Source organism: Phaethon aethereus, assembly GCF_964289735.1.
Source record: "Phaethon aethereus genome assembly, chromosome: 3".
Lineage (NCBI taxonomy): Eukaryota > Metazoa > Chordata > Aves > Phaethontiformes > Phaethontidae > Phaethon > Phaethon aethereus.
This window is the reverse complement of record NC_138576.1, coordinates 54387282-54456631: the sequence shown is the minus strand read 5'-3', so window position 1 is coordinate 54456631 and position 69350 is coordinate 54387282. Positions and strand designations below refer to the sequence as shown.

General features: G+C 37.7%; 1 protein-coding gene across 1 annotated transcript; it reads left to right on the top strand.

Moving 5' to 3' along the window:
- Positions 1 to 15905: 15905 nt before the first annotated feature.
- LOC309403156 (uncharacterized protein) lies at positions 15906 to 17412 on the top strand (the record flags this gene model as incomplete). Its single annotated transcript, XM_081997188.1, has 1 exon — positions 15906 to 17412. A coding segment is annotated over one exon (1095 nt), but the record flags the coding sequence as incomplete, so codon positions are not given.
- Positions 17413 to 69350: the final 51938 nt, after the last annotated feature.

Below are 69350 nucleotides of genomic sequence, written 5' to 3'. Positions count from 1 at the left end.
GTTTTCTATGACATCAATCCATCTAACTTCGGAGCCTAATTCAAGCATAACTTCATTGAAATCTTCAATGCCTGTGCCAGGAGAAGTAGGGGTCATGTAGTTTGGTTAAGATAATTGTCTTTGCTGAAAAACAAAACAAACCACACCTATTTTATAGTTGCATACCTATTAGGAAGGTACAGTGGCACATGTGTTTTTGATCAAGGTTACAGTAGCATATCCTCAAACTTCTGTATTCATGGGATGAATGGATGTCACCCTGATATGTTCCTGTGTCTTAAGATGTATCCACAAAAGACAGAGCCAAGGATGTGCTGACCAATGTGAATGTTATGTTTGCTATTCGCTTTCCCAGAACAGCCTGTAAGAAACAGGGCTCAACGTGAATTCTTTTTCTTGGGGGTGGTAACGTCATTTTTGTGAATGGTTTTGAGGTTTCTCATGTTTGTTTGTCATTATTCTTCTTGTCTGGATTTTTTTCGGTAGGACTCTGGTATAGCACAACCACTGACAACCAGTGTCCCAGATTCATCTAGCATCACTAACTTTGTGGGAAGTGGCAGTAGAAGATGTACTGTAGATTTGTTCCACTCGCACAAGTACTATCACAGACAGAGAAATCCACATGAAAAATAATTTCTGCAACTTGATCATTCTCAAATGTGAAAATTAAAAATAGGAGAGGGAGGATGAAGAGGAGTTGATGTTTAAGCACCTTCTATATCTGGTCAGCAACAACTATGTGTCTTAGAAACAGCAATATTGTGTTATCTTTATATGACTAAAATTATAGCTCCATGGCATAGTAATATTTTAAATGTTTAACAAAAAATTCTGTGCCCAAATGTGTTCTACGAGAAAAAATAGAAATAAATTTTTAAAAAAACAAAAGTTTAAAGTAGCTACAAGTTTTGAAAACCCCCAACTCACCACATTCTTTAATAGCCTGGAATATAGTACTAAGTGAACAGGCATATCATTGACTAACCAAGTGACAGCAGTGGAATAAGAACTTTTTTTTCTCAATTTCTAATAAAAATGCCTGTTGTTTATTCATTTTTCAGTAACAAATATTTTCCACAAAGTTCAGATTTCACTATGAAAGCAGAAATCATCTCCCTGATTATCTCAATTTTCTAGCTACAAAGCTAATGTGTCCAGAATTAAGAGAGTGTTATTAGAGTTGTGGGACACAGTGAAATAATAATTTAAAAAATTACATACATTAACATGTTCAATGGACATATCCAAAATTTTCCTCTTGTACAGGTTCATTATAAAAGACATTGACCATATCTGAAAGCACTGAGAGACATGAACAAGTATTGAAAGAAATAGGGGAGTACAGGTCATAAAGGTTATAAAGCCTGAAGAATTCGTCAGAGAATTACAAGACATAAATCTGCCCAAGTTTCAGAAAACTAGAAAGAATTATTTATCTGATGAACTCTTTATTGTGAAATACGTTTGTACTTGAAGCACATTTCCAGATCTCATCATCTGCTAATACTTCAGCTATTTGTCCTTCTTTTATTTTTTGTCTAAGTCAACTCAACATGTTGTTTATAATGGCTGACAGTCTCTGTGTTAAATGTACGCTACATCCCTCCAAAATTTGCTTTTATCTTTTACACAAAATAAAGCTGCTCTTATTACAGCCTCTAATGGTTGTAAGCCAGAGCTCAGAACCAGGACTTCTCCTGCATCTTCTTTGACCGGCTTCTCTGTTCATCCTCCCTTGTGACTCATTTCTCCATAACCTCATAACAAAATCAAATACAATTATTTTCTTAGTATGGATGACTCCCAGATGTGTACTCTAGACTAATCTGCTTCTCTCTAGACCAAGAACCACTCAAGAAGATAGTTAAAATTGTTTCATCATCTCCTGTCCCACACCTTCCCTTGATAATATTTCCATTGTTAACTTTTCTGATCCATAGCCTGATAGACCACTCCAACACAGACCTTTCTGTAGGTCTTTCTGTCTCGGCTTTCCCTAAATACTACAGTCCCTATCAGACAAAATATGCCTAAGAACTTTCCTGTGTAAACATCCAACTAAAACATGCAACTTCTCCAAACTCAGATGATCATTTTTTCATCTTGTCTTTTCTTCTCTTCCTTGATAAATATCATGTCAGATCCATTCTGACATTCTTCCAGATGTCTGGAGGCTTACCAATGTGATGTCCATCTACAAGAAGGGCTGGAAGAAGGATCCAGGGCACTACAGGCCTGTCAGCCTGACCTCCGTACCAGGGAAGATTATGGAGTGGTTCATCTTGAGGGTGCTCACAGGGCATGTGAAGGTCAACCAAGGGATCAGGCCCAGCTAGCATGGGTTCATGAAAGGCAAGTCCTGCTTGACCAACCTGATTTCCTTCTATGACCAGGTGACCCGCCTAGTGGATGAGGGAAAGACTGTGGATGTTGTCTACCTGGACTCTAGTAAAGCTTTTGACAGCGTCTCCCACAGCATTCTCCTGGAGAAACTGGTGGCTCGTGGCTTAGACAGGTTTACTCTTCGCTGGGTAAAGAACTGGCTGGACAGCCAAGCCCAGAGAGCTGTGGTGAATGGCGTTAAATCCAGCTGGCGGCCGGTCACAAGTGGTGTTCCCCAGGGCTCGGTTCTGGGGCCGGCCTTATTCAATATCTTTATTGATGATCTGGATGAGGGGATCGAGTGCTCCCTCAGTAAGTGTGCAGATGACACCAAGTTGAGTGGGAGTGTTGATCTGCTGGAGGGTAGGAGGGCTCTGCAGAGGGATCTGGACAGGCTGGATCGATGGGCAGAGGTCAACTGTATGAGGATTTAATAAGGCCAAGTGTTGGGTCCTGCACTTGGGTCACAACAACCCCATGCAACACTACAGGCTTGGGGAGGAGTGGCTAGAGAGCTGGCCAGCAGAAAGGGACCTGGGGGTGCTGGTTGACAGCCAGCTGAACATGAGCCGGCAGTGTGCCCAGGTGGCCAAGAAGGCCAACAGCGTCCTGGCCTGTACCAGAACTAGTGTGTCCAGCAGGAGTAGGGAAGTGATTGTGCCCCTGTACTCGACACTGGTGAGGCCGCAGCTTGAATCCTGTGTTCAGTTTTGGGCCCCTCTCTACAAGACAGACATTGAGTCACTGGAGCGTGTCAAAAGAAGGGCAACAAAGCTGGTGAGGGGTCTGGAGCCCAAATCTTATGAGGAGCAGCTGAGGGAACTGGTGCTGTTTAGTCTGGAGAAGAGGAGGCTGAGGGGAGACCTTATCGCTCTCTACAACTACCTGAAAGGGGGCTGTAATGAGGTGGGTGTTGGTCTCTCCCAAGTAACTAGCGATAGAACGAGAGGAAATGACGTCAAGTTGCACCAAGGGTGATTTAGACTGCATATTAGGAAAAATTTCTTTACTGAGAGAGTAGTCAAGCATTGGAATAGGCTAGTCAGGGAAGTGGTGCAGTCACCATCCCTGGAAGTATTAAAAAAACATGTGGACATGGCACTTTGGGACATGGTTTAGTGGGCATGGTGGTGTTGGGTTGATGGTTGGACTTGATGATCTTAAAGGCCTTTGACAACCTTGATGTTTCTGTGATTCTGTGATTCTGAATGCTGCAATAAGAAACTTCTTCTGCTATGACCATGTCACATATCTCTGTACATTCCTCCACTGGCTTACGCTTCTCCCTTATCAAACTCAAGCTGTTTGCCTTCACTGCAGAAGCCACTAAGAGCATCTCCACAGAAACCTTATTTTTCACTTCAGACTCTGAGTGCAGATCATATTCCTGTCTAGTCCTTGCAAAGAAGCTGTTGCTCAGAGACTTGGCTGGGCATCGATCTGCTGGTGGGAGGTGTCAAGTGCTTGCCTTTGCATCACTTGCTTTTTTCCTCCTTTTTTTCTCTCATGTATAAAAGTGTCTTTATCCTGACACATGAATTATTCTCACTTTTGTTCTTCGATTCTCCCCAGCATCCTGCCATGGAGGTGAGTGAGTGAGTGACTGGTGGGTGCTTATTTGGTGGCCAGGGTCAACACATGAAATATGTAAAAAAGAGTTTGATTTTTTTTTGAGAATTCCCCTGATATGGCACTATTAGGAACCCTACAATTCACAGCCATTCAGTGGCAATTGTGTAATTCCAACTGTAGGAAAATCTGACATAATTTGAACAAGCTTGTAGTGAAAACATGAGTATGGCAAATCAGAGTCATGAAAACCTTTTCTCACTTTTACTTTCAAACTCTTAGATTTTACAGCATCACATTTTGTTCCTTGACATTTGAAACCTTGAGAATGAACCCATGCCCTGTTTGGAATACACTGGTGGGCTGGGCATAATCCTGTTTTTTTACTTTTTCTTTTTTTTCCTTTACTTTTTGAGAATTCCCTTTGCTGGTAGAAACAGATACTATAAAGTAAATAAATGTTGTAAATGAGAGTGTTCTTTTCCCATCTTCATCACCTAAATGTTAATGCCATAGAAGCACTAAAGAAGATACTTCCAAAAGTATACACATTTGCCCAACTTTAAATTTAAATGAAGAAATGTGTTGTCATTTGAGCAAATTCAGGCACATTCAGTTTCATTGTGGTTTTCCTACACTCTTATTTTTCAAGATTGAGATCTGTTTGCCATAAAATGCGTAGAAATAACAGAAATAACAGAATAAGGAAATAACTTGCAGCATGGTACTGTCTGGATTATCATGCTGGTTAATTCCCTGATGGGTTTAACTTACATTTTCTATACAATGTTATCAAGACAAAAATCAGAGTCAAAATGAACTAGGCTTGAATCAATCAGTAAGATTTCATCACTTGCATAGCAAACAATTTCTGGCAGGTGGCAGGTACTAGAGAGTAAGTATTGAAATTTTTGGCAAACAGTTTGCAAATTAATTGCCAGACTGTGGCCTCAGCTGCCTGGCATAGCTTTTCAAGAGATAAAGCACATTAAAATACAAATTAAATAACAAAATAAAATGAATCCCTGATCTATTGAAGAAATATCACTGGCAACTTAAAACACAAAACATGTCCAAAAGACAACTCAGCAATAGAATCATGAGCATTAACATGGCTCCCTGCATGTACACAGCACAAGAGTCCTGTTAAATGCTACTGTGCTTCTCCATGCAATGCAGAATACTACAATTTTTATATCAGTTTCTGTCTGAACTGGTATAATAAGAATAAATGAATACAATAAATTAAAAAATTATGATGGTTTATTTAATTTTGTCTGACAGTAATCATGATGTTCTGATATCTCAAACTATTGAAGTTGTACAAATATAAGCCTAATACACTGCATTGTGTATGTAAGTAATGTGTTAGTATTTTATTTCAAAAATATTGACACATGTAATTTTTGGTGTCAATATGTGTAATGTCTTATCAAAATCGAACCTTAAGTCTTTGGGGACCTAGCTTTTCTAATCATAAAGATCTTGCCTTTGAGCTTGCACATAAGTTCCCAAAGCCCGTTGCTTTTTCTTGTAGACAATTATAGCATTTTCATTGAAGACACTTCCAGAAAAGAAGTTGTAGACTCTGTGCCTTGGTCTCAAAGACAATTTCTGGTGCAATTTTTCAAACAAGGTCTGTTTGCATATATGATTTGATTCATGTTGTAAGTGCTGATTTCAGGATAAGAAACTGAAATAATGTGGAAGAAAAAACAGAGATAACTTGATCAGAATTGACAAAGAAAATCTTTCTATTATTAAGTCAGAAAACCTGACTTAATAACATTGGGGGAAATGCCATGAATGTAAGAAATATATATCTTTATATCACAAAGAAGTCCAAACTGGTCCAAGATCATTTTGCCAACCATTTTACCATACACACAAAATAGAAGATACAAAGACAAAATGTTTCATGATCTTGACAAAATAGTAGGGAGAAAGCTGCTGGATTATATCAAGGTCATGGTTGCTATGGTCTCTACTTTGGAGGCTGTTTAGCTTTTCTGAATTAAAAAGTCTTTGGCATAAACTGCATTGAATTGAAATCAGGACTCACCCTTCCAGGAGAATGTGCTAATTACGAGACCCCATACGCAAGGGTCTTTGCTCTCCAGTAGGCCCCCAAAATCTCTCCATCCTTTTGCAGGACAGATAGAAAGTAAATGCAATCCAGTGGTGCATTGTATCCACTTCTGAGGGGTTTTCCTGTTCAGGAAAAGGGGACCGAAGACCTCAGTCACCCACTGTCTAACCACCAGGCTGTAATGAAAATTATGTGACTTTTCTCCATTTTTCTTCAGGTACCTAAACACATAAAAGAGCTTTTGTCTATCAGTTCCAGTCCTAAAGAGTGACCAAGGCCACAGGCCAGTGCTTCAGTCTGAGGAAGTAACCCAGAACATTCTTCCCCGTGGCATTCCTGTTGGTTGGCATAGGCTTTCGTCTCTTGGTATGCTGGACATCGTGTATCCCGTTGTAAAGTTCTTCTGTTCATGTAACTGTCTTGTGCTGCTCTGTGAGTTACAGAAGGAATCAAAGGTGCCCCAATGTATTGATTGCCAGATTGGGGATCAGAACACATACACACCTTTGTGAATTCAATGGATCCAAGCATAAAATCTAAGTTTATTGCAAGGAGGTTGTATATCTTTTTCCACCTCAAAATCTTTGAAGAAATTCTAGCCTAAATTAATGTTTTGTGGGAAAATGAGATTGAGTTTTGAACTCAGTTGGAAGGGATCTTTAGTGATGGCAGTGGTGGTGACAGAGCTTGAATCAGGAGGTCTGTATTATGCAAGGTGACGTACACAATCATAGGACAACTCAGTATCTATGCTAAGGATCTGTTATACTTGGAAGTGATGACAAGCAGTGTTGTCTATCATGTCAAGCCATATCATGTGATACCTATTATGCTTTGGAAAAGCATGAATTTATTTCAAATTCAACCTTATAATTAAAGTGGTTTCTTTTATGTCCTTGAGTTGAACTTTGTATTTAATGTTGTTCCATCCTCTACAACTCAAGGTTCTTAGAGAAAAAACATAACGTTTTTTAATATCTCTACCTTTAAAGCACAGACAAGTGTCCAGGGGATGAAAGGACCTATTAAAAAATACGCCAAATTTAAATCTGTTTGAAAGAAAAAGACAATATATTGTCAGATATATTTAATGGCTTGGGAGTCATTTGGGTCTTGCTGAATAGAAGGGTAACTGGCTGCATAGGATAACAATACTGGTTTTGTCTAAGTTTCAGTATTTATTTCTGCATGTTTCTCATTGTCTGATTGGGTGAGTGGGTACTAATTTCATGGCTAGCTAAAACTCAGTTTAACAAAGCACTTAAGTGTTCACTTAGCAGTAAGCACTTGGGTAATGCCATTGATTATGTCAAAGGAATTATATGAATGTTTAAAGCTGAGATTGTTTTCCGCTCAGCTTTGCTGAATGGTGCCAAATTTTCCATGATCAAGCTTCAATTATTCATAATCACTGTTATTCAACAAAATAGAGAACAATGTGCACAATTCAAAGTAAGTTCTGGAATTTCCCTGACACAAAATTAATAGTCTTTATAAAACTAGGTTTCACTAACACACCTCAGAATAATTTTTTAAAATAATTTACTTAAAAGGTTATGGATGTCTATACCTCTATTCTGGAACAGTTTAAATCTTCCTTATAATGGCCAACCTTACAGCAAAGTACAGAGCATTTTCAATTTTTAATATTGGAATTGTGTTGTGAGGATATGTAGTAGAGATATCAGAATCAAGATCTACTGAAATGTTGCTGAGAACAGAGAAGTCTATTTACTGACAAGGAATCATGAATTCTCAGCATTTTCAACATCAGTACATTTCAAATATGCTACGAAGTCCAGTGAAATCAGTGGAAAATATTCATTATATTTAAGTAGCTATTACCTGTATTTAGGTGGATAAGAATTCTTTTTAAAGGATTTTAAATTTTTTATAACCTCTTTTATAACCAGTTTTCTTTTAATAGATATTCTGTGCCTTGATGATCATTGGCTGCCCAAGACAAAATGTTAGTATAATATCATGTAACTTTTGCTAACCCTTAGTGCTGCTCTTATCCTTTCTGAAAACTTGGTGCGTTTTCCTTTCTATCAGAAAAAATATGTCTGATAATTGGATCAAGCAGACGAGGAAGCATTTCCCAATTTAATCAGGCTTTTTTTTCTAGTGGAATTCAATGATATTTTTGTATTTGTAACATCAAGAAGAGCTACAAAACACACCCAAGGAGTCTGAGGCTTAGATGTTAACTCAGTCAGAAGGCAGTCATCTTCATTCCACACACCAAACTGCTGGGATTTTTTCAGGTTATGATAGAATAAGATGATTTCAATATTGCAACACTAGATGTCATCACACCATGGTACGACATGGTGAAATGGTATTTAAGCTCTTATCAGAATACAGATGAGTAAATAATTAAAAATTAATAATATATTCACTGGATTTTGCCATTTTTATTTGGTCTATGAAATATTCCAAAGCAGATTAAAAAGCTCTCTAAATTATTCCTGACCAGAAATTATTTGTAAGTTTCTTCCCATTTTGTATCCTATCAAATGAATTTGAACTGTTTATTGTGAACTTCAAAATTCACAATTAGTCATTGATTAAAGAGTATTACTTCTGTTCCCAATTTATTTAGCAATAGTGTAAAATAATGAGCTACAAAACCAAAAGAAAATCAGAGCTGGTAAAAATGGAGGCCTGTTACTAAATTAAATTTTCCAGTAAAACACCAGTTAAAATTTTAAATTCTTTAAAAAAGTATTTCAAACATAAGTAAATATGGCAAAATTGTTCTTTTATGTTAGTTATTTAGCTTTCTGTAAAATGTAAACAAACAAACAAAACAATATTCCTTGAAATCAACTTCAAATAGTAGAGTAAAAAGTAGATTTTGAGCTATGAGTGAATTTTTAAAAAATATTACCCTTCAGTTTTGCATTTTTCAGCATAATTGAATACCATAATTAATGCTTTCCTGCATATATGTTTGTGTGACTTTGTTAGAAATTGCTTTGCTTACACCAGGCCTTGTACCGAGCTGCTGTGAATTTAGATCTTTTAAGTTTTATGTGTTGATCATGTGAAAAACACAATGTACTTTATAAACTATTTCTTGCTATGAGCTCAGGTGATATCACAGATGTTCTCCAGTCCCTGGAACAGCTACATTTTGGTCTAGGTAATAGGATGTGCAGTCTGCTTAATAATTCTTATTTTCAAACTTTCTGCCACTCAGAGCCATACTTTCTGGTACTCTGAAAGCACAGAAAATCTCCAGGGACTTTCAGCTACCTCCTGTCTCTTCTCCTCACTCTTCGTCACTTCTCTACTACTTCATGTTCTTGTGTAGCACACCAGAAGGGAAAACTCCATAACTTCATAAATTTAGGCAAATGCAAACATGAAAGCTAATAAAACAAAAATAAGAAGGAAAATCTACTAAATTACATCTACTTTAAAAGCAACTACAGGTTCTTCCTATCAGTTTTTGATTATTCAGGTAATTGGCACTTCTGAAATGAATTTGTAAATACCAATATGTCCGTTGAACTCAGTATTTTATCCAAGGAGTCTTTAACACTAAATGTAATGCCAGTATGAGTAAAGGAAACTGAACCTTTGACTAACACCCCCAAGGATTATAGAGCAAGGCTCACTCACATTTTTCTACTGATAGCCTAATTCGCACCAAGTTTTGTTCTGCAAAACAAAATGTTAAGAAATGGTCCCAGCCTAAACCAGACCATGAGGACTAAGGTGTTTTCCAGTTAGGTCCCACATTTCCTGAATGACTGGTCTACCAACAACTCTGTTTTAAAAGAAAAAGCAACCTTCTCAAATAGAGGTGCCTGAACCTCAGGAAAGGATTTCAGATCATGAATGCCAGTCTCACTGAGAATTTCACAGCAGTGACATCCAGGCACGCTGTTCTTATTGGCATTTCCCATTGGTCACTTCATTCTCATGCATTTCAATGCTGAAGTGTACTACCATGCTTAAGATCCTTATATAAAGGATGCACAGAAAAGATACAGCACATTTTAGATGGCTTGCTGTCACTTAGTATGCTCACTTCATACATTTCCCTTACTAGGCTAAGATTCCCTTCTTGCTCACTGGAATTAAAAAATTATTCTAATTTTTTTTTTAATTGTCAATGGCCAATTTATTTTTAAACTTAAATGATATTTTAGATTAGTCTAAATATTTTAGTTAGTCATAATTTTAACCATTCACATTTATTGTGGTTACTGACTTCATTATCTGGGTTTTAAAATTATGAAATGTTATTGGCTGCCTGATTTTGATTTTTTTATTATTATATTCTGTGGATTTATTTGTGTATATTACATTTTTGCCAATGCACCATCATTTAACTGTCCCTACTCTGGCACTTTTTCATATTACACTAATATTACTAGACAGTGCAACCTGATTTCTTTTAAAGGAACCACAGATGCAGAGCACTGTTCCCCAGAGCTCTGGGCTCTCAAGACCTGCTTGCATTAGCTTATGATCTTGTGACTAGTCACTTCTTGGGCTGAAATCAGTGCGAGTGTGGGCTAGTGTTCATTGCTGCTGTTGTTGACTGCTTGCTCTGCTCTGCTGATTCCTTAACCAGTGCGTTCTGTTGGGGATGGCATGAGGAAGGCAGTTACCTTGGAGAAGATTCAAAAGGCAGAGGCAGGGTTTCTTGAAATAGATTTTGATACGTCTTTTTGCAACCTAGGGAAGGGAAATATAATGATTCACTGTGATTTGCTCATTATCCTGGAATAGTGTGTCAGAGAACAGTAAGAAAGTAAGAAAACTATACCATTATATTTCAAAGAAGTATTGCAACATTAAAGCCAACTTGCTGTTATTTTAATGAAAAAAACCCTTCAAATTCTACTTCATAATTATTCAGAAGATCTTGCAACAGCAGCTAAGGTATGGTATATATTTAATGCTATTATTACAATATTATCCACAAATAAATCAGAGTGAAGAAATGAAGAAGTTCTCTGCCTATTTCTAGCAACATCTTCTATCAAGTTAATAAGCAAAATGAGAAAGAATCTGATTGTTTGTAGCAAGCCATATATTCCTTTATATTTTGATAACATTTCAATGAAAGTACATTTTTATTAATTCATCTGCTATTAGAAGTCACTTAATAAACATTTTATTCAAATGTGAATAGAGAGCAAGTGCGCTAGCTGCTTAAAGTCTTGATGATTTGGAACCTAATTGCCTAAATCCTGCAAATTTTTTACTATTCCAGTAACTGTTCATGAAGCTGCTTATAAATAATTAATTTAATGTGTTTCAATTTCAGGGATGCAAAGTTGTGTTATTTATTGATCTTCTAGACATATACCGTTGATCCTAATCATCATGTAGGGGCACAATTGCCTTTATGGTGATGAGGTATAGAAGCTAATTCTCTCACTACTACTATAAAAAGAGAACAGCCATTTTATCAGTCTGAAACTTACACTCTTTTGCAATAACAATTTGTAACTATCTGCCATTAAACTCTCCTTCTGCTTTTGAGCTTTGACAGATTTTTGGAAAGCTGGATGACAGTCATATGAACTCTTAAAATAGCTGAAGGGTGAGAAAAAACATTGAGCCCAATCCTGTCATGGAAACTGTGTGGGTGTAAGGATCTAGCAGGCTATTACAACCCACCTCTGTCTGCAAGAGGTTTTAAATGACACAAGCACTGACAGAAGGCAGAAAAGAATCAATTCATAGCAAGAAATTTTTACTCATGATAAAATTCAGAATGACACCCAGGTTTTGTAGGTACCTCGTGTTTGAAATATAAGAGAACATCTTTATAAGCGCTTCTGCTCATGCTGGTATTGTATACACAGACCTAACCCTCAAGGAGTTTCCAGTCTGATTTCATTTCATGCACTGTTTCAGCTCTACAGCTATCATTCTAGTCAAGCAGAAAAATAGTTTTATTGTGTCTTTAACTATTTTCATATTGCAGGACTGATACATCATAAAATATTTTTGTAACAATTGTTTCACCTGCCTTCTTCCAGGGAGTTTAACAGATGACAAATTTATGGATGCAATTCTGCTGCCTTTCTTGCTATTATTTAATAAATGTCTGCTGATGGGTTTTGATTTCATCTATGAATCCTTTACCTTGAGAGACTTGAGATCACATATGCCTCCTGTCATTTGCCAGTGAAAGGAGTGTGAAGAGGCATATTTTCATATTAAGTTCCTCTGACATAAAACTAGCTGAATTATTTATTTGTTTATAAAAGAAAGAAAGAAAAGATCATTTGATTTAGGTCCTACAAGTTTTCCCCATAGACCTGGTCTATAAATGAGAATCATTTTTCTTGCAAAAAAAAATCCATGGAAAAAATTATTAGCTGTTTTTAATCTTTTAATTCAATTTTAAATGCCTATGAAATGTATAATCAAAACTGCAAATATGTCCAGCTCACTCTTTTGTAGGTTGAGTTCCTCATTAACATACTATTCTACAATTACTGTTATTCTACTTGCTTTTTATCACATTAATTTTTGTCTTCATCTCAACAGTAAGGCCTATAAACTTTTCGGGACTTCTTTGTTTATATTTAACTTTTTCCAAGTCAAAAAAGGAGGTACTGATCATATATCATGTATACACACATAAGGCATACAGATGTAAGGTAAACAGTAATAATTGTATTGCATGAAGTAATTTTATTTTTATAGTGTATTTATGTACCTCTATTAATCCATCTTTTTCCAGGTAATAAACCAATCCATTGGTCAAATGCAATGGAAAATGCAATATTACTGCATCACACTATTCAAATGTACAAGTGTTAAGAGCGACAGAGAACTCACTGTCATATCATATGTGTGGGATATATGTAGAGAGCATCTCTCTTTTGGTCCCATTAGGTACCTCTATAACATTTCTGGAGTGTCCTGACAGAGATTAGGCAGCAACCCAGCTTCAGTTAGCTATATTTCTGAGTTCGAGGCTGCTCAGGTATGGAGATAGGGTGGAGCACACTATTGAAGAAAACTTGAAGAAAACAAGTGTCTCATCCATTGAAATTGGATCCACATCAAGGGATTGGAGAGATTAATTTTTGCACTTGTCTCAAAATCTCTGTGACTCCTGTTTTAGGTACCCATAGCCATTCCTTTACCTGTTTCCGCTGTGGTAATGGAGTCTAATCCATCCTAATTCCAATAGTAGCAATCTTCATAATTTTCCTCATTTAATTATGGTCACTGTAAAACCTTTCTTTACCTCCTTGAAGGTTACTACATAGCTCTTTTGATTGATAGATTTCCTCATATTTTCTACAAATAAGGTGGGATGATTTCTGCTAGAACATGAAAGACATAATTGGCCAACTACCCATTTATTTAAAAGTGTTTGGTAGGGTTTTTTTGCTTTTCCTTTTCCAGGCGAAAGTAAATTTCATCCTTCTTTGCTATGAAGGGTCAGCTATTACTCGAGGGAAAACAAGTACCAAATGGAACAGGGCAGCCTTAAGCTTTAATATTTCAATGAAAATGTGCTGGGTCAATGAATACCTCAGCCGAAAGTATTCCTTCTTAGATTGCTCATAGGATTTGAACACAAAAGAGACAAAGAAATAATATAATAAATTATATAATAATTAAAAAAAACCCTGAGAAAATAGCAAGAAGGAAAAAGAAGAACAAGAAGTAGTCTTATCAAAACAGCAGAGGGAAAAACTTCCCAAGGAATATTTAGAACTATATCAGACCTTTGAGTGTAGCATGCAGAAAGAGAAATTAACTAATTAAAATTTGATCATGCTAAATTCTAAGAGATCTAATTTTTCACTTTTCTTTAAGTGGAGCTAAAAACAAAGTTAAGGTTTCTGCAACTCTCACATCAGAAATATGTGAGAATACACTGTAGCAGTGAAGAACTTAACCTACTGCTATGACGGCGCCCATGAGCTTTAGTGTGGAACAGAATGGGTAAGCCAGGTAAATACACAAATATGATTTTGACAGTGAAATGAGAGACTTAAGCATTGCCTTCTCAAAAGGACCAAACTGAATGCTCTATACTTTCCTGTTTATTTTGCTATTCTCTACTTCTTTCCCTATTCCCTGTTTTTTTTACTGTGAGGCTGGGATTTATTTAAATGCTCTGAGATTCCAGGATGGAAGAAATCCTAGTAATACAACTAACGTGGACACTATCCTTTTATGGGAATGTTCTTCATCTTTGCTTCCAGGACAAAAAAAAAGTTCTTCAGGCCTACTCTTGCATCTCTAATCATGCTTGATACAAGCAATATGTGTAGACTTACACCAAGAATAAATGAGCCATAAAGAATAGGAATATGAGAATATGTCTCTTGAAGAAAGTGTGGCTCACTGCCTTTTGGATGCTATTGCTGACAAGTGGATATATTTTTACTCACCACTGCATAATCAGTGTAAGATGCAATAGCATGTTTTAGTCAAATTCCATGTTCTGTGGCTCATTTTGTATTTCTCCCTTCTTAGCCATTTTCCTTCTGTGTCTGCATCTCATGTTCAGGACTGCTGCATGGCCAAGAGAACAGACTCAGTAACATCCAAGGCTGATATATCCATGCTGCACTTGTGCCATAGCTTCATCTTTACAACTAGGCCAACTGCCTGATGGAGTAGCAATAATGCCACCAGTTTACATTGAAAGTTCCTGCTACCTTAATGAGACTAAAAGAAAAAAATCAGCTAACAGTGGCTTTGTCTGTTTGCCAGATAATGTAAGGAGCAGTTTATGAACTCTGTGGGAGCTGACACTACAAAGCCGTGCCTTGCACAGCCTGTACTGAGCCATGTTGTCTGTTGATGTAATCACCATGCCAGAACTAATTTAGCCTAGAATGACATTTTCTAGATAAGGCTATTGCAAAGTTCCGTAAAGAAGACCAAACTACGCCAGATCAGAAAACCTCACGGCCTAAATGTCTTTACATACAGAAGAACAGGTCTTGCCCACTTTTCTGAAGCACAGTAAGTGTAGTTTTTGCTTCCAGCTCTGAAGAAAGAAATTGGAACAATACAATCTGCGCAAGCTGAATTATAATATGAACACAACTATTATTTAAGAATGTTGTATTCTTAGTTTACCCTTTGCCCTTACACGATGGCAGATTATGGCCTGGGCATTTAAAATGCACAGGGCTGGTGGGAGATTTTAATATTTTAAGACATGAAATCATTAATTTTGCAAACAGTCAAGGCTGAAGGGAACTTATCAGTTAAAAAAACTTGTAGCAGTGTCTATGTGAAAAAAATATGGTGCATTTGCTCTTCCACCCTGTCAGTTTGATTGTTCATCAATTGTCTGGGAAGCTTGCGCTGATGCAAGAAAGGGACTTTGTAAAAGCGTAGAAACAGAATGTGAGTAAGCAATGCTTGGATTATAGACTAGGCTGGTAATGCATAACAAAGCCAAAATTGCAATATTTGCATTGCAATATACACATATATATACACATGTGTTCGTGTAGAAGTAGGAAAAAAACCACTCCTCAGCTGACTACTTACCAATGTGTTATTCTATAGTGGGAATGATACAGTTTTAAAGTCTTAAAAAATCCGTATAATTTTTATTGATATAAATTTTAGAGGAGACAGTAGGGAATTCAAGGGTAGTATTATTTTTGAAGTGATATCGGACAAAACTCAGGTAAATTTATGTAGTGCAACTTTACCTTTAAATTATTATCCAGTATGCAAATATAACAAACAAACAAATCTGCTCAGCAGAGGGGCAAAATCAGTTTCACTGGAATCAACATTTTCAGTTTTGTGAGAATGAGATAAATGGAATGAAATATGGACTCTCTTAGACTTAATATGTTACTAAATGAGCTCCAGATTTGTTTGTTTCTTATAAAGAAAGGAAAAGGAAAAGGAAAAGGAAAAGGAAAAGGAAAAGGAAAAGGAAAAGGGAAAAAGGGAAAAAGGGAAAAAAGGAAAAGGAAAAGGAAAGGAAAAAGGAAAAAGGAAAAAGGAAAAAAGAAAAAGGAAAAAGGAAAAAGGAAGAAGGAAGAAGGAAAGAGGAAAAAGGGCGAGGGAGGGGAGAGGGAGAGGGAGAGGGAGAGGGAAAGGGAGAGGAAGAAGAAAAGGAAGAAGAAGAAGAAGAAAAAAAAGAAAAAGACAAAGAAAAAGACAAAGAAAAAGACAAAGACAAAGACAAAGAAAAAGAAAAAGAAAAAGAAAAAGAAAAAGAAAAAGAAAAAGACAAAGACAAAGACAAAGAAAAAGAAAAAGAAAAAGAAAAAGACAAAGACAAAGACAAAGACAAAGAAAAAGAAAAAAAGAAAAAGACAAAGAAAAAGAAAAAGAAAAAGACAAAGACAAAGACAAAGACAAAGAAAAAGAAAAAAGAAAAAGACAAAGAAAAAGAAAAAGAAAAAGACAAAGAAAAAGAAAAAGAAAAAGACAAAGACAAAGAAAAAGAAAAAGAAAAAGAAAAAGACAAAGAAAAAGACAAAGAAAAAGACAAAGAAAAGAAAAAGAAAAAGACAAAGAAAAAGACAAAGAAAAGAAAAAGAAAAAGACAAAGAAAAAGACAAAGAAAAAAGACAAAGACAAAGACAAAGACAAAGACAAAGAAAAAGAAAAAGAAAAAGAAAAAGAAAAAGAAAAAGAAAAAGAAAAAGAAAAAGACAAAGACAAAGAAAAAGAAAAAGAAAAAGAAGAAAAAAAAGAAAAAGAAAAAGAAAAAGAAAAAGAAAAAGAAAAAGAAAAAGAAAAAGAAAAAGAAAAAGAAAAAGAAAAAGAAAAAGAAAAAGAAAAAGAAAAAGAAAAAGAAAAAGAAAAAGAAAAAGAAAAAGAAAAAGAAAAAGAAAAAGACAAAGAAAAAGAAAAAGAAAAAGAAGAAGAAAAAGAAAAAGAAGAAGAAAAAGAAAAAAGAAGCAAAACATCGGTGGGATCGGGAGCTGGTGTTTTTTTTGTGGAAGGAGATTGGTCCTTGAATATTCCATAAGACACTTCAGAGTTATCAAAGAAAGACTAAAATATATTTTTGGCCCTCCTTCTTTCGTATAACTTACAGTATTAGTTTGAACTAGGAGAACCTTTTCAATTAATCTTATTCCAAAACCATGCATATTTCAGGTATACATTGATCAGCATTCCAGATCAGATATTTCATTCTTTAAATAACCCTTCATGGTATTTAGTTGTTATTCAGAGATAAGGATATTGTGACTTACTGATTTATTTTTTTCAAATATCATAACTCATAAAGCCTCTCTTTTTTTTAGGTGTCAGAATATTCATGAGCCAGACTTGATGATCGTCTTATTCAATATCTTTATTCACAATATTCACGCAAAAAAATGTTTACAAACTGTTAGATGTAACAATACACAATTCACAATGTTAGGTCAGCTAAGTTACACTGTATTCTTTCTCACTCCTAGCAACATGTTGGAATAAATAAAACCAAGAGTCAGCAGTCTTTTAAAGGTGGTGTGGCTGACTGCAATACTGAGTCTTCTGGGTTGCAGATCTGACATCTTACAAATGAGAGGCTCTCAGCCTCTATCTAATGTAAAGTTCTGTCATCATTCATTTTATGTCATTTGTCCAGGTCCTTTCTTACAGATTTCTGAGGTTGTATAAGATTTTACTTCTACATGAATGAACAATAACACTGCTTAAAATATGTGGAACTGAGGATTCACGAATAGAACTGGAGTTATGTAAATAATTTATTTTATAGAGTATGTAATAAATCCTACGAATAATGACAAATTAAACTCTGTATTTCTTTGTATAAATAGTAGCAAAGAATTGTTTTGTTTTCTTATTTAGACACTGTAGTTGTAAATTTTTGTGAGCCATCTTCATGGATTTTCAAAAGGACATGTTGATATCAAAAGAGTTTGTATGGCTTTGTAACACAAGTTTACTGATTGTCATGAAAAGACAATTTGAGGACTCATTCCTAGTTTTCCCTAATATCAGTCGAGAGCTTTGCTCTTAGATTTGGCTCAGGATTAAACATAGTATACAGTAGAACAGAAACCCAGCTTGTTAGTCACTTGTAGTCAAAAACAGAGATTCCAAACAGGAGAAATTTCTGGTTCTGTCATCCTGTCACCTAGATTGGCTGAATGTATTTATGAGAACTCTTTAATACAAAATTTGGTTTTTAATATAATATCTCCATTCCACCTCACCCCAAATTGTCTTCTTTCTGTGGTTGTTGTGTTGCTGTTGTCAGAATAGAAAATGCCTGAAAATAATAATAAAGAAGATATTATTTGGAAAACAGCAGTATCTTTGACATCTGAAATAATGTATAGAGAATTGTCTCTATAAATACAAATAGATACAAATTGAAAAATACAGTTCAGTTACATCATATCTCTGTGTCTCTGCCCCACGAGGAAAAACTTTGGCTTCACCTTCTGGGATGCAGTGCTGAGGGATCTCAGGAACTATCACCTTCCATCCTAGGGTCCAACAAATCTGTAACGCCGATTAAGCACAGAAGAAATACTTCTAAAGTGGAAAAGTTATTTCGGTTAATTTTTTTTCAAGCACCCATCCACCCATCTCACACTCCAGTCTATTCCAATTCATAGAGACAAAGTTTTTGAGATTAAAATGTTTGACATAGTAAGAATCCTTGGTGAGGATCTTGTTTCAGGGATTTTAAGAATAAGAGATTCCATTGGCAGAGGAAGGCAGATCTGTGACCCCCTCTCTTTGCAATATCAGACCTTCCTTTAGACATTTCTCAGACCATATGTGGCCTGGACAAGCTTACCCTGGTTTGAAAATCTGAGAGAGATCACAGAACAAAAATATTAGAGTTCAAGCTTAGGTGAGTTAACACTTCCAAAGATCGATTAGCTAGTACTTTGTATGCTGTATAAAGAAGTAATAGTCATAGATCAGGACTGGGAAAAAAATGTGTTAGTTCATTTTCAGTGAATGGGGTTGATAACAGATTTTTAGAAACCTTAGCTGAAACAAACATAGAAAACATTTCCTTGAAAAGGTCAACTGAACATTTTTATTTGAATATGGATTTAATATTTCAGTGGTGTTAATCGATGCCAATATTTTAGTATGCATTTGGGCATGACCCAGTAAAGAGATTCTGGGCTTGTCCATCTTCTGTAACGAAAGATATTATGCTCCTTATGAGCCTTGGCTGCTACAAAATTTGTATCAATTCAGTACACATAACATTTCATTCTGCAAATATATAACATGAGAACAAAGTGAGAGAAATACTAAAAATTAATAGTGACTCAAAGATAAAGAATCCTAAGTTGTTCATGAATAATTAAAGTGGGGAATTGGTGAAATTCGCATGATCATCGGAGGGTGAAGATTTAAATGGTTTTACAAAGCCAGCAGTAAGGGAATATGGTAACCAGTTTTAAAATTTTACCTCACAAATTGCAGAACAAAGATGTTTGGAGTGATTGCTTACATGAGACCACCCTGGACAACCTTTTAATTATCTTAAGAAATAAAACTGTTACTTTTTTTTCCTCTCTATTTAAAGTCCTATAACAAAACAGATAAAATGCCTACCCAGAACACTTGTACAGTGAAATAAAGTAGACAGATTTTTTATATTTGGACACTTTTTCTTAGAGAATATGTGAATTCATGAACTGAACATTTGAGGAAGAAATGTCAAATTAAGACTATTCTGCAAGTACAGGTGCATGACAAATAAATTTTTGTATATTTATCCCATTCATTATTAGTAAATGCATGCATATATATCATACATCATAAATCATATATCATATATATATATACATATTGCACACATGTATAGCATTTTTTTATATATACAGTGCCTATACTTAACATATGAAGCATGAATGTATATGTAGAGAGAAATGTAACTGAGCAGTAGAGATGTAGGTAATACAAGAGAAAACTTACCTTACTCTGGAGTCTCCTTGCTCTTGGTATTTATTTGTCCTCACAACCAACTCTATCCAATGTAACAGCAACCCCAACCTCTGGGTCTACAGGTTATGTGATAGGGCAGGCTATCCACTGCTTTACTTCAGTGACTGGTATTTTTAAGAGACTGTCAATAACTGGAGATGTGGATTATGCCTGTAGAAATACAAAGCAGAGGTAATTCTGTGCATAGTCTGTTTTAGCCTCTTGCCAAATTATTTTATTTTTATCCTTTTGTGTGTGTGTTCATATAAGATCACCAAAGTGATTTTAGGCTATGATTGTCAAAGAAATTTCTATTTCAAGGGAGGATGTTAGGTATAAGAACTAATTACTATGTAAGAAAACTAAATCGAAACAAACTCATTTGCAAAGAACCAACCTCTGCTGTCAAATGATGGCCTCCACTGAATCATCTGTAAGCCATTCCGTTTGAAGTTCACCATGGAATGAAATAACAGACTGGTAAGGGGATTCTGATTTAGCCAAGGATATGCCAAGGATGGTGACTGACATCTGATAAGCAGTAAAGCTGCACTGCACAATGCATAAGAAAGGGACAGTTTAATTTTATGTAGTTTCTTGCATATGTGGTATTTTAAAAGAAGTTTAAAGACCTGTCTCTTCTGACATTACTCTTGACAGAGGCTGACAACAACAGGTTTCACCTGACCTGCCAGCGAATAAGTAATTGAATTGAAAGTGGTTTAAGTTCTTGTAAACACTTGGAAAAAAATTACCTGGAATACAGTGATTGTCTGGCTTTTTGTCAAGGTGAGGAAAAATGGTTTATATGTTTACACTACAATCAAGAACATTTTCATCACTTGTGTAATTCAATGTTATCTTGATGAACTATTCATTGAACTTACCCCAAGAGCACACCCCTCAGTGAAAAAGTTAGTTTCTTTAATGAAGATGTCAGTTGAGATATCATAGAGAAAATCAAGGTGTCTCTCTCTCTTTAAAGTAGTGTAGATTTAACGTTTCTGTGAAGTTTGTTGGAAGAAATGTATGATTCAGAATAAAAATGGTTCAATTACATCAGTCAAAAGTGTAAAACCAAAATCAGACCTGATTTCGGCTTTATAATTAGGAAAACAAAATCAAATTTTTGCTCCAATGAAAACATGACACCCTAAGTTTCATGCCTGAAGCTACTCAAGTAAGCTTTCATCATGGTCCCTTTAGGCCAGCCTTACAGAGCATTTACATAGTGCTTCTATTGATGTAGAGGCCTTTTCTTCTTGTCTGAAATGATAAAAGGATCAATTATGGTATCATTAAAAAACATAGGACAAAAAAATACAGCAGTGCGAGTGCTTAATTGAATATGGTTTGCTGCTGTTGTAAGACATTTGAAACCAGGTCATGTCAAACTACAGAGAAAATAAATTTTCTTGTGGGTAGGTTGGTCAAATGTTTTAGGTATGTTCAGCCCTTGAATACAGGGGATACTTTGACCAAAAAATTCTTTTCATACAGAAATCGCAAATAGAGAACATCTCCATATAACATAACATCTGCAATCTCCTCAGTTCTCATTCTCAGGATGAGAATTTTCTCATTCTATGTTGTTTGCATAATAAGCCTGAAAGTTGCATTTCAGGAGCCACAGAACATTTCCTGGGAGATAGATTATCACACAAGATGATCTCTTGAACATTTTTGATGAGATAATTTCTACATATTTTAAGTAGATTAGACTTTTCCATCCTCCTCTTATCTTCCTCTCATACACATACCTTGCTCTTCACTACAAGACATTTTGGATAGAAGGCTATTCTGGTTTTGTGAGAAAAATGAGAAGAAAAATGTATCTCCATTAATGAAACCTGGTCATAGACTTTTATAGTTTTTGAATAAATTGTTGATATAGGGTGTAACCGTGTATGTGATGCACCCTTTTCATTTACCAGCTTGTCTTCTTAACACAATTTCGTAATGAAATATTCTGAAAAGAGCTTTCTGAGAAAGATTTTTTTTCTGATTGTATATACTATTCTAACATGGTCTAGGTTACTGATAAATGTTTCAACTTTTATGTGAAGAAATGTTAAAGAGGAGTTTTTGCAGCAAAAACTTGCAAAGTTTTAGAGACAAGGAAATGATGGAAAAATGTCATTGCCATAACTGTATATCAAATAGTTCCCTGCTGACTGAAGTAGAAATATACTATTAACTCACTACAATGCAAATATAGCAGATTGATAGTGGACCTATTACATTTATTTTTCAAAATTTTTTGCTTGTCCTGATCCACACATCCATTCTAAATTTCTGTGTGAGATTAAAAATGCTTTACATTATTTGTTGCTAAGCTCCTGTGTATCATATAGGACCTAACAGAAGCTCTTGGAAAAGTTAATGCTGACATTCATATTTATGTACATATACATTGTTTTGCCTTTTTTATTTTACACAGTGATCCAGATGCCAATAAAATGTAAAAGGAAAAAGAAGCTTTCAAGTTATTTATTTGGGAACAGATTGTACTGTATTATACATAGCCATATTGTGATTTGTTGATGAGACAGTGTTTTGCACAGGACAGATTCTGATCACTGTTTTCAAACTTTTTCAATATCTTCACTTTCACATTCCACTGTGATGTAACTCAATATACCAAGCTATCGGTACAGTTTTCTTTCCTCCTTGCTCTGGCTGTTTCTCCTTCAGGCTTTGTTAGAATACCAGTAAATTGTAAGGATCCCTGCAAGTTCGTTGTAATGATGTGTTTGCAACAAGAGATTTTCTTTTTGGCTATAGTGTATTAACATTGCCTTGGCATATCTCAGTTTAGCATCTTAATATTCAGACATTTCATTCAGATAATTTTCAGTGAATTTGCTGTAGCAAAATAATTTAAAGACCATAAGTTTACTAACATTAACCTGCAAGAATTCCGTGTCCAGCCCACAAAGAACATCTCATCCTGCAACCATTTTCTTGTTTCAGTCTCATCTCCAGTTCTAGAATGCATGCTTAGAAGTTTACAAAGTTAATTTTCTCATGAAGAATGATTTTTATGACCTCAGCAGTGCATCAGCCAGTTACCTTTTGAAAATTTTCCAAGTCTCAGACAGTTTTCTCCATTCTTGTACTTGTCTAATATGTTGTACAGTTTGGCTGGTTCTCTCATGTATTTAGTTTTTAGGCACCCGGCTTCAGATTGCTTTCTGCTTCTTTAACTGCCTTGATCACAGACTGAAGCTCTTTTGCAGGTGAGCTTATGCATAACACCAGCACTTTTAAAAAAAAAAAAATTATTATAACTCTGAAGAAAAATAGTGTACTATAATAAATTTAATTTAAGAGAACAGTCGTATTTGCCTTAGTCCCTTCCATACTCTGTCACTGGAGACTAATTGACAAGGCATTTTCCCATACTTATTTTGTTTATTTAATTTTATTATTCATAGACAGCTAGAGGTTGGAGGTACTGAGCTATTCTACACGTGAAACATAAGCATTTCTCTATGGAGAAAAATATATGCTTATGCTAAGTAAAAAGATTGAGCTGTCTGATCTAAAAAAAAATCATAAAAAGACCTGTCAGTTTATTTCATATTGCATTGGAGTGAGACAAAAGTAAAGCATGGAGAAAATAACATTTCCAAAAGGTGAACATTTTACTTTTGCAGACATGCAAAACCATGTCACTGGGAATAGTTTCTGTCATAGCACTTGATACAATGTGTCCTTGGTAAATGGACAATTTTTAAAAATGGTAAAAATAGGTCCTTTTTCTCTTTTGTGTTACTTTCTGACATCTGCTTCCCAGACAAAAAGATGCAAAGTTCTGCAAAATACTGGCGTATGTCTTTGTAAAAAAAACCAATTTTGGTAATTTTTTTTGTTGGTTTTGGTTTGATTTGGGTTTTTTTATGTGGGCATTTTACAACTTATTAGGTGCTGTTTATCCAACTTGAATCCAGTGTGTTTAGGTTTTTTGTCTTCAAGTTTTAGACTCTGGTCTCAAGATTAAAAGTGGTAAATTTTTGCTCTGAATTTTTCATCTTAGAACACTGATGATAATGTAATTTTAAAGCCTGATAAAACTTAAGTATGTCTGCAACTGTTTTCTTGGATCAGCACCTTAATTCAGTTCGTAATATGCATAACTACCCTCTATAGCAGTCTGTAGCTGATGACTAGAACAGAAAATCAGATCCTGGGATGAAACATATTCAACTGGTCCAACCTGTCAAACGGCACCAGTGAAATCAATGAAACTACACTGACTAACACCAGCTGAGGATTTGGTTTGTGAGTAATAGGCAATAAAACTACAAATTATAATTCATAAGTAATATGTTCTAGAAACTCTGTACATAATAGTAATCACTGGTATATGTACATCTGGGAATGACTAGGAAAGAAAAAAACAAATCATCTGGAAACTTTTTTGTGGAAAGTGCTTACTAAGGAAAAATGAGGTTTACAGTAAGTCAAACAAAAAAATAAATCCACGTGAAAAGGCACATGTGGGTAGGTAAGCAAATAGCCTTTTTTGGTTTTAGTTTTTCACAGTTACAACTTTAAACACAGTTTGAATTTTAAGGAGTATACTTTTTGATCTCAAAGAACAAGATAAGTCTTCCTGATTCTAGCCAATAGGACAGTATCATACCTGAGCAGAAAGCTCCTTAGGAGCCAGGTATGAGTAGCCATGTGCTTGTCATGGGCTGGTGCCTCATGTTCTTGGGCATGCACTTTCTGCATGAACTGTTTGAATCTGCCTGATTAATGATATGGACCCAACCCTAAAATGATGTGGAGTCCCAATCAAGCCAGTGGTAAGGAAAATTTTTAATCCTTTGATTCAGATGCATATTTTGCTCATTATTTCTTCACTCTGTCAAGTTAGAAGCATGTATTCAAGCACTTAAATCAAATTATGAAATCTAGTTACCCTTGCAGTTTCTCAAGTTATAGCCTCTCTTCCCTTTCCTACCCCATTAAAAAATTCATACCAGTTTTACAGAGGCAACCCTTCAGCCTGAAGCCATAGTCCACTATGACAGGGAGCAATCTGCATGGCTAAACATAGATGTCCAGTGGGATTTTAGGCATTTTAGGAAATCTTACTTGGGTGCCAGCTGCCATTTCAGAAGGCAGTGGTACTGCGCCATAACTTCTTGCCGTGTGATATCTCAGTATCAGGAGCCTACACAATAAGGCCTTGTTAGGTAAGAGGAAAAAATTAATCCCTAAGCTTAAGACCCTTCCGTGAAACCTTTCTACTGTTGATCACATGAACTGTCACTGAGGAAAATTAGCATAACATCTGGTTCAACCTCTGAGGAAATATTTGCAGGCTCCAAATTATATAGGGGTTTTATGTTAAAATTAGTATCTCAAACAATACTGGTAATCAGTCAAGATTACATTGAATAAAGAAATGTGTGTGGTCTTTTGGCTCAAAAATCAAAATTGACCCTAACAAAATTCAGAAGGCTACAGTATGAATACTTCGCATGTTTGTCATTTTGAAGTACACCCCAATGAAGCCACTGAAACTGTGATGGTGTATATTAGAAATGGATGTGTTTGTATGAGAACCCTTTGTGATTCTCTGTTTGCAGATGACACGACTGTGGAGACAAGCAACCACTCAAATATTTGTGTTTGTATCTTTACCAAAATTATGGGATGTGACTTTAGTTATTCGGCTCCTGTCACATCTTATCAACTGCTACAATCTAGTTATATACCCTCTTACGATTTACTGCCTACCCCTATTGGAATGAATCTCATATTGGTGAGAAAACTGTTACAACATGATGACCTGAGTCAACTACTAGAACGCATCCAAAACAATAGACACAGCACTCTGATCACTGTTCACCACAATGCAGCAGAAATACACTGTGTCTTAGAAAGAGTGAAGAAAGATGAGAAGAATGTCACTGGTGGGACACTCTATTTGAGTGGTCTCCAACAACAATGGGAATTCTGAACGGGATGTTACACCTTATCATAATTCTATTAACTCTTGTTATACTATGTCTATTGTCAAACATCATTCTATGCATCAAAACTTGGCGAATGGCACACCAAATGATGTTAGTGCAAAAACCTCTTTGCGTATATAATGTTTAATCTCATCTAATGAAATCCTCACTGACTACAAAGGTTCACCCCCTCAAATAACAACTGGAATATAATTTTACTCTATTTATAGGCACAGAGGCAGGAGGTGACCACACCGCCACTCTGTGAGAAAGAGATGGATTGACTTTAGTGATGGGATGGATTGTGGTGGTTCACCCCCTGCCCCTTTGCCTTGTACCTGGGCTGCTTTAAGTTGCTTGACCAGCCTTGGCCTCTGAACAAAGGGTTTGGCAGTTGAGAACCCCTCAACCGTACCAGGCAGTCTTGTGTAGCCATGGAGGAGAATGGCACTGAGTGTATCAGGGGCATGATTGCCTAAACAAGGTTCAAAACAAGAACAGAACTATGTCAATGAATCAACCATAACAACCCCATGCAACACTACAGGCTTGGGGAGGAGTGGCTGGAGAGCTGCCCAGCAGAAAAGGACCTGTGGGTGCTGGCTGACAGCCAGCTGAACATGAGCCGGCAGTGTGCCCAGGTGGCCAAGAAGGTCAACAGCATCCCGCCCTGTATGAGAACTAGTGTGGCCAGCAGGAGTAGGGAAGTGATCATGCCCCTGTACTTGGCACTGGTGAGGTCACACCTCGAATCCTGTGTTCAGTTTTGGGCCCCTCTCTACAAGAAGGACATTGAGGTGCTTGAGCATGTCCAGAGAAGGGCAATGAAGCTAGTGAGGGGTCTGGAGAACAAGTCTTATGAGGAGTGGCTGAGGGAACTGGTGCTGTTTAGTCTGGAGAAGAGAAGGCTGAGGGGAGACCTTATTGCATTCTACAACTACCTGAAAGGGGGCTGTAGTGAGGTGGGTGTTGGTCTCCTCTCCCAAGTAACTAGTGATAGGACAAGAGGAAATGGCCTCAAGTTGCGCCAGGGGAGGTTTAGATTGGATATTAGGAAAAATTTCTTTACTGAGAGGGTGGTCAGGCATTGGAATAGGCTGCCCAGGGAGGTGGTAGAGTTACCATCACTGGAAGTATTCAAAAAATGCATGGACATGGCATTTCAGGACAAGGTTTAGTGGGCATGGTTGTGTTGGGTTGATGGTTGGACTTGATGATCTTAAAGGTCTTTTCCAACCTTAATGATTCTGTGATTCTGTAATTATCCCCAGGCAATCCTGGCAGTGGTACCATTAAAACTTGAGAAATCACCTGCCTGGATTGTGGAAATTCACTGATGCCTGAAGTCAGTCATCTCCCAGTCCTATAAATAGTGGTCCCAAATGAGAACCTTTGAGTTCTCCTGAACTGCAGAAGGCTGCGACCAACACTTCCCTCTGAGCGGGACACCTCTCAGAGTCTGTGAACCCTCAAGTTCGCAATCAACTCAGAGGCTTGACTGTGCACCCACTGAGCGATGCGAAGTATTCAATGTGAGTATTTGGCTGAATTCGAGGGGGATATTTAAAAGGTACCTTCGTACATATCTCTTTTTTCTCTACAGCTCTTTATGCATTTCTATTTCTACACCAATATGTGTGTGCGACTAAGGAATTTTAGTAAGTTTGAATTGATTATGCTGCTAATTTTTATATGATACTGTGATTTATCTCAATATCATTAGTGAATTTAATTGCTGTTGCTTTGTATTAGATTGTTGCCATCCTAAAGTTGCACTTAACACAACACGTATCACTACACCCGAATTCCCAATATCCTAATGCTTTAATCATAAACCACTGACCAAATCTGGGACTAGGAGTGGATTCAGCTGCACCTACACTCCTCTCTGAGAAGGAGTTTAGAAAGCAAGGGGGTCCACTCTGAACCTCACGACTCAATGGGAGGGCATTCCTTTACTTTCCTTACTTAACTTTAGTCATAAACCGTTGACCAAGTCTGGGACTAAGGGTGGATTTTGGTCCACTCTGAACCTCGTGACTCAACAGGAGGGTGTCCCTCATTTTCTTTTCCTTTTCCAAATTCTTAGACATAAACCGTTGACTAAGTCTGGGACTAGGGGTGGATTTCAGTCCACTCTGAACCTCATGACTCAACGGGAAGGTCTCCCCTACTTTCCCTCCTCAATATACACATTATCTCGATTCAATACACAAGTAAATCATTCCAATTTAATTGTAACTTGGTTTCTTTCTGTATACCTTTTCCATGTTGAATAAGTAATAGAGTGGACCTTGCCACTGAATTCTGTTAAGTTGTGCTTTTACAAACTTATATTAAAATAATTCTCTTTCTGATATCTTTGGTGGTTATTATTTAAGCAGCATAAATTATTCATTCGCGACACCTCCTACACAAAATGGGCATGAATTACAAAGCCACACCACGTGTCCTTGCTAAGAGCCTTAGAATTCATCTGCATTTGGATGGAGTAGCAGAAAGCTCTAGTTAAGTATATATCTGAAATAAAAGGTTTTCATGCACAAACCCAGCACAGATAAAAATATGCATTAGTGCTCCTGAGCAACCCAGAAATGGGTCTACCCAGAACTTGAATGTGTCAGCTTGTTTTGCTATAAAAGACTGAATCAAGTTACATCTATGGCATTAGAAGTGGAATCAGCACAGTTTAGTCTTCTATAACATGCTGTTCAAGTTCAGCAGTTTAAATTACTTTTTTTTTTTCTTTCTTTTTTTTTTTTTCCTTTGGAAGTGCAAGACAAGATACATGATTCACCGAAGTGACATATTTGCTTTTTCTTAGGATATCCAAATATACCATCAACATATAATACCTCTAAAAATGGGTTCAAAGGGCTAACTCTGATAATGCCCTTGAAGAAAAAGAAACGTTGGCCACTCAGATAAGAATGAAAAACAAAGCTACATCTTGTGGGAATTTTAAAGTAGGAATACCTACAAGTTGTACAGTGGGGAAAACACCTAGATTGACCTTAGTAAGACAGACTGAATAATTAATTGTCTATGTCTTCCACAAGACATAGATTGTCTTCCACAAGACAAGGTGATGGATTTTCTTATGTCAGAAGAGATTTAAACTTTCCAAACTGTATAATAAAAACAACAGAAGCTTTGGCCACAAAATTCTAATTTGCTGATATTCAGCAGATTTTAACAACGTATTCAGAAACCTAAAAGAAAGAGGCATTTCATCTTTGTCTTTTTTTAATATAAAAATACTGAAAAAAATATGGACAAAGAAGGATAGCAATTATAGTAAAGTTAATAAAGGTTTACCTGGGAATAGAAGACAATTCTTATAGTAATGCTAAACTTGAAGTCTGCCAGTCAGGTAAAAGATGGGTAATAGCAAGATAAGAGACAGAGCAAAACCCTTTAAACTGCTGATCAACTCAGAGGTTATATAGCCTAATACGCCTGTTTTAAGACACAGTACGTCTGTATTCCAGAAGTATAAAATGCAAGATGAGGAAATAGTGAATTGAAAATAGAATAGTATGTTTACGGCATTAGTGCCTAAATTTAAATAAGTGGTAAAATTAAACTTCTTCTTGAACTTGCTGTATTTCATAGCTGTACTGGGTTTTGTTCTGGATGGGCCTGAACAAGCCACTCCACTACAAGAAGACAAGTGGAACAGTCTTCTGGGAGAAGGCTCAACTCAAAATCATTTAGGCTCCTCAACAGAGGTATGAGAGAAATACTTTCAGAGAACAATTATTTCTATGTCTCTTAAACACATATCTTCTTAATTTATCTTTAATGTGATAAATTGCCATCTAGAGGTGTCTATCTATCACCACTGACTTTAGAGAGAAGCTAGCATAGCCAGCATGCCTCCTTGGATAGCTAAAGGTAAGAGAGGGGGAAGTCCCCGGTACAGAGACTCACTCTGGTGCCCTCAGATGCCTGAAACAAGTCATAGGATTCAATCCAGCTTTCACTCAAAAGTTATCTTGATTCACCAAAACACAATACTATTATTTCTATGATGCTGTGTCAGTCTGACTCTGGTAGCCTAACACATTAATACCTTAAATAATTCCCTTAGTTCACAGGACTCTTACTAGTTTTATTTTGTCTTACAGCATATTTAGGTGTAAGGCAAGTTGAAAAGTGAGATTTCCCTCTGCGCTCAAAAATTTCTTTTATTGTCTTTAAGCTACTTTGCAAGGAGACTGTGTGAAACTATAGACTATTTTTTTCCAACTTTCTCATAAACTCTGAAGTGTTTTGAACATGCAGGATTCTCTGATGTAAACTAGTTGAAATATTTGGATAGCTCAGCAATGTTGTCTGCACAGTCCAAAAGATGCTTGGATGCATTTATATTGAATAAATACAGGAACTTATATTCTAAGTAATTTAAAGCAGAGTGTGAAAATTTGTTCAACAAATTCTAAGAAGTTATAAAGACTGAAATCTCCCAAAGAAAGAAAAAGAGTCATCTTGGATATGACAGAGTATATATATATTTATGACAAAAAAAAAAAAATGCAACAGGTATTTAGGTTGGCAAAATAAAAGACATAGAGGAAATGTAATGTGTTTCAATTGTCAGCTGTATCCATCCTATTACCAGCATGTATCAGCATCCTTTCAAAAGGGGCACACAATTGTTGGATAAGAGAATACTATGAAATGAAAGACCACTGTAAGCTCAGCTCTTTCAATTCACTGTCAACAAGATCATAAAATCAACCGTCATGAGTATTTTATTTTTCTAATTTACAAACCCAGATCAAGAGGAAAAAAGGTATCCAAATAAAACTCACCATGCAGGTGAGTTTGTTAAAGGTCATCTGTCATGGATGCACATAAAAAGAGGCAAAAACCAGAAGATGCTGCTGTGAAGTGGCAGTAGCATTTTCATACGTGTGGATGTCAAAATCTGTTTAAAAGACCAATTGTTAGCCATATGTAGACAAACATTAGTGAATTAAATGGGTCACTGTTCTGAGTACTACCAAGTACTTACTAAACCTGTAAACCACTAAAATGACACTTGGGAAGGCTGTCAGGAATGTGAGATACAGCAAACCTTCTTTTTGCCTCTTCCATGTACATTATTGTCATTAACATATAAAGAGAATCCGCACCTTAGTAAGTTTAGTCCATAGCAATTATCACTGTAGAGCCTGATGGATGTTTGGCATCCCTCATAAATGCCAGGAGAACAAGTACACTTCATGCCATGCTCTATTTTCCTGATCTCCATTAAAGCAGTGAAACCACTTCAACCCAGGTGCTGTGACACCACAAGACGTTTTTAAGGAGTCCATCCCCAACAGGGAACCTCTTTCCTGCTGGCACTCCTGACTCCGTACATTTGTGCAAGTAGGCACACAACAGTGAGAGCTACTAGAATTCTATTGCCAGTGCGGATAAGGTGGTACTGGCAGTCAGAGCTTCCTGCTACGCTTTTAAAGTCCCTAAGGCTCTTAAACCATGACTCAGCAAAGCAGAGGCTGTTTATCCTCAGCCTCTGGAATCATCTCATAAAGCAGAGGAGGCAAGAGACAGTTTGGAAATCATGAACCTTGTCCCCAGGAGCAGCCCTCCGGATATTGACTGCTAATGTCACTTGCATGTCCTCCTAGCTAGTGCTTTTTACTGCTAGTATTTTAATGGAATAATTAGCAAGCAAAAATACTCTTACAGGGCAGATCTTCTTTACAGTATTTCCATTTAATAGATGTCCATCATGCTTCTTAATAATCTGAACAGGTAAAACTTCCTCCCATTTCTGTCCCTTTGCTCTCCTTTCACACCAGTGCTGGGTTTGGGTATGATGAAGTGGTATTGTTAGGCAGCATTTCTGGAGATGTCATTCATGGGAGTACGCAGCTGCTGCTCTCTGGCAGCACTCACAATAAAAGTAGATTTTTGTCGGTACACACTTCCAGCTATTGCTGCTCCTCCAAAGATTATCAGAGATAACAGGTTCCCATCCAGAAACATGCAGGCAAACCTGCAAACGCAGTCAGCATTCAGATGAGAATATCCTCCGCTCTTTCATTTTTAGAAAGTACATCTCTCATGGTTTCAAAATGCTCCCGCGTGTTTGAAAAACAACAATAATTTAAAACAAGACTGCCAAATTGACATATAAATCTTACAATTTAGCCTCATAGCAAGTATCCATCATATCTCAGCCATCCTCAGAAAAGAACACATGAGCCACTGTGCGTCAGCCATCAGACATTTTTCTGCCATGCAGATCAATGTCTGACATCTTTCTGTCACTCCTGACTCTCTGTCAATATTTTTGGTCTCTGTTTATCTACTGTGATCCTGAGCTTCTTTCTCTGTGCAAGCTGGTGTGGAAGATCACAGATCCCACTCCTGCTTTAGGCTGACCTACATTCCCCAAAACATTAGGCAGCCTAAAATACAGTCTTTAACTTTCTGGGACATGTCTGAACAACAATAAGCTTCATGAAGAGGAAAACACATTAACACAAGTTCCAATTCTCATCAGTCTTCTTTCCTGGCAGAGTCTCTGAAGTAGCGGTGTCACTGAGGGGCATGTGTACCGCTTTCTGATCTTCTTCTGAGTGGTGTTTGACTAGTGCTTGCCTTTTAACAGCTTTAGAAAACAGGAGCAAAGCAATCTTGTCAATGCTGTTTTATTTACACCCAAAAAGGGGCATATGACCTGTTGGAAAAAAACAAACAAAAATCCTAATTAGATAATGATCAAAGACTAGGGGACAGATCAGGTCTTTTGTGTAACATAAATGTTGGGAAAAAAAAGATTCTTGCAATTTAAGTTCTGCTTACTTCAGCGCATCAAACACCACATTCGTGTACCTAATGCAATCAAAGAAAATTTTCAGGCTAAATTCTGGATGGGACTCCCCAGAACTCATTTGTAGGAATAACCTGTATCCTTCCTAGGGAGTCCTTACTGAGAGTGAGGGGTGAGGATTCAGCTCCAGGTTCAGTCACCTACATGAGGTATATACAGTGCAGGTCTACATATGTACTAGGTGTGTAAACCTCTTGCATGATCATGGAGATCTAGACAAGGAAGATAGTAGGCCACCTAGGTCCACTGAGCTCCACCTAAAGTAGACATCTGCATTTAACCAGCTAAAAAGCTCTACGTTAATCATATTACAACCATATTTTACACCCATAATTTTTAAAATAAGTGTTTTTTCAAGCAAGAAATCTTGACTTAATGTTGCAAGTTTTTATGAGTTTTGATGATGAGATGTAGATACAGTGATACAGAAGAGGAAAGGGGTAATGGTTTTAAACTGAAAGAGGGGAGATTTAGACTAGGTCTAGGGATGAAGTTTTTTGCAATGGGGGTGGTGAGGCACTGGCACAGGTTGCCCAGAGAGGTGGTAGATGACCCATCCCTGGAAACACTGAAGGTCACGTTGGATGGGGTTGAGCAACCTGATATTGAAGATGTCCCTGCTTATTGCAGGGAGATTGGACTAGATGACTTCTAAAGGTCCCTCCCAACCCAAACTCTTCTATGATTCTATGACCATGCAATATAGGTGCTTCAGCAGCAGTCCATCAGCATTTACAAAGAGCACTGATGGCAGGAAGCCTGATAAATCTGTTAGAATTGAGACTGAACTTGAACAGAGCCTGGAATTATAACAATGGGGTGGGATACAGGAAAGAGGACTTCTAATTTGCTGAAGATTTTTTTTTTCCTTAGGAGAAGCCAAACTCTTATTGCTATTAAAGAAGTTACTTAAACACTTCTATGTTAAATCAGGATGCTTCACAGAAAGATTCATTTAGACAAAGTGCATATCTGTCTATGAAGCTCACTTTGGTAATTGGTACTACTGATTTCAGAAACAAGAAAGACACTGCTGTATTTTTTTTTTTCATGCAACTTTTCTACTGGTACAGTCTCTGCACACAATGGCGTTTTTCTTCATGGAAACAGCTAATTGAACTCTGCTGTGTAGTGTGAAGATGCCAGCAGCTGTGTTATGCCAAGACTTTTTGTTCATTGCCCAAGATTTATTTTTAAACTGGCTGAGTCTTGCAATGTCTTGCCTTACAGTGTATGTATTTTGAAAAATTGTGTAAGCATCAACTGAAGAAATTAGAATACAATAAATATGACCTGACCGCATTGCTATGTTATCACATAATGTCCAGTAGAAAAGTAGTAGTCAAGGTTTCAGAAAAAGAGAAGGTGATACAGACTTAATGAAGATGGTGAATTACAGTAAGAACTCAATTTACTTTGTAGAACTTATGAAACTTAAAAGAAAGATGAAAAGAATGACCTTTCTGAGAACATTTATAATAATTGGGACATTTCAAAAATTTTATTTGTAGTAAGGAATAAAATTGGGACATTTAGTTTACAACAGAGTGTCATTTCCTAGAAAGCATCCCCAAAGATATTATCTAAGCAAGTCAGGAAGTAAGAGAGAACACAAATGTACAATGAGCAGTATAGAAAACAGCTATATCAAGTTCAGTTTCTGTAAGGAATATATGAACTTTCACAGCAATTTAGTGTATATGCACACACACAAAAAGGCAAAGAAAGGCCCAGAAGAATAATTCTGGTTTCAAAAATGCCTATTATAGGGTCTCACTTCCTATACTGAACATACTATAACCAAGTTGTTCATGGAATAGGTCAACCCAAATATTATCTGTGGTGACTCTGATTTAGTATTTACAACAGGAGGAGGAAGATTGATTCACTCAGGTGATTATAAAACAAACTTAATGTGTGACTCTTCAAAATTACAAATGTTTAAACATTAAGAAAATAGTGAAATTTCTGTCAGAAAAACCACAGGTTTTTTTCATAATTAGGTTGTGTCACAATCAATGCAAAGGTGGACCTGGGGAGCTCACTACTAGAGAATAAATCTGCCTGTAGACGACAAAAGGGAGACACTGCAGGAAAATCCAGTAAGAAAAAGTTAATTAATTTCATGAAACTGGCAGTGAGGATCAGCCAGTTGTGTGTTTGGTGTCTTATAATACACAGTAACACCTCGACTTCACCTAAAATTTGCACATGATTGTCAATATAAAGAGGCAGAGCAACATCAAGGTAAGCAGCAGCCACAGGGGTAGGATATGTGCTTACAAAGCAAAGAAACCTTGTCTTACTATGTCCTGGGTGGGCAGTAGAGACTTGCAGTGGCATAAAGTGTTCTTTGATTGTTTTTAATTTTGTAAGTCTTCGTATTTTCTGCTGTCTTTTGGAAAAACCCTCAAATATTATGAAAAGAGGGAGTGAAAAATAAATAAAGATCAAAATGAAACCTGAACTAGATTAGGGACACAACATTTCTGTTCTGAGAAGGATAATAGAAAATAACAATAAAAAATAATAAAGAAGCATTGCACCCTATGGAAATTTCAACTCCAGTTTTCAGATGAAAGAGGTCTACAGGTAGGCATCCAAGCAAAACAAACCTTTTAAAGTTCACTAAGTGTGATGAATGAGTTCATATTATTAGATTGTATGAGTACCTGTTTTTAGGTTTTATCAGTATAACTAATTTCACCACCATGTTTGAAGAATGATCTTTTGAACCTAGCCACAAAAGAAATATGCTTTACTAGCAGAACTATAATGTGCTAGGAACAGAGCATCTTCTGTAGACACATTACCTGGGCCCTAAAATAAATGTAGTAAGGTGACCTCAGGCAGTTCTAGGTCAAGCAATCAGGAAACACATGGATAAACTAAAACCAAGACAGTTTCTTCAAAAAGTTCTTGAGGAAGGAATGTATTTTTAAGTTCCCCACCTCTGGGCTCTAACTTGACATTTTACAGCTCTTTACACTCTAAAGGCTATAGGAAAACTCATGAGACCTCCTTGTTTCCTTGGAAAGGAGAGGAATATTGTACCTGCATATAATAGCTATTCCTAAAGATAGCTTTCATTGAAAGATATGTATTAAAACATATAATATATAGCTCACATATATACTATATATATACTAAAAAGACTGAAAAAATTCTAGTTCCCCATGGGGAAAAGAAAAAAGAAAAAAAGAAAGTTATTCTGAAATTTTCTTAAATTTACTGAGTGAAGCAAAACCTCATATAAACTGAGTCAAGAAACACATACAACACTGGTCAAAATTCATATTTTTCCAGGGTTTGCTCCCTCCCCAGCAAGCCCCTAGTGCAACTACCTTTGAATTCTATATGGCACCTTATAAGTTGCTGAGCTTTTTCTAAAACTGATAGCTAGTCTTGAAAATAGAATCAGTGTGTTAACCAAGCTATGATAAATAAGGTTTTCCTCTAGCTCCCTAATGGGAACAATTTCTCTTACTTGGTCTATAGCAACATGCAGTATAACTAATACAGCATTGTTTTACAAATTAATCACAAAACATTTCATAACACAAGCATTTACAAGTGAACTATTTAGGTTACAAAATAGTTTACGAATAATCATCTACTCTATAACTACAAATATTTAACAGTTACTCTTGAATATCTCTCATGGTGAATGTAGGTATTTGTGACAAGAGACAACCTTTGTGATGAGAAGAACAATATTCTACCCCAGATGTACATGAAAAAAATGAGCTGCTACCTGGATTCCCCGTAAGAGTGTTCAGATCACCCCTATTTGTCCTCCTCACAGCATTGCTAAGAATGTTAAAATCCTGATTCCAAAGAATGTAGGTGCAGTTGGGAGCACAGGATTATTTACTACTCATTTTCCTGATTGTTTTTCATTCTGTTCTACAAATACGATTGTCTGAACCATAGACTGGAAAACAATAAACGTTGTCAAGGAGTGAGTCAAGTTTTATTCTTTAGTCTGGAAACAATTTAGGAGTTCTAAAATGTTGGTGCAATGCCACAAATAACCTGTGTAATAAATAAGGTGCCATCTACATTGTGAAATTCCACTTCTTACAGTATTTTAAAATAAACTGTAGTATTTCGTACGCCAAAGATTGTGGCTTCTACTAAATTATACTAAAAATACCTTGAACTTAAATCTGAACCTAAGTATCCCTGTTGCTCATTAGTCTGCAGTACAGATATTAAATAAAAGCAGTTATGCCATACATGTCAGTCTCTACTAAACACGAAGTATCCCTTTTCTCTAATACTCACCCCACTGTCTGTTACAATTTGTGTAAGTTCTTCTTGTGATGATACAACAATAAATCTCAATAGTAAAATCTACCTATAATAAAAACCCCACAAAACGTGTAAGTCACTAGCCAATTCAGACTTTTTTTTTCCTTGTATCTGCTCGCTCGCCTCTCCTTTCTCACTTTTTTTCCTCCATTGAAAGGACATCTTAAAGTTTAGCAGAGTATTTTTGACTAAATGGAAGTGAACGCCAGTGTCCTGGGATGCTTTGAAAACTGCTAGTAGTGATGAAGTTTCACTCACCCCAAAGAGGTATCACTTTGCTCGTTAATCCATAGCTGGAGGTAGCATGTTTTCATTACTGCTTTCTGAGGCTTTCTATAGAGAAAAGCATTTGGTTAGAGTTTTTAAAGTCACTGACTGAATTACGGTAACTGCTCTTTGGATTTTTTGCCCTTTATACATTTGCCAGTTGAGTAGGGGTTCAGCAAAACAAACAAATAAAAATAAAATCCAAAGCCATTCTGTGTTATCTCACACAGTAATAATACCATACCACTTCCCTCATCCTATTATTTATGAAACAAACATGCTTATACTGTTACAAAAGGAGCAAAGTATTCAGTGTGAACAAACAAAATCAATCATCTGAAGCAGATAATTCTTGGTTTTCTTTCAGAGAAGGCACAGACCATTAAGTCATTCTACAAAGGAAAGATGAAGATGGTAACAAATCATCACCCATCGGAAGAGACAAGATCGTATAACTGAGAAAAACTGATGTTCCTGTAGCATTACTATAATTTAATAAATGAAACAAAACTGTTTAATTTTCCTATAGCAACAATATAGAATATCTTACATGAAATGTCCATCTTTGTTAGATATGACTGAACTCCTGTGAAACAGAAAGACTGTAGGATATTGCTCAAGGGGAGCACCTGGAAGCCCAGCTGCTGTCCTGAGAGGGAATGGGATGTGAGGAATGTGTTATGGGACTTCGGCTGGAGGAACTCCCCCTCAAACTAGAGGACTGAAGGCCTGAGCAGGGAATGACATGCAGTCAAAGTAAACAGGAAAAAAGTGGTGTTAGGAAACAATTAGCTTTTCCACCTATGTTACAAGTTGAGATTTTCTAACATGAGTTGATTTCCTTTGAAATATTTATTTGTACACTTATTAGATTTGTATATGGTTGTGGAAGACTTGTTTTGATCCTGCGTTTTCCCTGCTCTAAGGCCTTAAATGTCTCTCTTGGTTCATAGTATTATGCTTGGGATGAGATAATAGGAAATATGAAACAAATAACTATCTCCTGTGTAGCCCCAGTTGCAATAGTATCTGGACAATTCACTATCTTAAATACATTTTTCAAAGAGCTTATCAATGACAGATCAAGGACTTCACGAATTTTCAGGGCCTGTGCTAGAGGACTGTAAGCTATGTGGCTGATAGTCCACAACAGCAAGGAACAGAGAAGATAAGATTGTGCAAAAGTCTGTGAAACATACTCAGGTAAAATAAACACACTTTCCAGATCATAGATGTGTACTGCATCATGTGTGAAAATTATCCTTTGACCTTGGTGAGGTGGAGCTATCTATAGTATTTAGCCAAGTTTCAGAATGGGACGCTAAGGAAAATAAATGGTGAACAAGCACTGTTTGCAAACTTAAAACCAGACCATCTGAAAAGCATCTGTTATTAGGCTGCAAAATCACATCCATCAATCAGCAGAGGTTTTATTTAAGTCTCACTTTAAAGGAAAATTCCAAAAAGTTAGCAGCTAGCAAAAAACCACAACTTCTCAGAAATATCATCTGCACAAGAAAGAAGGTTAAATAATATCCACAAATTTACTGTGTAGTCACTACAGATCACTGAATCGAAATTTTGATGATAATAAGTGATTGGCCACTGCTAGAAAAACAATCTGGTAGCTAGCCGTGTTCTGTTTATATAGTACATATGCCAAGGTGTGATCTGAGCCCTGAAGCCATCCATATCCTCTCTCTAGACACAGGCTGTCTAGGGATGGTATTTTTGACTAAAATGGGGATTTGTGGATGAGTACATGCAGAAGCATTGGCAACAGTTAATTCTAACAGGGAGATAGAAAGTGGTATCAGAGATTAAATTCAAAAATACCAAATTTGTATATCTGACAAACATACATAAAATTAAACTAAACAAACTCTTCTAGTTTGAATTTGAGTCTTTAGAATTGCTGTAGGACTTGCTTGTCAAATTTGCATCTGTATAAATAGACCATATTCGCATGAATATGAAGGTCTTGCTCCATCTCTACCTAACTGCAGGCTCATGCATTTATTCAGCACCTGTTGTCTGTGTTCATGTGAGGGAGCAACAGGAGCTGCTCCATGAGGGGGATGAGCTGGGAGCCAAGGGTGGCCCTAAGGCAGAACTGTGTCCCCTACAACAAGGCACAGCACCTGAGCAGGGTCAGGGTGGTGACAGGCACAGCCTCCCTCAGTAGTCCCAAGAAAGGTGAGAGACAAGCTAGGTCCGAGTCACGAAGCTCAGGCAAGAATAAAAGGAGGCAAGTTTGAAACAGGACCAGAGGCAAAATTACCTACACCTGAGGTCTAGGATCAGTCCCAGAAGAGCAGCCAGTGAGTCAGGCCAGCAAAGACAGAGCCAAGCACAAGTAGCTCTGAAACAAAGCTCAGGAAAAGTTGAGGTGCCCAGCCTGAACTAAAACAGAGACCACAGACCAATGTGTAGAAACCTGGTGTCCCAGGTGATGCCAGTCAGGACCTTCCGGTGTGCTCAGAGCCATGACAGTCTGTGAGGTTTTCCTATTTATCCAGCGTATTCCCATGTTACTAACTGTAGAGTAACAGCCAAAGAAATTTCTTCTGCACACATAAAAATTGTTGATTGGGATAAGTGGACCTGCCTGACCAGTCTCACCTGGACCCCTACCCAAGCACCATCTGCCCATTGCTCCAGAGCTCAAACCTGGGCAGCTGGTAGGTTTTCACCACCCTGGTCTTGCTTGGGCACTGTGCCCTGGTCAGGGTAGTCACTGACCCTGCCTTCTTGCTAAGTCCAGGAGCAGCCTGCTTTTACTGGTCACAGACACAAAATCATAGTGGTTTGCAGCATGACATGTCCGACTGGGAGTGCTCTGGATGTCTCTTTGCTGAGAAATGTAAGAGTAGAGCTGATCTGGACACAAAGATCTCGGAAACCAGGGGTGCTGGACGTTAAAGAGGTTTGTTACAGAATCCACACATATAATTTACATTTACAACAATTAACCCAGGAAAAGCAGAGGTCATGCTATTAATCAGTTCTAGTAAAAGCTCAAAATGAAAAAAATCTTGACTGGCTACAGATTTTAACTATTCCCTGAAGTTTAAGTTTTTTGTGGCCTTCAGTTTTGTCAATGAACTAATTATGGAGTTCACTGAGTACACTAGAGGTTTTTGGATAGTAACATGATAAAATCTTTCATCAGTTCATATGTTTTTGTAAAATAGAATCATTATTGAAAAATATCAATTATGTTAGTTAAACACTTATATTTGGAAACATTGACTGTGTATAATATGTATGATTTATATATACAAAGTGCTATTTTCATATGTAGTTCATATATGCTACCCATATAACATATTCAGTATCTCTAGTTATGATCTCACTCTCTAAAATATTCAGATATCTTTATTAGTAATCTTCATCTGACCATAATATTTCTACTTTTCAAGAATGATTAATTTTGGCACATTATTTCCTTTGCTTTCTATCAAAGTATCTGTTTTCTTAAACTCATTGTGGATATTAAGCTTCATAAAACTCTGAGAAAACCTTGTTTTGTCTGAGACCCATGTGGAGAATGCCTTGGTGAGGCATACTCATATTCCCATGCAGCATTCATTCATCCCAACTTTATGTGGGAATGAATTTGTTATTCAGTGTTTATTTTTGTAATAAATAATTATTAAAGGAAGAAAGATGCTTAGTATTGTAATTCATCACCAGCTTAGTTTCACAATCCCTGTGGAAAATATTAAACTGGTACCATTATAAAATGGACCTTAGGAAGGCAAAAAGTGCCAAAATGAGTATCAGATACTTACCTTAATTCTGTTTCTTTTGCACAGACATTAGCTGAATTAACTGGTTGCATACTGCTTAAGTTATAGACCAATTTTTTCTATATACCTGTAGAACTACATTATTTCAGAGTACACCATTAGTAAACTATTGATTACACAGGTACAACCATGATTCTTTTTTAGAATTACATTTTCACTAACACTATATTTTCATCATCCTTGGCAAAAAAGAATACAGAGGGAGTCCAACATACATTCATTGAAGTTATTACAGTCTTACATTTTTCCTTACGTGCCCGCTATGAACGTCACTTGTGCATGTCTATCAATTCTGAATCGTTAGCAGCTATGCTAAAGAGGTATTTAAGGGTTGGCTTTATACAGCAAGGGAGATTAATGTGATATGTAGTGCACATTCTTACCTGTTGGAAGCACAATGAAGGTTTCTATGACATGGCAGGATATGTCATTGTCAGTAGAAACAAAATATTTGCATATGAGAGAATGGTTAGGAAGTGGTTCCCTAATTTCTGTATGTTCCTGCTTTTTGAGATTTGCATGGGAGTTTCATTCTTATTGTAGTGTCTTTTTAAAATAATTAGTTATTTGTTAAATATGGGAAGACACTTAATACACCAGACCTGAAGTATAATGTCCAATATGGAAGTATGAAATGAGACCAGAATAGTACAGGACACCCAATTTTTCTTTTGACAGAAGATAATTCTGCCAAATATTCTCCTTCCACTGTAGAATTAAACTAATAAAACTCTGAATTTAGGGATCAAAAAGTTCTTAACAAAATACAGCTATTCTTAGCTTAATGGCTGTCATAATTGAAGCTGAAGGAGTCTTTCTGAAAAATTGGAAGTCTAAAAGCCGGACTCCATCAGAACTAACTTCTGTTCATTGGGCTGCCACAGACTCCTATGCAACACCCTTTAAGTCAATGAAGCTAAACTCTTGGAGATGGCAGTTTAATTGACTGTGTCCCATTTCAAACCCCAAAGATGGATTTATCTAACCAAATGAGATTGTTGTCTAGACCTCCTTTTTAGAGCAGTTCCACTCCCTCTCTTCTCCAGCTGCACATCTAAAACAACTCCCATGAATTTCAGCCTTTTTTCCTTCCACTGCCTATAAAAAAAGTTTAGGATGATTTCCACAGACGTAGAATAACTGTAGTGGTGTATGTTAGGGAGTAGTATGGTACACTAGGAGAAGATTTGTGGAGTGAAGCCCAGGACACTGAAGAACTGTTATGTGCTCTGTGTGTGCTTGGTGGGTTTTACTTTGGCTTGGTCCTAGTCTGATTGCCAGGAATGCACATTAGCAGTTCTACCATTAGCAAGTGTAGTGCGTTAGGTGCATTCCTGGAATAATCTTTTGCTTTGGCCATTTGTGTGCTCTGAGGCTGCTCTGTGGTATGAACTGGTGCTCAGTAAATTCTGGATAACTGGGAGTTTGCTTCAAATGAGCACTAATAATCTGAACTAAAATATTAGTGTGGGTGTTCCCGCAGATGTCTAAGATGCATGAGATTTATCCCACTGTTACAGCCTTAACATCAGGTACTGTTTTTCCATCTGGCCACAAAATAGTCAAAACTCTGCTCTAGTGAAGTGTTACCCGTAGGTACAAGTAGATTATATATCAATGCCTCTACAAGATTCAGTTTTCTGAATAATTACCTTTGATTTATTCCTGCAGTCTCTGTGTGCCTGTATGATAGGAGCCAAACTCCTAAAAAACCAAAAAAATTGGCTTCTTACGTCTTTCATATTAAAGATTTCTTCAACTTGGGAGAATAAGATGACCAAGAGGAGGTGAGCCTCTCATCTTTGTTAAAGCAGTTCTAAAAAACTATTTTTCCAATATCACCTACTATCAACTACTTCCTTATTAATTTTCCTAGTTCTATTTTCTTGTTTCCTGCATTTTAGAAATTAACTTTAGTTCATTCATATTAAATCACTTCTTTTTACCATCACTCCCATGGTACATTATTATAATGCCCTAATTGTATTATACTATACTATTCTAATACTATTTAATGTAATTTCATCAATTTCATCAAAGTGCCTGATGTACCAAAACAGACCAAAACCATTATATGAACACACATACTATATTTCAATAAAACAAGCACTATGTCCACACAGTAAAGGGACAAGAAGAGGACTGATTTCACAGCATCAGTTGCCTGTGCTGCCAAGTGATAGGAGTCCTAATTAACTTGGTGTCTTTGAAGCCTTATTCTTTTTCGTTTGCTTTGCTACCATATAGAAATGCCACTATTGTCTTTACAGGAAACTGCTGCAGTGAAATTAGCTTTGATAGCATTCCCACCCATCTTCATGTGACAGCAGTTTTACTGGAGTGAATACTTGATGGAGAACTCCTTGTTGACAGGCACCAGCTTACAGGACAGGGAATAACACTTCTAGGGAAAGGGGAAGGAAGTAATACTTTTCTGAAATAAGGAAAATTAAACTCTACCTTTTTTTTTGTCATGTCTTCACTCTGACATTTCATTTGGATGAAACAACTCATATTCTTTAGCCATTTTAAAATTAGTATTGTCTTCTGCAGTGAGCCTTTCTAGCAAACATGGGAAATAATACTGGAGTTCTCTTCCAGACAGTGATAGGAGTTTAATTAACTAAATAATGATGATGGATGTGTAGGATTTTCTTAAAAGAAAACAGCCAGATGTCGAAGCTGTGAAGTGAAGTATTTAGGTGAGGTATTGTCACTATTAAAGTCAGATTTGACATTGACTTCCATGCAGACAAGATGCATGGAGGTGTGTGCCTTTTGAAAATTCTGGCAACAGTTATATTTTAGCTTATGTTGACTATTTTGCACACAAGTTGAAAGCAATATAACTGCAACAAAGAACAAGGTCCACTGTTTTTTTCCACATAGCTGACATTTTATCTAACAAGTAGATTTTAGATAACAAAATTATTTTGCTTCCATAAAATAAAATGAAGACATCTTTAGTGCAGCCTCCAGGTTTACCATAGCTAAGTTCTAAAAATTTGGACATATAATAATATCTTCTCATTTGCTATTCCTTAGGTTAAGAAATGAAAAGGCAGAAAGAGGGTTTGTACAAATCTACAGGACAAGCAAATTCTATCATATTAGCTCTCTGATTTTGTTATTTCCTTCAATTAACTGTTGAAATCAAGAAACTTCTCACAGGGACATCTAAGTTCAAGGAAATGTTTGTAATACTTATTTGTAATGCTTACCATGCATATGTTTGTACTGGGATACAGATCAGGTAGCTAATATGCTATTTATCTTCTCAAAGAATACAAAAATGGGAGAAAACTAATACCACGATCAAGAAAAGGGAATAATAATTTCACAGGTGACTTAATACAAGTGCTGCTAACAGATTGGTATTTGCTTTGTGATACGGCCAAGCACAGAAGGCCAACCTAGTATGTATCATCTTCACAGGTGAAACCTAGAGGTGGAATTGTCCTTGGATATGCAAACGCTGAAGTAGGAATCATTTGGATACTTAGTCTGCAACTCTTCCTAAGAAAAGAGGTAGGATGATTTCTCAGCGGTGAAGATGTATCCTCTCAGTTTCAGCTTGGGTGATTGATTGTGTCCTCTTTAACTGCAGCTTTGGAAAGGCTTAAAGATTGGAAACTGGTTTCCATCTAACCCATCTACTTGTAGGAAAGGATCTGAAGAATATCCTGTTAAGAAATAGAGCTTTCCTGACGTGTCATAAAACACAGCGATTGGAACCAGGTATCTTGTTGGAGTTCCTTTGTTGTGATAGGAGATAGTGAAGCGTGGTCTGTTCATGGGAGACTACAGGTTAGATGGTATTAGTCATCTCAGTTTAAATGGTTGGATAAAAGTACTTCGAAACCTAGCTTGTGGATCTCTGTAATGCTCAGAATGAGCAAAGTCAAAGCATAAACTATAACACAGAAGTGTTGTAAAATGAAAATTCTTAACAAGATGGAAATAAACTATTTAATGGAATTGTGACGTGACTGAGAAACTGGAAAGCAAATTAACAATTCTCATTGTTTTGATAATGTTTTTGTGCCATGTATTTAACAAAAATAAATATATATTAAGCCATTTCTCTTACTCTTAAATCTGCTGTTGCAAGTCAGTAAAAATCTGTAAATACTTGTATTTTCAGATTTTATATAAGGTTTTGCTTCTGTCTTTTCAAGATTTCTTTTTAAATCCCATTTCTTTCCTTTGCAGAGACAGTATTAACTGTGAGCAAACAAACTGGTGGAGTTAGCAACTGGAAGGAATGAAACACTGCTAGCATCTAGGGAGATGTGTTTCTAACAATTATCTTAATGAGGTGATTTGTCTTTGAAGTCAGCCTGACCCGTGTGTAATTGTTTTACACCAGCTCCAACACCGGAAGCAGCTTGCCAATATTCTTGTCCATTAAGACTCACTGTAACAGCCGTGTTCTGTGTTTTCAATTAAACGTATGCTCTACAGGTATACAACTGTAATGCTTAGTCTGAAGAAGACTCTTTCAATTGTTTTGACAATTACAGGCACTTCCCTCTTTATCTGGACATATGTCAGGAGATCAGATGATTCCTCAATAAAAGTTTGGATTGCAGGGCTAGAAAAGAATGAGAGAAAATTAGCACACCAGAAGAAATGGGAGTCTTCACTCCAATTTATCAGTTCCCTTATAAGTTTAAAGCCTTCCGCTCTATAAATTGTCCCATTGTCTGAAGAATAATAGGGACTAATTTGAAAAGAGTTTCTATCTACATCTATCTAAATATTTTTTGTGTGAGAAATGCATTTTTTTTCATTTTGTATTTTTGATTTTCAACCATGAAATATCTAAGTGAAACATTTTAAAACAAATCAGTGCAGATAAGAGTACTGCAGCCTAGATTGCCAAGTCTGCTCCGTACAAGACTGCAGAAGTGAATTCTGGCCTTTTTTTTTCCCTGCAGAAGACTTTACTTTTTTCTTTGAACACAGAAAAGCAAATTAAACCAGATTAAATTTCCTAGTGGTTAAAAGAAGTGCTGGAATATCACCAGATAATATTTTTTCACAGAAAATATTAGAAACGTAGTTTCCCTTTCTTTCATTAAACTTTGAATTTTTGTAACATCATTTCAGCTAAATTTGTCGGAGAACCTCTAAAACCAGTAACCATGCTTTCTTTTTTCTTTTTTTTTCCCTAGAGTTTTCTTTTTGTGTTCTCTTAGTCTAGCACAGAACTAGCTGTCATATATATGGTGTTTCACAGAAATAGTAATTGTTATTGTTCATCAATCATCACATCAGCCTGCTACCATACTGACAATAACAAACTGTACCATGCAGAGGTCTGCCTTGCTTCTAGGTGACTGGCTCCCAGTGAGAGAAATTTAGAGTTTCAAGGCTAATGCATTTCTACTTATATTATCCCACATCATGGTATTTCTGCAGAGTAGATATATTCTGAATATTTCAAGGATGTATATATATTTAATTGGATGCTAAACATCCCAGAAACATTTTGAGCAGAATGGGTCTTCTTATGAATTCCTGCTTCATTCAGACTTGTTGACTGCCAGTGAGTAGTAAGAAGGTGATAGGATTCCAGTGAGCTCTACTACAGGTATGTTAAATTGACTAACAAGCACGCTCAGAAGCGGAATCTCTTGCCATTTCAGTAGAAGGTGCAGGTCCTACATATGCAGACTTTATTTCTCTGCTCCATATCTGCCATGGAAAGCAAGCATAGTTGTTTCTAAAAATCTGTCTTTTAAACTAAAAGAATGGTAAACCATATGATTCAACTTAAAATCAGCTGAGGAGATTTAGCTTAAATTTTCTAAAAAATAAGACACCTTTCAGAAAGATAGAGACACTGAAACTTTCAGTAAGACAGGTAAAAGTTTTGGAAAAGTAGTTAGGAAGTGAAGAGAGATTGTAACATTAAAGGGTTTATAACAGATGTTAAACTCTGGAAAGCTGTGAATAATCCTTACCTGCATAAGTCATCCCACTTCCACAACATAAAGAATGAAAGCCATTTGATAAGATAAATATAATACTCTGTCCATATTTATGACATTATTTCATTGTGGTTTTTTAGGAGAATTTAACAAAAAGCATAGCAGCTGAAGACAAGTCAGTCTAAAATTCATGTCAAGAAAAGAGGGTTTTGCAGTACCAACTTTGTGATCTATGCAGGGAAAAGTAGCTGAGAGTGAGAAATGCAGAGGTCAAAGATAGTCTGACCTTTGGGTCAGAGAAGATGAAAAAAGTAATTCAGAAATTCACTTATTTTTTAAGGAAAAAAAAGGGAGGCATTGAATGTAGAAAGCTGAAAGCAGTATCTTAAAACAGTAAATGGGAATAAATGAGTAGAATTATAAAGGAGATGGGAAAAATGTAACGTTCATGTACAGATGTAGAAGTCAGCTACTAGAGCAGCAAAATTCATTTTCAGTTCCATATCCACAACCAAATCTTAAATATGTCACTGTTCTGCCTTTGGGTATTTACTTCTGCAATTTCTGTTCTAGGGCTATCCTTGTGATCATTTCTCACCCCCTCTGAGTTAGCCTCTGGGCTCAGTTGTTGAGGCAATGATGAACCTGATGATTTTGGTAAAATTAAAATGTGTTTAATGAACTAAATTTTGTATAAGACAAACCATGATTACTTCAGGCAATGAGTTTGATATTAGTCTTCTAAGATGTTTCTAAGTTTGTAAGATGCTATAGCAAGAATTCAATAGTAAATATTTTTGTAATTTGATTTCTTAATATTACTCTAACCACGTTAGTTTGGGTTGATTTCTGCACCTCTGGCAAACTTGACAGTTCCATCTCTACACAGAGATATGACATATGACAGTCCCTCTTGTTCTGTCACTGGGTGCCACGGAAAAGTCTGTACCCCCCCATCATGTGTTTATACACGTTGAAGACCCTCCTGAGCATTCTCTTCTCCAAGCTGAACAAAGCTAGTTCTCTCAACTTCTCCTCATATGACAGATGCTCCAGTCACTTATCACCTCCATGGCTCTTTGCTGGACTTGATTATGAGGTCTCATCTGTCCACATCACCCTGCACACTATGCTTGCCAGTCTGGTCTACCACGTTCTCAGTTGACAGGGGCTTTTTATGTTCCTCTGTCACTGTTCCTAGTTTAAAGCTTTTCTCAACAGTTTGGCCAGTCATTGACAAAGAAGATTTTCCACCACTTAATTGGGTAGGTCTTTTCTCTTCCTAGCAGTCCTTAAGTCTGACCTCTCCAGAGGTCATTAAAAGTAATCGTAGAGTTGTGAAGCACTGACAATTTATTACAGTTGCTGTAAAAAAACTCTTGCCTTTCCACTCCCATAATAACATTAACCTTCAAAGCCAAGTGTCAATCTAGCATCACTAGCTCAAAACATACGCACAAATAATTCTTGCAGGCTTGTCACTGTTACTGCGTATGTGCTTTCCTGCTGGTTGATAGGAAATTGAAAGGTTTCCTGGCATCCTGCTTTCCTTTACATTGCAGAAGCTGCACTGGGATTCCAATAATACCAATAACAAGGCACAGAGACATCTCTGGCACTGACAAGTCATGATCCTAAAAGAAAATAAACATGAAATAGGGTGACATGTGGACAGCCTAGAGTGAATAATATAAGATAGATATACAACTTCATGAAATCCCAGAGTGAGGCAGGATGCAAAAAAAGTTGCAGCCAACAAGGGATGGCAAACTGCCTGCCCTGAGTATGCCTGAGGAAAGAAAATGTGCCTTTCCAGGACAATCAGCAAATCCCCACCTCATCTTTGCAATTGGGTTCCTGTTGCTGCTGCCAAAGACAGGAGGGGGACTGTAAAGAGGGGAAGGAGGCATTTCCCGGCAACAACAGCTCTTCCTCTGAGACTCTTTTCTGGCTGTCTTCCCTGGTCTAGGCCTGAGATTCATGGTCTCCCCCTCACTAGGAGCAGGACCTCTTCCAGTTATCTGCCAATTCTTGGGAACTGGAGAAGAGAGTAAGGATGCTTGGATGTGAAAGATTGCTCTTAAGGGTAGGCTATCATGCCAAAGGGAAGAGGGAGTGGGGAACAAGGACTGAGATGGGAACATGGAACCTTGTACTCATGAGGAAGAGACGAGGGCATTCCAAGAGTGAGGAACAGGAAATAAAGAGGAGGCATGGCCTCACTCAACTTCCTTGAACATTCCTGACCTCTTAGCACCTTTCTCTACTCCTCCCCCATGCTTACTGTTTCTCCTCTGACTGCACTTGGCCACAGCTACACAACATCTTTTCTGAGCTTATCTGTTCAAACCCACCGATAAGGTACACACCCCAAACCCATGCACTTCTGTTCTTGCTCCCATTGGCCCACATGGACCAACACCTACACCAGTTTCACTTTGATCTGTCGCACATTCCCGTGCGCTATACTTATTTCTCTAAGGGCAACAAGAGATTTTTGCCGTATGGAAATCTTGAGCAGGTATTATCTAATTCCTAGAACACAATACTTCTTTGTCTTCCCATTTGCTTTTGCTGCCTATCTTTTAGTTGTCGTTTTCACCCAGTCTGTCACCCTGTTCCTTTGTGGGTACCCAAGGTAAGACACCTTGATGTTTAATCACTTGCTGCAGTGTACAATAGCTAATTGTCTCAGCAGAGCATGTCAGCTACATGTTACCTTGAAAAACGCATCTCCAGATACTTTATCACAGTTCTTGGGTGCACTCCAAACAGCCCACTCCAGCAGGAAACAGGCACAGCCAGACAGTGCCGATCTGAAATGTCAGCATCAAAGGAACCAACAAGCCGAGAACACTGCACAAATACACCAATCTTGGTCTAACAATCAAATTCCCCTACAAACCAATCACAAAAGGCAATGGTCCAAACTGCAGTTTAAAAGAGATTGTAAAGAGTTGACATTAGGCTCTCAGCAGTTTTAGGGATGGAAATCAGAGACATTTATAGAGTATTAGATGGCAAGTGCTCCATCTGAACAGACAGGGCCAAGATCTGTACTGGGATGACTTTATATGGTCTGTTGTAAGAGAGTAGGATGAAGAGGTATAAAGAAAAGCAGAGACTGGGATGAGTAGCTTATTTCGTCCTTTGCAGCTCTGGTAGGGACCAGAAAGTAATCATACAACATGGTGAAGTCAGAGAGAGGGTGGAAACAAGGCTTACAGCAACAAGAACAAATTAAACAAGGAGTCAATGGAGAGTCAATTAAGAGTCCCACAGCAAACTATATGTGAGCTATACTACATCTATCAAATAAACAAATGTTTGCCCAAAGCTTATAGTCCCAAATGTACCAGAAAGTGCTGGAGGTGGAATCAAGGTGTACCTTGAATGGTAGCTGCAACTTTATCACTCTGTAAATGTTTCTTTATCAAAATAGTGGGATGTAATTTTTGAAAGTCGGAACCATCTGAGTCCTGAGTAGGCAAGAGATGAAAATGTGGGTCTTATGCACATCTCTGTGTCCATGTTCAAACCTAATTACGCTCTTCTATGTTAGAATTCAAGTGAAGATAACATCAGAGATGATTCATATCTTGCATTAGGGTTGACCTGTTTCTTCATTTCAGCTTCAGATTCCAATGTGGATTACACTCACATTCAATTAGGTGAAAATATCATTTGGGAATATATACGTTATATCATTGTAACTTACATATGGTATTGTAAAAAATAAGTCATGCTTTAAAACACATGCTCGCTTTAGCGGATACCAGGTAGCTGTAAATAGTAGGAACCATATGTAAGAAGCTATGTTGAGATGACTTCAAGAAAACATGGTCATGACGCTTTAATTATAAAAACACTTTTTAACAATGGTAATGGCTTCTTTAAATAAGAAACACTATCTGGTTACAGAAGAACCTGTAATGCAAAATTCATCTCTTGGGATGTTTCGAATAAGCATTGAAAGCTAATATTTTGTTTCAGACCAAGTGTGGACTTCGATGACTTTCAAGAAGCTAAATTTGTATGGTTTGGAATCTTAATCTCAAATTTAAATGTAAGGACAAACAAAAACACACTAGAGGAGGTTTTCAAACGCTGGAATGTATGCTCATATCACTGAAATGCATGTTTCTGAATCTCTTAAGATCAAAAGATAATCATTCACATTCATATTTGAACATTGATTGGTAATACATAGAATCTGTGATTATAGTAATTAATATGGATTAATACAATATTAATTGAATTTCTAAAGCACTAATTCTGAAAAAAGGGTTCCCTACAATCTTATATTTATCAGCAAATTTGCCATGTAATAAACTATTTTAGTTTAGAAAAGATAAAAAGAGGTCTTTCCAGCTTGTATGACCAAGATTAATAAAATGACAATATATGTCTGCTTTTCTCCCAAAATTAAGATTGCCTATAAATTATGGTGAGTCTTCCATAATGTAGCCAATTAAAGTGCTGCACAGATGTAAGAATAACCCACAGGTTCATACGTTTTTAAGGCCAGAAAAATCATTGAAATGGTCTTGTCTGACATGAGCTATAATATAGACCATAAAACTTCATCTTGTTTCTTTCCTTCATGCTATTAACATGCCTTACATTAAAGCATTCCAGTAAATAGTAGAACATTTCTATAAAACTCTTCAACCCCTTTCAAATTCATTATTTTTTTGCATGAAGTAAGTTATGGTCTAAACATTAAACTGTGGGGAAAGTTTATGTTATTTATAATCTTCACTGAAAATGCTGTAACTGTATCTCTCATTCCAGGTGTAATTGCACAGGTCTTTCTGTCATTAAACTAATGAGTTTGAGTTTGCAAAAGCATGTTTTATGACAGACGATGAGGCATCACACCTGATTAGGAGTTGATTTCTTCATAAGGAAGGTTCTTTTTCTTATTGTGGTTGCAAATGGCATTAGGATTTCAATATTTGGGCCAAGCTTAACAATTTACTGTGTGGTTTTTACAGGACTCTGTAATTTGAGGAAAAGACACTTCCTTTCTAATGAAGACTATAACAACCTTTTTCACCAGCTGGACCACAGGAACCATCTTCATAGACATGAAAAGCTACAGCCCTACCAATGCATAGTTTTCAAAAATCTCTGACTCAGAACATTAAAACCTCATAAAAATAATGAAGTTTTAATATACAATAATTGTTGGAATATTTTTATTTTCTTTCTCAAAAATTCTGACAGCCCAATTTGACAAGTTGCATGGGTGGACACTGTTTCTGAGTGGTGCTTTAACTAGACATTTCTACCTGATCTAGAGGGCACGAACTAAGGTACTACTAGGTCTAATTGTTATTTTTGTACTTTCTAGGTCTGTTTATACAGTGGATTTTAAGTCCAACAGGTGGAGTCTTCTTTTAGGATGTTTACATACAGTAATCCTCGTAAAAGTCTCTGTTCAAAGTTGATGAGTGCTCTTCTGTTTCCATGCATTACATAAAAAAAATTGATGTCTGCCAGTCCTTTCATGATATCACTTTCTTTTCAGCAAAAGCTCAGAGATTAAGTCAAATGCAGAAACCTTAAATCAGATTTTTCTATGCTGACACTTTTTTTTTTCAGGGAAAAAATTTTAAATGTTTTTAAAAATACCTTCTCATTGAATAAGAAATTGAACTTTGAAGAACACCAGCAAAAAATCTGCAAGTCTAAAACATAACAAAAACTTTTCAGACAATACTGGTAGCATCATCAATAATATGGTATTTGTTTCAGAGACTTTTGCTGGAGATTTATCAGAAGCCTACTACAGCAGGGTAGCTCTTCAAACAGCCTGCAGCTCTTTAGATGACAGAAGCTGTAGTTGACACTAGCTGTCGCTGACACTACTGCTAACAGTCAACATGAGAAGGTCAAGATAAATGATCTCTTCAGATAAGTGCCCACACATGAGGTGCACATCAGTGTGAATGCTACAGACTACACATGCTAAGATATAATATTGTTTTTATCACCATGGGAGGAGGAAAGTCAGTATAGGAAGCCAGACCCCACACTGACTTTTTTAGCCTTCTCAAATGTCTCTAAAACTTACATTCTTTGCAAACCTTTTTCTTTTTTCTTTTTTTTTTTTTTTGATTCCACAGTCTCTGTTTATCTTGTCAAAGGACAGAAAATTCCTAAGGGAAATTAATTTCTTATCCCCGCTAGCTTTCTTGATTAAGCTTTTGCTACAAGGGCTCTCAATTTCCCTCATAAGCAAGACTCTCTGACAGCCTTAGTAAAAACATTAAACACTGCTTTATGCAGACACTAATTTTAAGGAGCTGTTATCTCTAATTTCTGTATAAAGGAGCAAAACCAGACCCCTTCTTGATCTTATCAGCTCTATTTAGTAGGCCTTCGTTCCTGTCATGGTTGTATTTCTCTTTGGAAATTACAGTAAGAGGTACTGAAGTGCCTATTCTTGCAGTCATGTCCTGACAGCTATGCTATCTGTGGAGGGAGTTCTTCTGAAATGTCTGCTGTATATCAAAATGTATATGAAATCCTTGTGTCTTTTGGGCTAATTTGAAAAGCGATGAGAACCTTAAAATATTTGGATCCAGCTGTCACCACTCACACAGGGCAGAGTAATACTAAGAGCTACTCTGAGCTAGCTGCAAATGAGATACGTCTACATGATGTAAGTCAGAGTTTGCAGAAAGAGAGAAAACAAATTCATCAGGGTAACTAGCAGAGCTGAAAAAATACATAAGCTTTCATGCAATGAAAAACTTTCTGTTAATAGAGTTAGCATACTTCAAAGATAAATACAGGCTGAAAAAATTGCTCTCAGCTTGATAATATATGTTAATTGGTTAGACTGTGAGACAAGGTAGCTGGTACGTTGTAAAGCAGAAGACTGTTTCAAATGGAGAGGGACATTAAACTGTTTATCTTCCTATCAGAAAGAGAATGGGAGAGAGGATTTATATCCTGTGAATGATAAGATACCAGCATGGAAGTGGAAGAGAGAAGGTAATATGTTTAAAAATTCTACTTCTACTGAACCCATAATTATTATTTTCTTATTGGCCTGTTGACTACAGAGGTGAAATCATGCTTTAGCCTGGTCGCAGTATGTTTGGTTTATAGTACAGTAATCGATAGCCTGGAACATGCAGATCTTAATGTGGTTTTAACTGGTAGAAATCCTTTGTTTTGACTTAGGTTGGATATTAAGATGTGAGCTGGAATGGATGGGATCTTGATGGGATCAAGATCAAGATGGGATCTTCAACATCTTTGCAGATGTTGAACAGTATTGATATAAATTTGCTCTACTGTTGGCAAGTGATTCTTTTTCATCACTGTTAGAGCTTTATCTTTTGATAGGAAGCCTTCACTGATCTAGTATTCAAACATGCACAAGAGACTGTATCTTTGTCAAGGCCATTACCAATACTGAGTGATATGCAGATTTGACCAGTGAATTACTTTCCTGAGTGGAGCTCAGTTTCTTTAACAAATGTTCTCTTCAACAAATGGTGATCAGTAGTGTAAGAGGAGGCATTTGTTTAAGTCATGCAGAAGACTGAATAAGGTGTAGGCCCGAAATTCATCCACTCCAATGCACATTTACTTGATTGCAGGAGTGCTAAGAGATTTTCTAAGTAGTTGAACATACACTAAAGGATCAGCCCAATGATTTTTCAGTTGAGTTCAGGTGTTGTCACGACCAATTTTTACTTTGCCATTCTTAAGGGAATTGGTTTGCAGACATAGTTCCTCCATTGTACATGGCGCTCTGCAATGATGAATCTGCTGCTTTTCCTGCCACTTATTGCTTGTTTCATGTTCTATAACTTTCATGGAGCTGATACATAAACTCATCTGCAGTGACAGTGGAGGATTATTCTCTCTCTCTTGGATCACTAGGAAGCTTCTTTATGCTTATGCTGTCTTTTCCATCAGTCATATCTATATTTCTTAAGAAGCTCTGCCACAATTTCCATCTTTCCTTAATTAATAGAGAAGCCAATCCTTGACCAACTGGTAATATCATCACAGCTGGGATCTTCAGCAAGAGGATACACTTGAGTCACCGGTTTAAATTTTTCTTCTTGATGACCTATTTCTGGCTCCAGGCGCACAATTCATATTCTAGCTTCTTGAGATGCACACTGCTTTCAGTGTGACAAAAAGATCATACATTTCTAGCAGTGGTTTTGTATTTCTTATTATGGTGTTAAATTACTTAACAAGATCTTTGCAGGTTACCTTTTTAAAATTTAAGTGTCTAGGAAAAGTTACAATGTGTGGTGTTAGAGCTGCTTTTATATTTATAGTGACTGACCAATGCAAACTGAGACAAGAGATGATGAGTAAAGTACGATTTTTTTGTTGTTGTTGCAGTCCAGCAGTGTTATTGCTGTTAAGACCCACATAAAATGTGTCAGTATTCTCATTTCCATTTTCTCCTATTGAAAGATTTGGGTTATGGAGCAAGCTTAGATGACAAACACCTGCCTGCATTTCAGCTATTTACCATACTTCGTTATTTGCTTTTAGCAACTGTTAATACTACAGCTATTGAAATTACTAATGTTTGATCTTCCTTTATTATTAAGACACAATGTTTTTTAAAATTAAACTTTTCAGGCAAGGCTTCCAGACAGTCATGATGTGAGACTGCTACCATCGTTTGACTGGATTTCCCTAATTTCTGTATGAGTTATGAAGGGTGCATTGACAACAAGTTTGGATTTGACAAAGATTATATGGCTATAGTACTTGTGAGTACTCCGATAACTAGCTTAATTTTCTATTTGTGTGCTTCTTATTGACATGGTACCTGATTTTTTAATTAGGACAGCTTGAGGATGCTTTTTGTCACTGAAAGCAGATTGATCCTTTAAAGTATTTTTTTATCAGTGTAAGCCTTCAAGAAAGACCTTTTATACAGTATTGCCAACTTGATTACTACAAATAACTTTTGTTACAGTAATAGTTATGCATCAAAATTTCCAGACTTATTAAATTCATCATAAACTTTAGTACAAACACTCCAACAGTGACAACTATGTTACTGCTAGTAAAATAGCACTAATAAAACCCATTTTTCCCTCCTAAGCAACACTCAGGAACAAACCACCAGTGATATTCATAGTTAACCTTGTGGTTTTCCAGAGAGCTTGTTAGAGACATCTGGCTATACACCAATGAGAGCTTGCATAGATATGTGAGCCACTGTAGCCGTCACTGCTTTCATCCCTTTCCTTCCTGGGCATAAATGTTCTTTCAGTTGATTGACTGAACCATTGGTTAACTCATGACTGCTTTAAAATTGCCTATACAATAACTCTCTACAGTATGATGATATTATGGCATCACTAGATGGAATTTTAAATCAAAACCCTTTGGGTGTTTTACCTTCTGGAAGCTGTAATACTTCTTTTTTTGGTGCGTTGATCTAGGACCTGTCCTACAAGAGTGGGAAGAATAATGAGACTTTCATAAGATGTGAAGAAGTGAAGATGAGAGCAAAATTGAACTGACAAGCTTTAAGGTGGTAATGTTCTTGTATGCACTGGCAACAGCTGGTTGGAAGATTTGTGTTGAGAAGAAGTGGTTCTCCAGCTAGAAAGTATTTGACAAAAGAGAAAAAAAATCTCGTTTTGGCATCCACCTTTGAAACTAATCACATTCTCCAAGAAAATAAAATAGATTGTTTCAATAAGAAGATATACGCTTGTGTTACTAAAAACATAGACTAAGAAATTGTAGTCTAAGTATTCTGAAAACCTAATTCATGGGTAAAGAATTTGGAAAAGCCTCCTAAGAAAGGTAGAGACAAGCAATAAATAAGCTAGTTACTGGTTATGACAAGATATGCAAATAGGACTATTAAAACAGGAAAAGTATCTGAAGGAAGAAGCATCTACAGGGACTTCAGATTTCTAAATATCTTCTAAACAAGATAGTTGATATCGTCCCTGATTCATCATGTATATTTTTAATAAAGATGGTCTATTCTTTCTATTTATGTTTCTATTCTATTAAGATCCTTTTGGTATATATCTAAATAATATCGTTATCATATACAATGCATACACATAAAAAAAATCATGTCTTTACATTTACGGCTGTTGCCCCAGGGATTCTGAGGGCCAGCTGTTGAATGAAGAGAGTTAATACAGTGACTCATGAAAATGAAAGGGCTAAAAGCTTACTTTTTCCACTTCCGTGAACCCTGGAGACATCAAAACAAGAACAATTCAATAAAGTGAAAGCCTGTGTGTTTTACCAAGGCAAATTTTACTCTATAATAAAGATGATCCTCTGATCAAGTCTATAGTCGCAATAAAGAAAAAAGCAAACACCTGTATTAATTTTGAGGAAATCTGAAAATTTTCTACAAACATTTGTTATTCAACAATTAAAGTGACAAGATTCAAGATGACCCTCATGTTTCTCTCTAATCTGAAAATGAAGATATCCTACGAAAAGGTGTTATAACAATTTATTTCAGTCTAATTTTATGGCTATAATTTATTTTTTTATCTTAATTAATTTTTATCTATTTACTTCCTCCTTTGTCAGTGTACCCTTTAGCTATCCAGTAGTATAGGATTATCTAGCTGTTTGTTCTTCTACATCTTGATCACTCTATAGATTTATGCTGTATTAAAAAATTACTCATTTCCATGCTTCTGCATCTCATGTGTATATTCTGGAGAAGAAGGATATGTACCCCAGATTTGAGTGTATGTTGATACTGTAATTAATTACATATTTATTAAAGTTCTGTGTTCTCTGTAGGTCACAACATTCTAAAAGTGTGTTAAAGGTCAAGATGCAGCATTGTCAAAGTGTAATCTCCTTTGAGTAGCAGGAATTAACCTTGAAGTATCACAGAAATGATAACTATGTTCTCCAAGGAGAAGATGGCAGTTTTTCATTCTACCCTGTTCTTACCTTGAGAGTGTCAAAAGAGCTTCTTTTTTGTTGCCTGAAAGGAGAATACACTGCTCACACATTATATATTAAAATGACTGAAAAGGAAGAGGAAAAAGACAAGTTGATAAAATGATCAGATCTGTTATTGAGGACTATTTGTGGATTACACTTTTAACTATGCATTCAAAAATAATTTAGATCAGAAGGCTGAACATAACCAGTCACCTCAGGTTATTTTTGAACTGCTGCTTTCTTAATATTTCTGGAAGACAAGCCCTTTGAGGCAGACTATATTTCTCAATACATCTGAATACTGTGGAAATCACAATGTGTAACAAGCATAATAAGAATCTTAATCGATTAATAAGATCGGAGTGCCTCGAACAGGGTGAAGGAAAGACAAAAAAGTTGCCATGAACATTCAGTTGCCAATCAACATACAGTTAAAAACCAAACATTTAAACATCTTCTTTAAGAATGGACAATCATATAAAAGCTTGTTAAATAGCTGAGGGATTTTAGTAAGTGTTGTTATGGGATTTTTTTTTTTCATTTTTGTTAAGCACAGACAGAAACAGAATGTATTTAAATGTCCACTGTGTCTATTATTTACACATTCCATAAGACTGATGCTCACAATTACTTGGCATACTGAATTTCTTCAAGACATACTTTCTATTATTAGATTTGTAGTGAGCACAGAGATAAATGTTATTAGCAATGAAGTTTGTGAGCTAAACTACTGTACATCAGATCAAACATTCCTCCACTGTGATGGATGACTTCCCTTCAGCTCTAAACTGCTGAAGCTGTTCTGTTTATTTCATTTCAAGCTCACTTTAAGCCACACTTGAAGGAGCCAAATCTATATTCAGCGTTGAGACTGCTCTGTGTTCCTGTCAGATCTTTCCCTTTATTTTGTTACTGATGCCATTTAAAGGTTCTCTGCTAGAAAGCCTAGAATATAAAAATGTATACATGTTAATTTTACATTTTTTATGTAAACTCTATGATAAAAAAACAAATGTTTCAGTACCTAATAACCACATAGCATGTCTTATGTTCCTCCGGCTCAGGATTTCTTTTGCCTTTGGTAAAATGGTACATTAGGTCGTCACATTAGGCTAGCAAGCAAGTTTTCTTTACCTGTTACTGTCTTGAAAGTTAGCAAGTGAGAGAGAGGCTGCATTTGTATTAATGCCTTCTTTCTTTCCACCTCCAAATTCAAACCAATTGGCTTCTATATATTCAGAGATGTCTGCAGAGCTTTCAGCATCAATAGCAACTGGAAGCCCTTGTTTTTCAGTGTAAATCCTTTGAATCTGATGCCAAGATGACACTAGCCCAGAAGAAACACTCATTGTCTTCAACTGGCCATCCTATATCAAACACAAAATCTTGAGCACCAGCCAAAATTAACACGTTTCCCTATTGTATTTATGTTTGGTAACATTCGTGGAAGACACAATCGTAAGAACGTAGAATTCAGTTTTCACCATCTCACCGCTGCTGTCTGTAAGCTCATCAGTAAAAGCTAAACAAAAGGGTATGCTTAGCGGCATGGTTCAGATCCTAAGCTGCTGACCTGGTGTTTTGGTCTCATAAGCATATTAGACAGCTTTATGGGATTTGCATTTAACAAAACTGTAAGGAGATTAATTACAGCTTCTTAAGCCACTGAAAAGTAATGTAAAATCAATTACTTTATTATTGGCTAGGCCAGACCACATGGTTGCAGGCAGGACAAAAATCGAATGAGCACAGCACTTTAGGCCTCCATTACAGCTTACCATTAGCAAAGCCTTTTCAGATATGTGGAGATGATCACGAAATATGGGATAATGTTAGCTAATTTTTAACAAGGGAACATTTTTTAATTCAATGATGGCTAGACATAAGGCCTTTGTAGGACTACAGTGGTCTTTTGTGCATGACTGAAGACTGCTGAAAAATTCTGCAGATAATGAATAGAGGTCCAATGTTTTCTCCCTGCATGTAAACAGCCATGGATTTATCATCTGATAATCAATGCATAGTTCATTGGGAACAATTCCATTTGTCTGCATCTAGTACAGTATTTACACTGTACTATATTTCACAAGGCATTTTAAACAGTTCATCATGAAGAATCAGATGAGATTTTACTTCTGGAGTTTTGAAAACAGGATTGAAAAATATTTGCTGAGCTTTTATTTAGGGATATGACTGCAAAACAAGTAAAAGTACAAACACCCTCCACAGTTTGGTTTTCTCATATGCCTGATGTCCTCCATCTTCTACAGTGTCTTTAGAATGCAGGATATTTTATAGTGCTCTAAAACATATTTCTTGAGAACACAGACTAAAGTCCTACTGTCCAGGACTGCATGCAACCAAAACAGGAACCGGCTGAGTTGAGCTCTTCTCCCTTCGTTCCCCCATGTTCAGATTATGTCCCACAGCAGAAGGCCCACTCTGCTTGGCAAATCACACATAGCTGAGACGTAAGATGGTGCAAGTCTGCCTGCATGCATGGGACAAAGACACACACTTCCAGCTGCTGCAAAGCAGTATGAAGTCTCATTAGCTGGGAAGGAGGCACAGAGCAGCTACAGTGCTGTGAAAGAGCCAATTTTGTGTGGATTGCTAGAGGGAAGATAATGGGGGGTAAATCTAATAAACCCAAGACTGCTATTAGTATAATGCCTGCTAAATTCTTCAGAGTTTTTCATGTTTAGTAGTGACTCCAAATCCAAGTATTTTGTGACCCATCAGGGAGCCTAATTCTTGTTGTAGAACATATATGCTATCTGGAAAGGGAGGCCTGCTGTGCTTTAGCTCATTTCATTATACAGCCCCAAAATATGTATTTCGAAAAGAACACTTTCAACTAATATTTTGACTGAGGTGAGCTAGGTCCAAGAACATTACTACAAAAATGTTCAAAGATGGTTGAGTTGTAATTACACACTGTTCTGACCAATGAAAAAATATTCTCAAAAGTTGTGCAGCAATAGGTATTCTAAATTATTCCACCCTGATTAATATCAACTATTTTTTTTTTCTACAGAGAGGCAGGACATTATTACAAAAGTTTAAAAATGTTGGAACTCATACTTGTTTAATAAGGTAAACTTGTATTTTCTGGATGCACTGGTGACACATGTTATGTCATTTTCTTGAATAGCTTATTGGTATTACTTCACAACAAGGCGTGGATAAAGATAAGATGAGATAATTGTTGTCAATGGGAATGTAATGCCTCTTCACAGCAGTGAAGTCATAATATGATGTAAATATATCCATTACAAGAAGGCTCAACAAATACAGTATTTAGTTTTAAAGGTGTAAAGGATATTAAGCAATTCCTGAGCCTTGCACAGATACACTGCACTGAGATAAATTTAGCCTAAATGGAAAGGGAAATAAACAAGCAACATAATCAATGGAACTCATTGAATTAATTAATATCATTGTGCAATCCTTAGGTCACTTGGAGCCAGAAAATATAGATTCTTTCAGGAAATTCACACACCTCACTGTCTATATCAAAATAATTTTGTCTTCCTGTTTAAAAAAAAGTTTTAAAATAAGGGGGTGGCAGGCAAACTCCCTCCTTGCCCACCTTGCCTCCCCATGTGCCTCTGTACAGCAAGTATGAGGCTCTGGATGTGGAAGGACAGTCCATGGATGAAGTGGATGATGGTCCAGCTAATCAGAGGTGTTGCCAAGGTCATAAAGGCCTACCCCCTGCATCACAACCACCCCAACGAGGAAGAAAAGATGGATTATAGTTGTAGGCAACTCCCTTCTGAGGGGAACCAAAGGTCCAATATGCCGGACAGACCCTTCTGTTAGGGATGTCTGCTGCCTCCCTGGGGCCTGGGTTACGGACATTAGTAGGAAACTTCCTAGCCTCCTGTTGCCCTTGGACATGGTTTAGGGGACATGGTGGCATTGGTTTAATGGTTGGACTTGATGATCTTGAAGGTCCTTTCCAACCTTAGTGATTCTGTGATTCTGTGATTCCGTGACTATTACCCACTACTGCTTTTCCATGTGGGTGGAGACGAAGTTGCAACTCATAGTCCAAAAGCAATCAAAAGAGACTTCAGGGACCTGGATGGTTGGTAAGGGAATATGGAGCACAGGTTATTTTTTCCTCCTTCCTTCCACTTGCAAGCAGTGATATAGGAAGAAATAGATGGGTCCAGTCTATTAATACATGGCTCCATGACTGGTGTCACTGTTACAATTTTAGGTTTTTGATAATGGGACAGCCTAAACAGCACCTGGCTTGCTAGTATCAGATGGGATTCACCTTTCTCAAAGAGGGAAGAGGGTCTTTGCTCACAAGCTAGCAGAAAATTTCTTTACTGGAAGAGTGGTCAAGCATTGGAACAGGCTTCCCAGCGAAGTGGTGGAGTGTCCATCACTGGAGGTATTCAAAAAACATGTAGACGTGGCACTTTGGGACATGGTTTAGTGGGCATGGTGGTGTTGGGTTGATGGTTGGACTTGATAATCTTAGAGGTCTTTTCCAACCTTAATGATTCTGTGATTCTATGACTTATTAACAGGGCTTTAAACTAGACTCAAAAGGGAGGAGGATAATATCAGGCTTACCCATGACAAGCTGTTGGATGATACACCAAGGTTAGAGGGCCAGCATGCTAGCGAGGTCCCTCAGCCTATTACAGCACAGAAAGATCTCAGAGGAACTAAAGGAGGTCCCTCTAAGAGAGTGACATGACCAAAAGCCCAGCTGAAGTGTCTCTATACCAATGCATGCAGCATGGGCAACAAACAGGAGGAGCTGGAAACCACCGTGCAGCTTGAAAGCTATGACCTGGTCAACATTACTGAAACTTGGTGGGACAAATCCCATGACTGGAGTGTGGCTATCAATGGCTACAGGCTGTTCAGAAGGCACAGGCTAGGAAGGAAGGACGAAGATGTTGCCCTCTACATCAAGAAATGGATAGAGTGTAAAGAGCTGTCTCTGAGGAATAACCATGAGCAGGTTGAAAGCTTATGGGTAAGAATCAGGGACTGAAGCAACAAAGGGAACCTTGTGGCTGGTGTCTACCACAGGACACGTGACCAAGGGGAGTCTATTGCAAAGTCTATTGTGAGTCTATTGGTGAGTCTATTGAGTGAGACTATTGGTGACCTGTTGGTCATCAAAGCATGTGAGCTAATTGGTGACATCAATATTGGAGGCAGCCTGGGCTGCAATGACCATGCACTGGTGGAGTCCGCAGTCCTGAGGGGTAGGGGGCAAGCAAAGAGTAAAGACAGGACCCTGAATTTTAGGAAAGCAAGTTTCCAGCTCTTCAGGGAGTTAGTCAACAGGACCCCCTGGGAAACTACCCTCAGGGACAAGGGAGCAGAACAGAACTGGCAGATCTTTAAGGACACTTTGCATAGAGCGCAAGAGCTCCCGATCCCCAGGTGTAAGAAATCGGGAAAGGAAAGCATGACACCAGGATGGCTGAGTGGAGACCTGATGGGCAGACTAAAGGGCAAGAAGGAAATGCACAGGCAGTGGAAGCAGGGACAGGTATCCTGGGAGGAGTACAGGGACACTGCCCGGTTATGTAGGGATGGGGTCAGGAAGGACAAGGTGCAGCTGGACCTGAACTTGGCAAGGGATGCAAAGAATAATAAGAAGGGTTTCTGCAGGTAGTCAGCCAGAAAAGGAAGGTCAAAGAAAGTGTAACCCCTTTGATGAGCAAGACTGGCAAACTGGCAACTATGGATGAGGAGAAGGCTAAGGTATTGAATTTGCCTCAGTCTTCACTGGCAGTGTCTCTTCCCAAACTTCTCTAGGGAAGGACTGAAAGACGGGGACTGGAGAAGCAAAGTCCCTCCCACTCTAAGAGAAGATCAGGTTCGTGACCTCCTGGAACCTGAGCATGGACAAGTCTATGGGACTTGACGAGATGCATCCCTGAGTCCTGAGGGAATTGGTTGATGTAGTTACCAAGCCACTCTCCATGGTATTTGAAAAGTCCTGGCAGTCAGGTAAAGTCCCTGGAGACTGGAAAAAGCATAAGATTGCACCCAGTTTTAAAAAAGGGTAGAAAGGAGGACCCTGGGAACTACTGACTTGTCATTCTCACCACTGTGCCTGGGAAGATCATGGAACAGATCCTCCTAGAAGCTATGCTAAGGCACATGGAGGACAGGGAGATGACTCAAGACAGCCAGCATGGCTTCACCAAGGGCAAGTCCTGCCTGACCAACCTAGTGGCCTTCTATGATGGAGTGACCACATCAGTGGACAAGGGAAGAGCTACCAATGTCATCTATCTGGATTTCTGTAAGGCCTTTGACACAGTTGCCCATAACATCCTTCTCTCTAAATTGGAGAGATATGGATGTGATGGGTGGACTGTTGGGTGGGTGAGGAATTGGTTGGATGGTGCCATCCAGAGGGTAGTGGTCAATGGCTCAATATCCAGGTGGAGGTCAGTGACGAGCGGTGCCCCTCAAGGGTCCGTATGGGGACCAGTACCCTAATATCTTCATCAATGATGTAGACAGTGGGATGGAGTGTACCCTCAGCAAGTTTGCAGATGACACCAAGCTGAGTAGTGTGGTTGACATGCCTGAGGGACAGGATGCCATCCAGAGGGACCGTCCCTCTGGACAAGCTCAAGGAATGGGCCTGTGTGAACGTCATGAGGTTCAACAAGGCTGAGTGCAGGGTCCTGGTATCAATACAGGCTGGGGAACGAAGGGATTGAGAGCAGCCCTGCCAAGAAGGACCTGGGGGCACTGCTGGATGAAAAGCTGGACATGAGCCAGCAATGTGTGCTCACAGCCCAGAAGACCAACCATATCCTGGGCTGCATCCAAAGAAGTGTGGCCAGCAGGTCAAGGGAGGTGACTCTTCCCCTCTACTCTCTACTACCACCTGGAGTCCTGTGTCCAGCTCTGGAGCCCTCAGCACAGGAAAGACATGGACTTGTTGGAGCGGGTCCAGAGGAGGGCCACAAAAATGATCAGAGGGATGGAACACGTCTGCTATGAGGACAGGTTGAGAGAGCTGAGATTGTTGAGCCTGGAGAAGAGAAGGCTTTGGGGACACCTTATTGCAGCCTTCCAGTATGTAAAGGGGGCATATAGGAAAGATGGGGACAGACTTTTTAGCAGGGCCTGTAGCGATAACACAAGGAGTAATGGTTTTAAACTAAAAGAGGGTGAATTTCAACTAGATCTAAGGATAAAATTTTTCACAGTGAGGGTGGTGAGGCACTGATACAAGTTGCCCAGAGAGGTGGTAGATGCCCCATCCCTGGAAATGTTCAAGGTCAGGTTGGACTGGGCTCTGAGCAACCTGATCTAGTTGCAGATGCCCCTGCTAACTGCAGGGGGGTTGGCCTAGATGACCTTTAAAGGTCCCTTCCTACCCCAAGATACTATGATTCTGTGATCTTGCCTTCTGGAGAAATGTGATCAGAAACAGCTGTGAATACAGACTTGATAGGTAGAGGCATAGGCTATGTATCGAGGTAAATCAGTTATACATGTACAACAAACTGTTAAGGGACTGTAGGCCTTTGGAATCATTGGAAAAATTAGCTAGGAGAGTCTGATTTGCCCTTTACATAATAGGGACATCTTTGTGCCCTGAAACACAGATGCAGAGCCTAGTAATGAAGCAGCAGAGACTTCTGACTTGCTTACTAGTGACCAGAGTTTCTTCTAAACCTCAATAATACTTTCACTGCACGTTAAAGGAAGTCAAAATGTGTGTAATGACTCCATGGTGTTGTAGAAGCATCTGTGGTTGCATCTAAACAGACTCAGTCTTGAACAGTCTTCCACAGCCATCTAGTCATCAGTGCACTCTCTTACATGGGGTTTTGGTTTGTGCCATGTATTGATTGCTGAAATGTTGGCTGGGACTGCTGCAAGGGATGGCACAAGTCAGGGACAGTTCCTAATGACAGTATAGTGAGGTAAGACTGTCCTGGGAAGCAAGAAAGCTTGGATATATAGGTGGGAGTCCTGCTGCATCCTCCAGCTGGAAGACTGTTGAGTAGGCCGAATACCATTTTATTTGCTAGCACAGAAGTAGTCTTCATTCATGCTTAACAAGAAGACAGTGTGCCCAACAAAGGCTGTAGTCTAAGGTCTAAAAGCAAGCGGTATCAGTTAGACACAGAGAGGACTGCAAGATAACAGTGCAAGAGAGACAGCAGTTGCAGTCAGTGATCTCAGGATACTGGCTGCTGTTTCCATTGAAAACATTGCAGGAGCTATCATTTTTGGTGTGTCTCCATGTTAGATACAGCCTTTAAAATTATTGTAAATGATGCCATGCAAGGGCATCTCTGGGCCACAGAAATCCAAATAATGGTTAGAGAGTTGTTTTTACTTCCAGATAATAACTGCATACTAAAATATACAATTGTGGTAGAATCATCTGGTTAATCTTTATTTGCTGATGACTGCTTCTCTGAGACACAGGAGGAGCTAGACAGCAGGAAGAGACTTTCCTTTGACTGCCTGCACACTCCATGGTCAAGATTCTATTCATGCCTAAGTGACTCACAGTCTCAATGTAGCTCAGACCCTTGTTTTTGTACTCCGTGGGCTAAAGGAAGGCCTTAAAATGGCCTGCCTTTTTTTACCAGACTGAAAGATCAGATGCCCCTTTGCAGGATGAACCTGAAGTCATGTGCAAACTTGGGCAATGGTGTCCCACCAAAACCTACCCATTCTCAGCAGTACTCATGGTGACAAAGAAATAGAGGAACTCCACTGTTCACAAAGTGAGGCAGACTGAAGATCTCTCTCATGTGAAGGCACAGTCCTTGATGACCAGTCCTTCCCTGGCATCTCCCATAGATGGTCGAATCTTGTATTGTCCGTCCCCAGGTAGACATGTCTTGGGGAAGACTGGAGGACAAGCTACTCCATATGCTGTGAAAGACTTCATAGAACTTATATGAATTACATTTAGTGAAGATTAGTTACATTCTTCAAAGGGGAAGAGGGTGATGATTTCTATTCCAGATATATTTTCCCTTTTCTCATTCAGAACTTGCCTGCTCTGGAGACTGTTTCATCAGAGTGCTATAAACCCCTGCATATTAGGATTAATAATTAAAGTACTAATATATTTTTAAATATAAAATTGCAAATGCAGACATAATGCAGTTGTACAGGATCTACTTAGCATTCCCGCTGCAAAAAGGGACCTATGAAATTTTCATGAATGTTTTATATTGCAGATAGGCAGAATCATTCAGTGCTTAATGCTGCTCAATAATAGCATTGCAAACAGTTTTCTAAGGAGGCAAGCTGTGCTGCCAAATATGTATGAAGTGTCACCCGTACCACCGAAAATAAGCCTTCTGATGATTACAAGATTATACTGCATATAGCATGCACACACACGCACTGATGCACTCCCTCATCTCTCTCTATATACAGACCCTCACACGGAGCAAGCAGCAAAGCACGATGCTTATCTTTTAAATGGGTAACAACTTCAGCCTTGCTGAGTTACCATCTTCCCTCTACAACTGTGTGTACCTATCTGAGTAGATGACAAAAGTAAGATGGACAGTGAAAGATAGAGCATACTGACATTTTAAACACTGTTATTGCTTTAGTCACATTTCAGCATTATGCTGAGGAAGAGAAACTGGAAAGAATGAGAGGTAATGAGCTAAGAAATGCTTCTGTCATGACATGTGCCACTCCTTATCAGCATGTTCTTGTCTAAGCAGACACCATATATCTCTTTCAACACTTTCTATATTGTCCTTCACAGATATATGCTAGAAATGAGGGAATAATTTACAGGAAAAAATATACATAACCTTAGAGTGTACTTTTGTTGTTGCTCATTTTTCAAAGTGTTGGCTGTGTTTCTTAATGGTTGTGTATATCACACGAGATTGCCCCTGCTTCCTGTCTGGAAGAATATCACTTTCCAATCAGGAAGGGGGTAAGAGGAAACCACTGAGACTTCAACTTTATGAAGGATTAGTCAGGAGATGATTAGTCAGTAGGTGACCAAAACCTGAGTAATCTAAGAGCATTTTTTTTTTTCAGAAGGGATTTATTAACACCAAGCCATAATTCTTAGGTATTCAGGCTGTTATGACACTTAGCAGCTTGAATGGGAAATTTCATTGAGTTCTCTCATTAGATAAGTATTTGAAGACCAGCTGTAAAAAGGACACAGTTAGATTCCTATCTAATTCAGTGTGCCAAGGCTCTGGCCAGAAATAATTTTTCCAAGCCTTACCTTAAAAGCAGACAGTCACATTCCTGACCTATGACAGAAGGAGCATTCTCTCCCTAATCATTGCTTTGTTATTTGAGAATTTTTATTTAAGCCAATGTAGAAAAGGCAAAGTTTGTTTATTTTGCCAGAATGTCTTACATAATAGTTTGCACCCATCTTTTTTCCAATGACCAGATAAGAGAACATTTGAGGCATCCACATGAGAGAGCTCATGGAGTCTCCATCCATCCCTAATGCACAACAGAGCCATAGTCTGCAGGGGGATGCTCTCTGACCCTCTTGGAAGTGGCTACAGAACAGTCATTCCTCTGCTTTTCACAGAATCACAGAATCACAGAATCACAGAATCACTAGGTTGGAAAGGACCTTCAAGATCATCAAGTCCAACCATTAATCCAGCACCACCATGTCCCCTAAACCATGTCCTGAAGCGCCACATCCACACGTTTTTTGAACACTTCCAGAGATGGCGACTCCACCACCTCCCTGGGCAGCCTGTTCCAATGCCTGACCACTCTCTCAGTGAAGAAATTTTTCCTAATATCCAATCTAAACCTCCCCTGGCGCAACTTGAGGCCATTTCCTCTTGTCCTATCACTAGTCACTTGGGAGAAGAGACCAACACCCTCGTCGCCACAACCCCCTTTCAGGTAGTTGTAGAGAGCGATAAGGTCTCCCCTCAGCCTCCTCTTCTCCAGACTAAACAACCCCAATTCCCTCAGCCACTCCTCATAAGACTTGTTCTCCAGACCCCTCACCAGCTTCGTTGGCCTTCTCTGGACACGCTCCAGCACCTCAACATCCTTCTTGTAGTGAGGGGCCCAAAACTGAACACAGTATTCAAAGTGCGGCCTCACCAGTGCCGAGTACAGGGGCACGATCACTTCCGTGCTCCTGCTGGACACACTAGTTCTGATACAGGCCAGGACGCTGTTGGCCTTCTTGGCCACCTGGGCACACTGCCGGCTCACGTTCAGCCGGCTGTCAACCAGCACCCCCAGGTCCCTTTCCGCCGGGCTGCTCTCCAGCAACTCCTCCCCAAGCCTGTAGCATTGCATGGGGTTGTTGTGGCC